The sequence below is a fragment of the Lepidochelys kempii genome, chromosome 3 (genome assembly GCF_965140265.1).
Source record: "Lepidochelys kempii isolate rLepKem1 chromosome 3, rLepKem1.hap2, whole genome shotgun sequence".
In the NCBI taxonomy this organism is placed as follows: Eukaryota; Metazoa; Chordata; order Testudines; family Cheloniidae; genus Lepidochelys; species Lepidochelys kempii.
The window spans coordinates 127,748,823-127,809,770 of record NC_133258.1 but is presented as its reverse complement, the minus strand read 5'-3'; the positions used below and the strand labels follow the sequence as shown (position 1 = coordinate 127,809,770).

General features: G+C 42.0%; 1 protein-coding gene across 1 annotated transcript; it reads right to left on the bottom strand.

The window, feature by feature from the left end:
- Positions 1-24,379: 24,379 nt before the first annotated feature.
- Positions 24,380-51,621, bottom strand: LOC140908287 (sulfotransferase 6B1-like). Its single transcript, XM_073335245.1, has 7 exons — positions 51,420-51,621; positions 49,100-49,239; positions 44,732-44,821; positions 43,295-43,419; positions 42,224-42,320; positions 25,934-26,090; positions 24,380-24,510 (listed from the first exon to the last, which is right to left on the bottom strand). Exons 1-7 carry the CDS (start codon positions 51,619-51,621, stop codon positions 24,380-24,382), a joined length of 942 nt encoding a protein of 313 aa, XP_073191346.1.
- Positions 51,622-60,948: the final 9,327 nt, after the last annotated feature.

Here is a 60,948-nt window from a genome sequence, read left to right as displayed (position 1 = left end):
CTAGGTGGGGGAAGAAAGCACCGCTCTGACTTCTTTCTGCCAGTCAGTGAGCAGTACTGCCAACCCCAAGCACTCAGAACTCATGAGCCAGCCAGGCCCCCCAAAATCATGAGATCAGCTTAGTTCTTTTAAAAGCTGCTTTTTATTCCCGTTGGTTTTGTTAATGAAAACTGAGAATCTCATATATTCACCTGAGCCCAGGAGTTGGGGCATCAAGAAAAATACTAAATATCACGAGACTCACAGTAAAATTGCAAGAGTTGTCAATACTGAATAAGAGCGGGATAGGCACACCACTGGCTTTGTCTGAGCCCAGCTAGTGGAGACGTAGTTGGCTGCTGAGCCTCTTTATGGTCAGGAGAGAGAACGAGGGTTTTGGCCCATTCCAGAAAACGGGGGAAATAACTATAACTACCCCACGGGGGTTAATTAGATAAGTTTTTCAGGATAGTGTACAGACTTGAAGTGCTGGGTGTTATTACTGAATTGCATGGTAAGTCACAGAAAGGAACTGAGGGGCATTGTCAAAAGTGCCCTCTGCTACTCACACCTACACCTAACGAGAGGACCATTGCACTCCCGTGTAAAGTTGTGGCCTCTACTAAATGACCCAAGATTGCCAGTCACAAGAGTTTTAAACAGGTACTATATATATTAAAGAATGCTGTTTATACGTTCATATATTTTGACCAGCCTAGCTCATCCTGCTTTGCAGCTGAACTCGGAGATCTTAGCATTACATTAAATTAGAAGCTCTATATGCTTTGGAGCATGTTAAACTTTTCAGAGTTTTCTTTAGGGATTATTACATATTTTACTAAGTAAACAGATTACTCAGCATCTTGTGGTATGAAAACAAAACCTTGAAAGATGCCTTATATATACATTAAAAAACTAAACATGTCCATATGTGATGTATGCAATCTCCATGATGCTAGGCTTTAAAAAAATAATAGAAAGACTACAACATTTTTGCTTATTTTTCCTTGAAGAAGGGACTTAAAAGTAACTGAATTGATTGATTTTAATTCTGAAAAGAGATGTTTAACTTGAATTCTTGAGTCTTCTGAAAAAAACCAAAATTTTAAAACATTTTAAATATTTAAAGCACTATATATGAATGCTAAGTGTTGTTATTTATTATTGGAAAATAAGGGGGGAAAGTACATTTTGCATTATTCACTGCTAGAGACAGGATGTTTGACTAGTTGAACAAATGGCCAGGTCTGGTATGATAACTCCTATGTAGTCTTTACATGCAAGCAAATTAAGTAACAGAATATGTTGCAAATTATTGCAAAGGTTTTCGGAAGGAGGCATCAAAAGGAGCAAAATCAATAAGTCCAGGTGACAGTTTAATGATCTTTAATGCTTGTACTTCTCCTCTCTCACACTGAGCAACAGCCCGTCCTCCTGTTCTCACAGTTACAATCACCAGCAATGTCACAATTTTATTTGGGTAGCTTTGTGCGTAAGACTAACAGCAGGGCTCTGAAACATTTGGCAGGCTTCAAAGTCCTCAGATCGTCTTTCAGGCACTAAGTGCAGTCAAGGTATCCATTGTATGTACATGTAATTCTCTGGGCTGAACAGCAACAATGTTGGTTAGTGATGTTCCCCTTTATTCATTGCAGTGTCATCTTCCATGCTTTGCATAGCACTGAAGACTCTTTTGATACTATAAATAATAAAAAATGATTAACTGCAGATTTCAGTTGCTGGTGAATTCATACGAGCAGCAATTTCTATTCTTTTAAGAAAAGTAAAAGCAAAGCAAGCATGGTTGCATTTTTTTCAGTCTCCTGGCAAGTAGCTAGTGCTGCCCTTGGTGTCACAAAGTATTGGGGCCCCTGCCATGAGCTAATTAGGGACCTGAGCCAAAGCCAATGGAAAGACTCCCATTGACCTCGGAGAGTTTTGAATCTGGCCTTATAACTATAAAGATCAACACTAATGCAATCATGGTAACCACGAGAGTGAAATGGGAAACGAAATGATAGTATTATTACTTTATGAGTTATTTAATAGACACCAGTTCAAGGATGTCTATTTTATAGGTCTGGGCTATTTTAATTCTTCCCACTAGGTGTGCTGCTGTGAAAAGTGCACATGGTGTACTGCTGTGAGTATGCATCTTAAGCCTCTGGTACCACTCACTGACTGATAAAGAGGTCAAAGGGGGAGTCTGGGTGATGACAGTGGAAAGAAATGTTCCAGAAGAGGTCTTACAAAAGGCTGTGAACTGTGGAAATTCACTCTCCACTGTCACCAGCTATTAATGGGATCATCAATAAAACAGCATCTACTTATAGCAGACTTAGTCTGTAGGGTTACATTAACCATTGTCTTGCATCAGTAATGAATCTCCTAGAGGCAGGAATGGTAAGCACCTTGTGCTATCGGACAGGAATATCCCTGCAGAGCATTACCTTCACTCTATCTTGCAAGGGATAGAGAGAAGAGAGAGATGACAGATACCCTTCTCGTCAGGAACTTTTTCCCCCCGTTCCATTATGTGCTGTACCCAAATGTTTTGACTCTCCTGCCTCTGGAGGCAAAGTTCTAAACAAAGCAGATGGGAGATCATTCTGCATACAGAGAATTTGCAGATATTCTCTATATGGCCTATGCTGGATAAAACTCAAGTCACTTGCTGTTGTTTCCATTCCCTGATTGGACTACTTTTATACCTAGCACAGCATGGATTTTTAATTGCAAGTTCATTTGTACAATTTGCACTTCTCAATTTGTACCATGTTGGTTATAAAACTATCCAACAGATTTTGAACAGTCAATTTCAAATTTTACAACTGAATGCGCCAATTTCAAAATTCATTCTCAGTGAACATGCAAGCTAAAAAATTGTAAGTTTTGTCAAACTCACAGAAGTTCACAAAAAGCCAGAGACAAAAGGGCCATTAAATGACTGACTGAAATTTGTTTTCAGATGAATATTTGAAGATATTTGTTCCTCTATTTGCCTGGGTCTAAAATTGATAATACATCAAGCCACCAAATGATAGTCCCGTCTCTAAACTGTGTAGATATTTTAAGGTTCATCTTTCTTTGCATTATTTTTAAAAGGCTTTATGGAAGAAGTCTGGTTTCCTCAAGAAATTATTTGGAAACTGGAGGGGAAAACCCAGATCACTGAGTCCAGTCCCCTGCTATCACAGGCAACTCTGTCATATAATTTGAATGAAGAGAGGGTGTCCTTTTGCCAAACAAGGAGAAGGAAGGAAAGACAAGTACATGGTGGAAGGTCCAAAGATACAATGTAGGACAAGGATACAGAAAGGACATCATGGGAGAAGCATAGAGATTAAGAGTGAGAAACTCTCTGTGGTTGTAGTAGAGATATTTGGCCACTTTTATGCATTAGAGAAGTCCACTGAATTCAATCATGTAACAATCCCTGTATCTCACACCCACAGTTACTTTTCTAGTCCTGACCCATTGACTCCAACATTAATGAGCTGGATGAAAGTGTAAAAACTGGAAAAGGTTTGTGAGAAAATTACATTTGGAACTTGTTTGACCAGCTACAACTGGATTACCTTTTGGTGGACATAAAAAACCTGTTAATATGTTTAAAATGATAGAACATAAGAGCTGGAAGAATAATGCAAAAATCTTCTATAACTGATGTGAAATGCACTCACCTTGGCTATGCTCCTGCCATTTTTGCATTCCCCTTAAACATTGCAAGACTTTTCTTAAACGTTCAAAGAATCAAGTTTCAGTGGCATGAATGTGGAGAGAAAGTGGATTTTAAAGTTGTCTGTGTGAGTATTCTCACACCGGCTGAATTATAAAGGTGTACATACAACAATTCACACAGGAAGTGTGAATCAGGGAACTGAAATAATACCATGTGACATAAGTGCCCAGTAACAATTAGGCAACACAGCTCAAATTTTGAATGGAAACAATCAAGCCATAGAATAAAACATTCAAAAAGACATTCTGCCAAAAATGCAAATAATATTTATCACTGAGGAACCTTTTTGTGGAAATTCTGGAAATAGAAAAAAAGTTACATGCATGAAATAAATTCATTGGTGTGAAATATTAGCTCAGTTCTACAAACAATTAGAGCTAGTCAAAAATAGGGGAGAAAATTAGGTAAAACTGTTTCCAAGGTCTCCTTCCCCTTCCCACCCCCCCGCATATTTTGATTGTAGTGTCAAAACTCAAACTTTCATCAAAAATGAGGGTCCATCCCTGCAGGGGATGGTGGGGTTGTACCAGATCAGTTACATCAGGGAGCTGTGCCACAAACCAGGTATGCTGTCTGACTCCCCCTCCCCCACCTCATATAATGTACCTCGACTGGAAGAAGCACTGGGCAGCTCTTGAATAGAGGAGAGCAGACAATCCAAATTGCAGATGATGCATCTGACAGATAGGGGAGTCTCCTGTGCATTTTTCCAGAGGGAGAATTGGGATTGAATGGGAAGAACTGGAACTGGTTATAGCATGTGGCATTGCTCTTTGCATGTCTCGTTAGCTTATCAACACCATTCCCTCTAGACTCCCCATCCCTTTGGCATGCTAGGAGAAGGACAAGGCCTCAGAATAAACTTGCTCTGTGTCAATGTCACCAATCTTTGGCAAAAGAGGTTAAAATAGATCAAAATAGAAAGATGGAACTGACTGGTTTTGGTGGTTGTCCTGGATGTTATCATGGTTGTTGAGGTCTTGACATGAATATCATTGCATTGTCTTGTGCGATGGGAAGTGGTATGGGATAGAGAATGGAGATGAGGAATTGTGTCTGAAGGGAGGCAGCATCCTTCAAAAGGCCCATAGCCAGCCAAACAAAAGGATGGATGTGCTTGTGAACACAGACCATAGTGCTACATGGGGGACAACACTGGAGTTCTTACCCCCACTTCCCATTATACAGAGCCAGGACAGGAGACAGAACTAAATATTGCCATTCTGCCATTGAGATTCTAGCTCAGGTTGGCAAAATTGAGAGCAGGGTCCCCATTTTCCGCAGGAAAGAAGAGGAGTTGAAGGTGGCAGGTTTTACTTCTTTCCCCCTGCCCCAGAGGAGAAACCAGCAGGGAAATAGAAAAATGAATGTAGATAGGGGACTCCACCTTGGACAATTCTTCTCCATCTGCCACTCCACCTGCTGTTGGAAAGGCTTGGGGCCTCCTAACGTAAACTCTCCGGGGGGTGTGTTGAGCATGCTAAGGCATGGAGTGGCCCTTAACATGGAAATGAAGGAGAACATAGTTCCAGGAATGACTCCATGACAGCTACTCCACACATCCAGGCACCAGCTCCCACTTCTGATCCCAGTTCTGATTCTCCCACCTCACAAGTTGTCATTTCACCATCCATTGCAGTGGCAGAAGGTAAGGGAGCTCTCCTGAGCTCACCCAAGCTGTAGAGAAGAGGAGGGGAACTCTCTTACTCAGCATCTAGAACGGGGGGAGCTGCCAGGCTGCCCTTCCATGTGCTCCCTTTTGCACCTTTTTTTGCTGTGTGTTGTAAAAGCACAGGCCTATGTGAGGTCACTGGCTCCACTCCTCTATCTGATTGGGCTGATATCAAGAGAGAGGTCTCTGTGACACTGGGTCAACATCTCTAGCTGTAGCTGGCTAGACTGAAACCAAAGCAAGACACAGACGCGCCTTTCTGAAGTTACTAGCTCAGAACATCTGGCTTTCTGGGCTCGTGTCAAACAACAGCAAGAAAGATGGGGTTGCTAGCCCAGCATCAGTGGTTCAAATAGATCAAAATAGGACAGCCACCATTCTTGTGTTTGTGTCTCATCACAGTTGTTGGGGTTGTTGAGTAGCAGCTATGTTGTCCTGTTAACCCCTGCTTGGCAGTCAGAATGAGCTCTTGGGAATAGGACTGGCTGGAAGTGGACTGTGTTAGTTTTTTAGTGCGTGCTTAAACAAGACACAAAACATTACAGGTTTTGGAAACAGGAGGTGGCCTAGGAACAGGCGAATTTAAGCTGGGATGGAGAAGAAAAGGTGGGAGAAAAAACGAAGGTACTCAGATAAAGGGAGGGGGGGAGAGAGAAAAAAACAAGAAGATGAGAACGAAGAAAGAACAGGAGAAAGAGGAAAGACAAAAGGAGAGATGGGGGCAAGCATGCCAAGAGTGAGGGGACATGAACAGCCTTGGGAGGTCCATATGTCAGTCACCAGGGAACAATTTAACAAAAATGTTTGGTAACCATTGCCATATGGGGAGTGCAGGAAAATGGTCTGCTGTGCACTGTTTGTGATTTATTCAGCTCAGGCAGGAGTAATATAACCCTGAACAAAGGTCTTGACAGGTAGGTAAAAGACGAAAATATGTTTTACAATGTGGTTAAAATAAATCAGTGGGCACCACATGCTCTCCTCCACTCATGCTCATACACAGTTCTTAAACCCTTAAAAAAAAAAAGCTTTCCAAGTCACCTCAGCTCACCTTTAAATGAATGTTTTGTTTTCTCAGAACAACAAGGAAAAGCTGTCACCTGACAGCTGTATACCCAACATCTTGCTATTCATGGATTATGAATAATTGCTAGTCATATACCAGCTTGCCTTAATTATGGTTTGAATACATACAAAGTTGATGGATTGTTCTGTTGGGAGCTAATACAATAAATATCATAGCATTTCTTTTGACTTGCTCAAGCAGAGCTACAGCTATCCGTTACCTGCTAGCAACCACTCATCGTGGGCTAAATTCTGTAAGTGGGTTCAAGTCAATGGAGTCAACCTAATATTGAATAAAGGCTAAAATATTTTGGCCATCATGCAACCATTCTTGGGGCCTGATTCTTCTCTCACGCTGCTTTTGTACTAGCATAACTCCATTGATGGAACTGGAGTTTCTTCTGTCACTTACACAAGTGTAAATCAGGAAAATTGACACCCAATATTTCTCTCTTTTCTCTGTCAGCTTGGCTCATGGAATCCTAGGAGATAGAAATGGAAAAGACCTTCTAGATCATCATAGTCCTTTTCCTACAAGTGCACAATATATGGCCAGATCTTTCTGGCCTTCCTTATGTAAGTAATCTTTACTCCTGTAAATAATCCCTCAGTTTCAATAGAATTATTTCTATGATTTGTGGGACTGGGCCTCTAACCCCCCACCCCCCACTGATAGAAAGCATGTCAGATATTAAACTGCCTCAATTCAAGACCACCTCTCTCTTTCTTTCCACAAGCTCAGCTGGATCACTTTTGCCAGCAACCCCTAGTTTTGAAGATTTAGGCACTGGTGGCAGGGAGTTGTCGGTGGAGAACTCTCTGCTGTGAAATTTTGCTTCCTCCCTTGATCTGACAGAATGCACATCTGTTGACCTTCTGGACAGGGAGTGTGGCTCATCTATTTACTCAGGCCTTTGCCTGCAGAGGTAGCAGTGGGAAATGTGTCTAGTTTACTCTGGATGGGATTCTACATAGAGCTGACATAGATCAACAAACTACTTGGTTTTCAAATTTGTACAGCCAAAGGCTGTGTGGACACATTTAATAAATACAAAAGGAAATACAAAATATTACATTTCACCTGAGCTCAACTAGCACAGCAAGAGCTCCCTAAAGAATGCATGTAAGGCCTTATGGGGGTGACTGACAGAAAGCCAGTATTTGTTAAAAGAAAGAAAAAAAAAAAAAGATCAAATTTTGCTTTTTGTCCTTCCTGCCTGTCTCCATTACAAACTGGCGAATTAACAAAAAATCTAGACGTTAAATATTGTCCATTCATTTGCTTTGCTTTGTGTAGAAAGAAGTTATGGTTCTGTCCATTCATTTGCTTTGTGTACAAAGAAGTTATGGTTCATAGTTGTTGCCAATGTCCCCACTCACCTTACATACAAAACTATATTGGATTGTGGGAAAGAGAAGGGAAGGAAATTAAAGAGGGGGGAGAAGGTTAGCCAAGGTCCTTGTAAGAAAGATGGGATAAGAAGGGAAATGTGCGGTGATGCAGAGGCGTGCACCCGTCCCCCAAACACACATCAACTTCTATGCCCGTATTACATGCTGGAGCACCATGGTCCTGTGTACCTCTCTGACCTTAGGCTGCATGGTGCTTGCATACTGTTGTTTTTTTAAAAAAAAATACAGTTTAATGAAATAACATGCTACCTGATTAATGTAAACCAAGCAACCCTTATTGATACAGTCTCAATGAAACTGAGGGTTGCAAAATCAGCAGGAGAGAATTCTGTAAAAATGCCTGTCAAAAAAGGTGATCTTGGAATAGATATATATCTGCAATGTAAATTGTTTTGTGATCCTTTTGAATAAAAGATGTAGTCCACTGTTTCTCAACCATTTTGATGCTAGGGACGGACTTGCTGCCTTCCTAAACTGTCAGGATGATGTCAGGGACCAGTGCCTGTCCACAAACTGGTGGTTGAGAAACAATGAGTAGTCTATAAAAAACAAATGGAAATCAATATCATTAGAATGAGATGCTTATTTTTTCTTTTTTCTGTTTCTGTACATAACCAAAAACACTTTATTTTTTTATTTCTAATTTATTTTTAAATGAGAATTAACTTCTCGCATGAAAGTGAACAGAACTAGTGCAATTTTCAGAATTAGTCTTAATAATATGCAGATCTTTACCTTAGTCTGTAGTGCCATCTAGTGACCGTTCCCTTAAAAGAGCAGTAGTACGTATGTTCTCATTTATTTTATGTTTCTTCACTATTGTGCCATGCAAAAATGCAATGCTATGAAAATTACTAAAATTAGAAGACAATAGTACATGCAAAGCAGTTTGGGCACTGTGGGGTCCATATACAGGGCATCATACTGCAAACACTCATGCAAATGTAGTAAGTGGCAGTCCCTGTTTGGGTGCCATTTGTGTTACAGATACTTGGGTTAAATTATATAAAGTTCGAGGACACTCCCTTTTCCTGCACTTCAGCTTAACTCTTTGCTGAAGCACAGGCCAGAGTTCTGCCCTTTCAAGACTTTTTGGAAAGAATTACACAGAGTTAAACCTCAGGGCTACTGTTTGCAAAACCCTGAACGTAGGTGCTTGTGACAGCTTCCAAGCCGGTACCCCATAATGATTAGTAAACAAACCTTTGATACCCATGAAAAATTGTAAATAATATTTGGAATACTTATGATAAACTTTTAAACAAAAGCTATTAAGTAGTAAATCTACTGATGTTCCTTATACAGACTTTCACCCCTTTGTTCCCATTATGTATATTCCATGGAGGGTTCCAATGGAACATTTACACTTCTGTTACATTAGCACACATACATACATACACATATTCCCTCTGATCCTTTTTTAGAGAAGAAAGTCTCTACAGTGTGGCCTTAAAATATATCTGACACCTGGATCCTCTTCAGAGCTTGAGAAGACTGGCAACCGTCTCAATTCTTTATTCTCAAACACTGTAGTCTTGTCAGCAAACAAAAGTCTGGGGATTCTCACAACTGGCAGTGCTTCAGTCCTTGGGTTAATAGTTGACTTGCCTTCTCAGTAGCTGGTAAAATAGGCAATCTACAGCCTGTATCCCAAGTGGTACAAGTATTGGGATCAGCATATAGAATTACAGTTTCCTGTGGATGTCTAAAAGGCTGTCACTCTAGTCCATCGGGCTCTATTTTATCCCCACCAGAGCAACTAAGTCAGAGACGGATCTACAGACCCTCACCTCTCTGAGCTCTAATTCTTTTCTCTTTAACCGAGACACAACCTTAGCAGGAAGTAGTTAGCTAAAAGCCAAGTTTTATTTCAATAGACTCTGTAGCCTCAAGGTGTGACAAATGCTCCCCTCCAGCTCTCCCTCTGGGTCCATAAAATACACTGTGGTGGACCTTTCATTACTTCAGCTGAGAGTGTCAGTAAAGTGGGAATAACTCTGAATTGTATAGGAATTGGGTAATATCCCTTTAAGTAGGCTGTGATCCCTCTAGTGGGCCTCCCTGTCTCCTATTGCACTAGCCACCAGAACTTAATAGAGCAGCAGTGTATATAAGTAGCTAGACCATGTATCTTTATATATAGTTAATAAATGTGGTTATTTGGAGCCCAGCTATGTCCAGCTGGTTTCCTCATTTCTGAACGTTGTGTGCACAGCAGACACAACAAACACCTGTATCCAACATGGCATTGGCACCCAAGTCTTACAACAGACACATCTCTTGGTCCTGCATCGATCAGCCACTGAGTGCACGGGGCTGTCTTTACCTCCTGTGTCTACAACCTTCCCCTCTCTAATGTCTGATTGGCTCTGCTCTCAGATGGTGAATATGTGTGGTCCCTGCAAGATGGTTTGTCCTTATTGGAAACTGTACAGCTTCCAGAACAGTTATTGAGCATGTCTAATAACTGCAACACCCTATTTCTAGATGTTTCTGGGTTCTTCTAGCTGAGATGCCCGGCCCTGGATTCAAACAAAAATCCATGTCTCGTCCCCACTGCTTCTCTCCCTGCCTTTGGACTTAAAAAGCAAATGTTGCTGCATAAAGATGAGGATTATACAACCTTAAGTTCGTGAGTAGTGCCAGTCACTTCGGTGGGACTACTCACATGCTTAAAGTTACAGAGAATGAATGTTTGCAGGTTTGTGACCTTATTGTGTCTCAGTAGCTCCAAATCAGATTTGCAATGTTTTTAAGTAAAAAGATGGGGTGAAGAGTGTTCAACGGATGACAAGCTCAGCCTGTGTTCTGAACGCCAAACAATGTTCTTTATGGTTTGTGACATCACCTGCCTAACGATTCTGCAGGCCAAATGCTGCTTTCATTTCAACATGTGCAACTTAATTGGCCAAGAATTTATGTCCTGTGTTCCACCGGCGTAATTCTGCTATTCCACAGGGTTGCACGGGTGTGATTTAGCACATAATTTGAGAATGGTGGGGTTGCACAGATAGCCCTTCTAATGAAACTTAGTTATCAATTCTGTTAATGATCCATGAGCCAGAAAAGGATCCAGTTCACGCTCTCTTCGGTGTTATTTCCAGGTAGGGTGACCAGACAGCAAATGTGAAAAATCAGGACAGGGGCTGGGGAGTAATAGGAGCCTATATAAGAAAAAGACCCAAAAATCAGGACTGTCCCTATAAAATTGGGACATCTGGTCACCCTATTTCCAGGGGACTTACAGTAGTAAAATGTGACACTTTGTACAAAAAGGAGGGGTGACACTGCACTGTGTTGCCAACTCTTGCGATTTTATTGTGAGTCTCACAATATTTTCTCAAAAGCCCCAGCTCCCTCAGTTAAGTGATTATGTGAAAATTTCATCTTGCGTTTTTAAAAAATAAACATGTTTCTAACCCTCATGGTTGCAGACAAAAGCTGGAAAATGTGCCCCGAGTGAGTCTTAAACACTCAGAAACCAGAAGGCAAACAAAAAAGCCACAAACTTACTGTTTTTTTTTTAAAAAAAAATCTCATGATTTTGGAAGGCCTGGGATTGACAATACTTTTGCATACCCAAAAGGAGAAGATCTGTTGAGCATGAAGATTCCATTTTCACATTGGCACTTTTCATGGCAGATGTACTCTATAAGGAGAATCCTTTATTTTCAGACTGAATACTGACTATTGTCACTGCTTCATCCAAAATGGAGACAGTAGTTCCACAAAGTGGTATCTGGGAAACAAAAGAAGATGGACTGGTGGTTAAAGTACAGATCTACTGGTCAGGGGGAGGGACGGTCAATCTGGCTGTGCCACAAACTTTCTTTGTTGTGTTGGGCAAGTTATTTAACTTTTTTGTGCTCTATCTGTAAACTGGGGATAGTAATACTTAACTTCACAACAGCCACGAGCGTAACTGCACTGATATTTGGAAAGTTCTGAGATCTTCAGAGAGTGCCTTTGGAGTGTAAAGTAGTATAAAGCTAAATAAACATAAAAAGAAAAGGAGTACTTGTGGCACCTTAGAGACTAACCAATTTATTTGAGCATAAGCACACACACATAGTCACACACAAAGAATCAAATAATTCAGCAGAGTTCCTTTTGTCAGACTTTGTCTCAGAGATAATTAGGATCGCGTCCTAAGGACTATGTACCTGTGGCAAGGATTGTTCATCTGAGCCATGGAGAGGCAAATCTCATGTGGAATATGTGGGGAGTGAAAAACTTCTCTGATGCCCCTTTCTGTACCTGGCCATAGGACAAGCAGGAGGTTCCAGTTAGTGGGAGCCATCAGGAGTAACACTCTGATTTTGAAAGGAATATATTCAGTCTTATTAAAGTCCCAGTTTCGTGTACTTTGATTTTTAAAATAATGAAGGTCTGAGGGTGAGCAAAGAGGCAGAAAAATAAAGCATTACATTTTGTATCATCTAATGTTACACAGCAAAAGCTAATTGGCTGTGGTCAAGAATGTTTTCTTTCTTCCAGCCTGTAATACACAAATGCAAAATTAGGTGCATTTTAGCTAGGATTTTCCACTCATTCATCCAGGACTGGCTGTTGTTGGCAACATGATAACTGACAAGATGGTTCTTGGATCTGTTCTTGTATGGAAAATCCTGTTTTCCTGAGTTTCTTTTGTTTTCCAGAAGACAATGAGACAATGCCTTCAAGAGCCACTCGAGCAATCAGTTTGCAAATTACCAAACACGGTGACTATGTTCTACTTTCCGCTGACAGCTGATTCTTGAAGCAAAAAATTAAAGTTTTAATAAAGAAACATTAGACACTAAACACACGCAAAGTAGTGTAGATCTCTAATTACTATGTTTGACAAAAAATGTAATGAAAAATATACCCCTTAATTCTTTCCAGTAAAGACATCAAGTCTGATGGCTTATTACCACGATCTCTTTGAGGAAGCCTTTCCCATGGTCATGCGATTGATTCCATTGCTGTGGAATCACACTTATCGTCTGACTTTTGTATTTTGGATTTCTAACATTTCATCTAGATTATTCTTTCGCTAAATAAAGAAAGAAGCATTTATTCACTTTGAGAGGTACCATCTGGTTTGAGTTTAACTGGCGGTGGGGGTTGGGAGTGGGGGAGGGAAGTAGTTTTCAATCTGACAGTACAAAAGGAGCCCAGAGCAATAGGTTTGCGAAAGCATGTTTATCCAAACTATCCCCAGCATTCTGTTTCAGTATAATCCAAAACACTTGTTCCAGGGCTCACACCTGCGTAAGGAACATGGCCGGGGCCAGGGCCAGACTCCCCTTTTTTCCAACTCTGCAAATTAATAGATGATGTTTGCCCTCTGGTGGCTGTTTGGGGCTACAGCAGTGAACAATTTATTGTGAACCCAAGGATACCTATAAGGATTATGATGAAGTACTGTATGAGCCTTAACAAACATTGAACTTTGTTGTACCACTGAGTCAAGAGGAAGGTCAAATCTACTGATTAGTCAGAGGTTAAAGAGATATTGTATGAAGTATTTTAAAAACTATGCTGAAAATAAGTTACCTTGCTCTTTCTGGCACACGGGATGGGGGACAGAGAGAAGCAGCTCTGCACTACTGCTTCCTCCTACTCACGCATGTGTGGGTTGTACACAGACTGCTAGTGAGGAGAGGGGACGTCATGATCCATCTCGTATTTGTGTCCGAGTGTGAGTTGGAGGGGAAATCATACTCTAACTCATTTGTGTGATGGTTGCGGGGACAAGGATCGTACACCATGTCCTTGTGGGGGCAAGGGCCGAGGCCTCTGTACTCCCATTCTCTTTTGCCAAGGGTGAGTTGTGGTGAATCTCTTTGCTATGATCTGAGTGATAAAACACTCAGCCACACCTAGAGACTAAGCCCAACCTCATCAAAGTCCATGGGGCCTTTGTCATGTACTTCAGGAGGAATAAGATAGGACAGCTAAGCCCGAGCTCTGGGACCGTCCCACCTCACAGGGTCCTAGAGTCCAGGCTCCAGCCTGAGCCCAAAAGTCTACAATGAAACAGCCCCGCAGGCTGAGCCCCACAAGGCCAAATTGCTTTCCCAGGAGTTTCCCTGGGGAGAGGGGAGAGACACGTTATATTGTGTCAGCATGGGCCAGCCACAGGTGTCTAGCTGCTGTGTAAACATACCCTCAGGCCTCTGTATCTGGGGAAGGGAGCAGGTTTTGCTCCTTAGAATGTATGGTACACAAGCTGCACTTAGTTCCTTCTGTGGTACAGAGATTTGGGGGTGTTCTGCTAAACCCATTTTAGAGATCATAAAGATTCATTTCCTCCGAAGGAGGATACAACAGACTAACTGTGGTGCCTTAAATTGCACATGCATTTGTAAGTATTTTAAAGGATTTCAAAGAGAGTTTTCCAGAAGATGGTGATGGGCAGTGTAACATCTTGTACAAGCAGCCACAGCAAAGGAGTTATTATTGAAGTAATATTCTCCAACCCATTTCTTGCCTGGATTTACTCTGACAGCATATTCACTCTGTGTGTGTGTGTGTGTGTGTGTGTGTACATACAGGCACACTGGTTGGAATTAAATATATGGACATACATACATACTGTGGCCCAAGTTTTGAAAAGTAACTAGTGGCTTTAGGTTGCCTCAATTTTTTGGGTGCCCAGTTTGAAACTCCTTACAGGGTCCTGGTTTTTAGAAAGCACTGAGCATCTGTCCTCTGAAAAGTAGGCTCCTTTATGGTGTCTTGGGTTGGGCACTGAAAATCACTAGCCAATTCTGACAATCTTGGCCTGTGTAATAGGGTCCATGACCCACCCCTCTTCTTGGGGCCTGCTTGCTGCCCCCAATAAGGCTCAGAAAGGCTTCAGGGTTGTGCAACACCTGTGTCTTTATTTACCTGCAGTTATCCCACCACCAGTATTTATCTATTTAAAAGCTTTACAGGATTATTCAACCACTTTTACCTCCACCTCAGAGTCAGCCTTCAGCTAGGAGACCTCTAGTTCCCTGACTTACTTCTGGCTCCTCCCAGCCTTTATAGCCCTTGGCTTGTCAGGCCAGCAGGTGTTGCCAATCCTCAGGCCAGCATCAGGCCTTTTCCATCAGCCCCAATCTGTTTCCCCTGATTGGAGCTGACTGGGCAGGGGCTAATTAGGTGCTTTTGCACCAGCACCCTGCTACAGCCTGTATCTACATCTATACATAGGAATTAGAGCTGGTCAGGAATTTTATGACGACGTGTTTTGGCAGAAAATGCAGTTTCTGGAAAATTTTAGTCTTGCTGAAATTTTTTGATTTTTCTAATGGAAAATCAAAATGAAATATATTTAGTTTGGGGTCTGGTTGCCTAAGTAAAAACATCTCATTTCCAGGCAAGTTTGACATTAAGCAATATTTGCCTGAGATAGTGCAGTGTCTCATGGAAGCTGCAGTTCAGGTGCCTCGTGTCCCCATTCTCCTCTATGGGCTAGGCTCCCCCTCTGGACTTCGTCTCCCGTGATACACCGCAGTCTCCCCTGTAACTTCGACAGTGAATCATGGGACTTGAGTGAACATTGTGCATCATGCAGATGTAGTCTGGCTTGGGAGCCTGGTTGATAGAGGAAAATGGGGGTCTAAGCCACCTAAACCTCAACTCCTACGAGACACCACAGCAACTCAGAAGGACACGGACAATAATGCTGAACCAGGCCAAAATGAAAAGTTTCAATTTGGGAATGTCAAAACATTTTGTTTCAGTTGTAAATGTAGAAATGAAACGCTTCACCATTTCTGAATTTAAATATTTCAGAACTTACCGTTCTGTGAAAAATTTCACTGTCTTGACTTTTTGGCTCAATATTTTGAGTGAAAATAAATGTAGAAATATCAGAATTTCTCAGGAGGAAAATTCTGCTTTTTCAACTAGAAACATCTATATATTATAGATAGATAGACACAGACAAGAAGGCTGCATGCTGATTACCTGCCCCGAACACTATTTTTGAGAACAAGTAACCAAAAAAATAGGAATGGGAGAACTTATTTTTCTAAATTTGGAATACACACTGACATCATGGTTTCAAAATTGGGTGAAGCAAGAGAAGAAATTTGAGTCTGATGCGGTGGGAAGGAAACACCCAACCTTTTGGGCTAATACAAAGGAGTAGATTTAAAAGGGTCATTCACAAAAGCTCAGGAAGCACAATGATACCAGCAGCTATATCAGATACATGTGTCTTGGTTTTGCCCAGAATGGGTCAGATGTGCCGTGAGAAAACACCCCACTGGTCTCCACCCTTGGTGCTTTATTTTGATTTTGTATCCTCAAGATCTTCTCAGGGAAGGGGTGTCCTATATTTTGGCAATAGTATGGTTATGCTAAGAGTACAATAGATAGACCGAGAGTTTCAAAGCCAACTAGGAGAATTAACCACTAATTAATTAATTTCCCATTAATTTCAGTGCAGTTGCCCTGGCTTTGAAAATCTCAGCCACAGCTTCCAGAGTAGACCAGTTAGTTTGCAGCAATGATACAAACATTTGCTACTCTGCATAGAGATTATGACCATGAATAATTCAAGCCTCAGGGCTCCTCTGTCTTGTACCAGGCCTAGGGTTGCAAACCCTCCAGGATTGTTCTGGAGACTCCAGGAATTAAAGAATCTTTCATTAAAGATTATGTCATGTCATAAAACCTTCAGGAATATGTCCAAACAAAACTGACTTCCAACATACCCCCTGTGATTGAGGAAAGAAGAACCAATTAGTAACATTTTTAATACACTTATCAAATCAAGGATTTAAAAGGACACATACAAATAATGAATGCAAGCAGAAAAACAGAAACAGAAAAGCTGCTTGGCTAACAGTTATCCTGGAGGGAATCAACATGTTCCACCAGAAGATAGCCAGACTCAAGTCACTGTTAGATTAGTTTTTGCCATTAATATTATTTGGTGGACTTTCTGTCGCTTTTGTACATCTGGATCGTCTGGATACTCTAAGTCTAATTCTGCACTAGCTTACAACAAATTCAACCCCCATGAATTTCAAGGGATTTCTCAGAGAAGAATTGGCTCTCCGATTAAATTGATTTTGACAGAGTGGTTAAATAACTGATGGTGTTTCTGGCTGATACCTCCTCAGAATAGTGTAGATGATAATGAACTCTAGAGCTCCTTTCTAAGGCAATGCCATACAATTGGCATCTGCATACATAAAAGATCTATTAAGCATGATGAGGTATCAGATTTAAGGCACACATCTGACATAAATTGCTGGTATTAAGGACTAGAACATAATTATTTACAATTGGATACTGTCACGGTTCCTCCCCCACTCTGAACTCTAGGGTACAGATGTGGGGACCTGCATGAAAAACCTCCTAAGCTTATCTTTACCAGCTTAGGTCAAAACTTCCCCAAGGTACAAAATATTACACCTTGGACTGGCCGCTACCACCACCAAACTAATACTGGTTACTGGGGAAGAGCTGTTTGGACGCGTCCTTCCCCCCAAAATACTTCCCAAAACCTTGCACCCCACTTCCTGGACAAGGTTTGGTAAAAAGCCTCACCAATTTGCCTAGGTGACTACAGACCCAGACCCTTGGATCTTAAGAACAATGAACAATCCTCCCAACACTTGCACCCCCGCTTTCCTGGGAAATGTTGGATAAAAAGCCTCACCAATTTGCATAGGTGACCACAGACCCAAACCCTTGGATCTGAGAACAATGAAAAAGCATTCAGTGTTTTACAAGAAGACTTTTAATAAAAAATAGAAGTAAATAGAAATAAAGAAATCCCCCCTGTAAAATCAGGATGGTAGATATCTTACAGGGTAATTAGATTCAAAAACATAGAGAACCCCTCTAGGCAAAACCTTAAGTTACAAAAAAGATACACAGACAGAAATAGTCATTCTATTCAGCACAGTTCTTTTCTCAGCCATTTAAAGAAATCATAATCTAACACATACCTAGCTAGATTACTTACTAAAAGTTCTAAGACTCCATTCCTGTTCTGTCTCCGGCCAAGACGACTACAGACAGACACAGACCCTTTGTTTCTCTCCCTCCTCCCAGCTTTTGAAAGTATCTTGTCTCCTCATTGGTCATTTTGGTCAGGTGCCAGCGAGGTTACCTTTAGCTTCTTAACCCTTTACAGGTGAGAGGAGCTTTCCCCTGGCCAGGAGGGATTTCAAAGGGGTTTACCCTTCCCTTTATATTTATGACACGCCCCCCAAATCTCAGCTAGGGTGAAACACTGGCTGGGATTTCTTCCTGGAGCTCTAGGAAAACAGAGTTAATAAGACACATGCATCTCTAAATATACTACCAAGTACATAAAGACTAACAATATTTTCCACATCTCAAGGACGATTTTAACCAGTTGATTCTGGGAAACTTTCACGGGAGAGTGCATCAGCCACTTTGTTAGAAGCTCCTGAGATGTGTTGGATGTCGAAATCAAAATCTTGGAGAGCTAAACTCCACCGAAGAAGTTTTTTGTTAGTTTCTTTGACGGTGTGAAGCCACTTTAGTGCAGCATGGTCGGTTTGCAGGTGGAAACGCCGTCCCCAAACATATGGGCGTAGCTTTTCCAGAGCGTAGACAATGGCATAACATTCTTTTTCAGTGACTGACCAGTTGCTTTCCCTCTCAGACAGTTTTTTGCTGAGAAACACTACAGGGTGGAATTCTTGATCAGGTCCTTTCTGCATTAAAACTGCTCCCACACCATGCTCGGATGCATCTGTGGTTACTAGGAACGGTTTGTCAAAGTCTGGGGCCCTTAGTACAGGGTCAGACATGAGTGTCGCTTTAAGCTTGTTAAAGGCCTTCTGACACTTTCCGGTCCACTGAACAGCATTTGGCTGTTTCTTTTTGGTTAGGTCTGTCAGTGGGGCAGCGATTTGGCTGTAGTGCGGTACAAATCGTCTGTAATAACCGGCCAAGCCTAAGAAGGATTGAACCTGTTTCTTTGACTTTGGGACAGGCCACTTTTGGATAGCATCCACTTTGGCCTGTAGGGGGCTGATAGTTCCTTGACCCACCTGGTGTCCAAGGTAAGTCACTCTGTTTAGGCCTATTTGACACTTCTTAGCCTTAACAGTTAGTCCTGCCTCCCTTATGCGCTCAAGGACTTTTTGTAGATGTTCCAGGTGGTCTGCCCAGGAATCCGAAAATATGGCCACATCGTCAAGGTAGGCGACTGCATATTCTCCTAATCCCGCTAGGAGACCATCTACAAGTCTTTGGAAAGTGGCGGGTGCATTTCGCAGCCCAAAAGGGAGTACATTAAATTCATACAGCCCGAGATGTGTGATGAAGGCTGACCTTTCCTTGGCAGATTCATCTAGCGGTACCTGCCAGTACCCCTTGGTTAAGTCCAAGGTAGAGATGAACTGGGCCCGTCCCAGTTTCTCTAATAGTTCATCAGTGCGTGGCATTGGATAGTTGTCTGGGCGAGTTACAGCATTTAGCTTACGGTAGTCCACGCAAAAACGTATTTCCCCATCTGGTTTGGGAACTAGAACCACTGGAGATGCCCATGCACTTTCAGAGGGGCGGATTACACCCATCTGTAACATATCCTGGATCTCCCATTCTATAGCAGTTTTAGCTTGAGGAGACACCCGGTAAGGGTGGACCCTAATTGGGTGAGCATTACCTGTGTCAATGGAGTGGTATGCCCGTTCAGTCAGTCCTGGGGTGGCTGAGAACGTTGGCGCATAGCTAGTGCACAGCTCCTGGATCTGCTGTCGCTGCATACGCCCAAGGGTCATGGAGAGGTTCACCTCTTCCACACCACCAGCACATTTCCCTTCGTAATAGACACCTTCAGGCCACTCAACGTCGTCTCCTCCCTGGGCTGTAAACTGACAAACCTTTAATTCTCTGGAATAAAAGGGCTTTAGAGAATTAATATGATACACCTTAGGCTTTCGGTTGGAGGTGGGGAATGCTATGAGATAATTAACAGCTCCCAGGCGCTCCTGGACCACGAATGGCCCTTCCCACGATGCTTCCATTTTATGGGCCTGGAGCGCCTTTAAGACCATGACCTGGTCTCCTACTTTGAAGGAACGCTCTCTGGCATGTTTATCATACCAGGCTTTTTGCTCTTTTTGAGCATCCTGTAAGTTTTCTCTAGCAAGGGCTAAAGAGGTTCGGAGGGTGTTTTGTAGATTGGTTACAAAGTCCAGAATGTTAGTTCCTGGAGAAGGTGTAAATCCCTCCCATTGCTGCTTCACCAACTGCAATGGCCCCTTAACCTCATGGCCATATACAAGTTCAAATGGGGAAAACCCTAAACTGGGATGTGGTACAGCTCTGTAGGCAACGAGCAACTGCTGCAATACTAGGTCCCAATCATTGGAGTGCTCATTTACGAATTTACGTATCATGGCCCCCAAAGTTCCATTAAACTTCTCCACCATGCCATTTGTTTGATGATGGTAAGGAGTGGCAACCAAGTGATTTACCCCATGAGCTTCCCAAAGGTTTTTCATAGTTCCTGCCAGGAAATTAGTCCCTGCATCTGTGAGGATGTCGGAGGGCCAACCTACCCTGGCAAAAATGTCTGCTAGTGCCTGGCACACACTTTTAGCCCTGGTGTTGCTTAGAGCTACTGCTTCCGGCCATCGGGTGGCAAAATCCATGAAAGTCAGTATGTACTGCTTTCCTCTGGGTGTCTTTTTCGGAAAAGGACCCAGAATATCCACAGCTACTCGCTGAAATGGAACTTCAATGATGGGGAGTGGCTGGAGAGGGGCTTTGACCTGGTCTTGGGGTTTTCCCACTCTTTGGCACACCTCACAAGACTGGACATAGGTAGAAACATCCTTGCCCATTCCCTCCCAGTGGAATGACCCCCCCAAACGGTCTTTGGTCCTGTTCACCCCAGCATGGCCACTAGGGTGATCGTGGGCTAAGCTCAAGAGCTTGGCCCGGTATATAGTTGGAACTACCAACTGTCTCTGAGGATGCCAGTCTTCCTGGTGTTCACCAGAAAGAGTTTCCTTGTATAAAAGTACTCTTTCTACAACAAACCTGGATTGATTAGAAGAGCTGAGAGGCGGTGGGTTGCTTCGTGCCGCCGTCCAAGCTCTCTGGAAGCTTTCATCTGCTTCCTGTTCAGTCTGGAACTGTTCCCTTGATGCTGGAGACATCAGTTCCTCATTGGATTGTGGACCTAGGCTTGGTCCCTCTGGAAGCGATATAGAGGATGGAGCTGCTTCTGTTGACTGTGAACCGCTCTCCGCTGGTGCACTATGTTGGGATTCAGGCTCCGGCTGAGCCTCTTGGGTAGGGTTATCGGCTGCTGCCAGTTCAGGTTCAGTGGGGCCCTCTGGTGTTGAGGTTGCAAGTACTGGATTCAGTGCTGACACGGGGTCTGGTGTTGGTTGTTCGGCTGGTTCCGGTTCTGGGACTGGTTCCGTCTGGGTCTCTGGGACTGGATCCACTACTGCTGTTGCAGACATTGGCCTGGGGTCTGGGTCCATCACCTCTGACCGGGTTCTGATAGAAGTTTCCGGAACAGAGCTAGGCCTCACGGCTTGTTTAGCCTGGCTGCGGGTGACTGTTCCCACCCTCTTGGCCTGCTTCACATGATTGGCCAAGTCTTCCCCCAACAGCATGGGGATGGGATAATCATCATAGACTGCAAAAGTCCACATTCCTGACCAGCCCTTGTACTGGACAGGCAACTTGGCTGTAGGCAAATTGAAAGAGTTGGACTTGAAGGGTTGAATCGTCACTTGGATCTCTGGGTTGATTAAATTGGGGTCCACTAAGGAAGCATGGATAGCTGACACTTGTGCTCCGGTGTCCCTCCACGCGGTGACCTTCTTCCCGCCCACACTCACAGTTTCCCTCCGCTCCAAGGGTATCTGGGAGGTATCTGGGCCTGTGGACCTCTGGTGTGATTCCAGTGCAATGAACTGTAATCTGTTGGGGTTCTTGGGGCAGTTGGCCTTTACATGCCCCAGCTCGTTACATTTAAAACATCGTCCAGCTGACGGGTCACCGGGGCGAGGTGGGTTTCTGGAGAACGGGGTGGTGGGACGATAAGGGGTCTGGAGGGTTCTTTGGGAGGTAGGTGGGGCTTTGGGCGGCCCCCGGTAATAGGGTGTGGTCTGGGGTGGTCCCTTCTGGTCTCCGCTCCAACTGCGACCAGTTTTCTTCTTCTCTGCCACCTCCACCCATCTGGCTCTAATCTCTCCTGCCTCGATTACAGTTTTGGGTTTCCCATCTAGGATGTATCTTTCTATCTCCTCAGGAACACCCTCTAAGAATTGTTCCATTTGCATTAGGAAGGGCAAATTTACTGGAGATTCAACACTTGCTCCTGATATCCAGGCATCCCAATGTTTCACAATGTGGTAGGCATGTCGGGTAAATGACATGTCTGGTTTCCACCTTAGGGCTCGGAACCTCCGACGAGACTGCTCGGGTGTTATCCCCATTCTGACTCTCGCCTTGGATTTTAACAGTTCATACTTGTTCATATGTTCTTTAGGCATTTCAGCTGCCACCTCAGCTAAGGGTCCACTGAGCTGCGGCCTCAGCTCTACCATGTATTGGTCAGTAGAGATGTTGTACCCAAGGCAGGCCCTTTCGAAGTTTTCTAAGAAGGCCTCAGTATCATCACCTGCCTTGTAGGTGGGGAACTTTCTGGGATGGGAAGTGGTACCTGGAGAAGGATTGCTAGGGTTTGTTGGTATATTCTGCTGGGCCTTTATCCTCTCCATCTCCTCCACATGCTTCCTTGCCTCCATTTCCCTCTTGTGGGCAGCCTCCTGTACCTCCTTCTCCAGCCGCATGAGTTCTATCTGTCTTTCATGTTCCCTTTGTTTTTCCTCAGCCTGAAATTTGGCTAATTCCAGCTGTAGTCGAGCCAAGGATTTGGCCATTCTAACCTCTCTGTTTTTAACTAACTTTACACCCGAGGTTTAGAAATAAACAAACAAAACTTGGCTGTAAAATTTTGCTGTGCTGGAATAGAATACCTATTCTCTGATAGTGATTGTCAGCCTACAGAAAAAGACAATTCCCTTGTCTCTGCTCTGGGCCCAAATTAAAGCAAAAAACCTCCAACTACTTGGAAACCTGCTTACCCAGCCCAAAGAAAAAAAAAATTTTCTTTTCAAACCTGTGCTCCTTGTAAAACAAAAAAAAATCAAAATCCTAAAAAAAAACCCTGCCACTTTTGTCTCCAGGCAAATGGGTAGAGCACACACCCCCTATTTACTTTTAGGAAGAAAAGAAAAAAAAAACCTCTGGGTTGGAAGACTGTGAATTTCCCTGCAGGAGTTAAGTACCCTGCCTCCAGGCAAAGAAAACCTGCAATTCACAAGATAATCCCCTTTTGTCTCTGCTTGGCCACAAAGCAGAGAAAAAACAATCTGCTTTCAGTTTCAACTGCTTCCTTTCCAAAGGAAAAAAAAATTCTTTTTTAAAATCTGTATTTCTAGTTCAAAAAATCTCAACTGGATCTCAAAATGATTTCAGGTTAATCCCACCACTGTGCCACCATGTCACGGTTCCTCCCCCACTCTGAACTCTAGGGTACAGATGTGGGGACCTGCATGAAAAACCTCCTAAGCTTATCTTTACCAGCTTAGGTCAAAACTTCCCCAAGGTACAAAATATTACACCTTGGACTGGCCGCTACCACCACCAAACTAATACTGGTTACTGGGGAAGAGCTGTTTGGACGCGTCCTTCCCCCCAAAATACTTCCCAAAACCTTGCACCCCACTTCCTGGACAAGGTTTGGTAAAAAGCCTCACCAATTTGCCTAGGTGACTACAGACCCAGACCCTTGGATCTTAAGAACAATGAACAATCCTCCCAACACTTGCACCCCCCCTTTCCTGGGAAATGTTGGATAAAAAGCCTCACCAATTTGCATAGGTGACCACAGACCCAAACCCTTGGATCTGAGAACAATGAAAAAGCATTCAGTGTTTTACAAGAAGACTTTTAATAAAAAATAGAAGTAAATAGAAATAAAGAAATCCCCCCTGTAAAATCAGGATGGTAGATATCTTACAGGGTAATTAGATTCAAAAACATAGAGAACCCCTCTAGGCAAAACCTTAAGTTACAAAAAAGATACACAGACAGAAATAGTTATTCTATTCAGCACAATTCTTTTCTCAGCCATTTAAAGAAATCATAATCTAACACATACCTAGCTAGATTACTTACTAAAAGTTCTAAGACTCCATTCCTGTTCTGTCCCCGGCCAAGACGACTACAGACAGACACAGACCCTTTGTTTCTCTCCCTCCTCCCAGCTTTTGAAAGTATCTTGCCTCCTCATTGGTCATTTTGGTCAGGTGCCAGCGAGGTTACCTTTAGCTTCTTAACCCTTTACAGGTGAGAGGAGCTTTCCCCTGGCCAGGAGGGATTTCAAAGGGGTTTACCCTTCCCTTTATATTTATGACAGATACGCAGAAGTTTAGATGATTTTTCAAGTGTACAAAAACAAGTGAACAGATCCTACTAAGGAAAACAGTTGCATTAGGTTTTGCTCTTTAGGCCTTGCAATACAACTCATATTTCATCTTTTCTCCCAGTTTAGTTCCTGCTAAACACTCTTCAAATTTTCTGTCCATTTCTTTACTCTGAGCTTCAGAAAAATGGTCCTGCCAGTCACCAACCGTTCCTGCAAACATTAAAAAAATATATAATCATTTGTTAGAGAGAAACTCCTTGGTTGAAGTGGTAACTAGCTTTCCATTGCAAGGCTGATTTTTGCACATCACAACCTTCATTCCCCCAGCTATATCCCTTAGAATTGATCCTTTCTTCTTGAGACTCTACATTTGAGGTTTGTGACCGCCGGAGAATTTTTTCAGCAATGTATGAGGTGAATTGGTGAAGCCATTTCTAAGATGTAGGATTTTTTAAAAAATACAGGTAGAGTTCTTGGTATATCTTCTTTTTTTAGTCATAACATATCTCAGAAATAACTGGCCCCAGAAACATCTGTTTTGTTATATTCAAGAGTCATTACACTCATTTATACCAGGTCTGATTTGGCCCCAAGTCTGTAGCTTTTTTTCTTGACCAGATGGTCTTCAACCTGCAAACTAAGCACGTGTATTGTTAGGCATGGTACTTATTCTTAAATAAATGGAGGGGAAGACAGATTCTCCACCCACACTCCCCCATTAGTAGCTCTGTTCTTGTGTGCCACCCTCAGCCTGTGGCAAGCAGAGATCCTAACTCAGGGCCTGATAAGGCCCCATGATTCATGACCCACAGAGGGGAACCTCCATGCACAAATCTGATGTATTCTCTATGGAAGGTGGGGGTGAACTGTCTTCACTTCATCTTCCCCTTTCTCTGGAGCCCATGTGATCCACATATCAGGAGAGGTGGGCCAGTGGTGAGGCTGAGGGAGAAACAGGCGTGGTCTCCCCTCAGGGGACGGGATGCAGTCAAATGCCAATGAAAGATAATAGAGCCCCAGGCTAATGTGAGCTACAGGTAACCCCGCTGTATCGCGGAGTACATTCCTGAACAAACCAGTAGTAGTGCCAGGGTTACAGCAGCAATTGCATTAGACGATTTCAACTTTTGCACTGATTGTGGTGCTTCTACGTTAGCCCAAGATTCCACAGCCACCAATGACAGGCATAGCACTAGCCCGGGGACAGTCTGGTTCAACACCTAGAGTTGGATGCACTCTGGATTTTGTCTTTGGCCTGGGATTGGAGGTGGATGTTACATGCTCATCACAGTAGGGGATATAAGTGCTACTCTAGTGGCATGAGAGAGGTCTTTCCCTGGCCAGCCGCCCAGCAATAAAAGGTTCCTGGATACTATCCCAGCAAGACAGAAGTCCTGTGCCACTAACCCTTGCAGGGGACTGTGCCTTCACATCACACCAGCAAGCTAGAGTTGCCAAGTCTGTGATGTCACAGAGGACCAGACTTGTACAATAGCCCTGAAAGACTGGGATGCTGGAGCCAAGACCTCATCAGAACCTGCACCTTCAGTTCACCCAGCCAGCTAGAGGTGCTGGCCAATGACTTCACTGCAAGGGACTGGTGATCACTTATAGGGAGTTTTCAGAAATTTACCTTTACAGAAGATAATTTTCCCAAATGTTCCATGAGTTTTGGAGGATTTCTCTTTTATAGTTTTGAAGCCGCTCTTCTCTACAACAGTCTGAATCTCTTCCTCACTCAGGGAGAACCCAAAGAAGTCAGCTATTTTTTTCAGTCCTAAAGTCTGATTCTGAAAAAAAGGAAGATAAGAGTGAATATTATTGAAACAACACTCCATTTGGATCGCACCTGTGGAGTAATTGTAACAGTATCTCTGAAGGGCTCGTACTTTCACAGAGCAGAATTACCATGAAAAATCTGAAACTACTTCATTTTGCATTACCAAGGAATTCTAACAGGTTTTAATTTTCAGACAGCTTCTGTACAGTGAGCCTTGTCCCCAACTCCTAACTCATGCAAGTAGGATTGTTTGTCTAAATGAAGACTGGGCTCTATACTTTTTATATGTGGTTGTGCCCTTCACACACCAAGTGACAGTGCATTTTGACAGATACAACAGTGAGCAGAAAGAGTTGTTCTAAGGGGATTTGACAGTAGTGGACCTAAAAATAATAAGAGGAAAACTAGGAGAATAAAATAAATTAATCAAATAAGGCAGCCCCTTAGAACAGGCCAGGAAACAGAATTTCCATCCCACCAAAAAAATTGAATTTGCAGAACTTTTCATCCAGATTTGGGATGAAAGGCCAAACATTTCAAATTCTGTAATATCTTGTTTCGAACATGCTGAAATGTTCCTATAGTGGAAATGTTGTGGTGTTTCCAAAGTGAAATATGATCACTGGGATACCCAGATCACCTACCTGGCAGGCAGCCTGGAGACCTGGCCAGCCAAGGAGACCAGTAGCCCAGGGAGCTAGGGAGTCAGCTGCTCAGGGAGCCTAGGATCCCACCTGTCCATTCATGAAGCAGGCATCCCTGGAAGCCAGCCACCCAGACTCCTGGCCAGAGTCGAATTATGGTTTTGTGGGGCCCTGGGCCACAGCTAGTGGGGGCTCCTCCCCACCCCTTCTGCCTGCGTCCGCCTCGCCCCCCTCCAGGCAGTCCTGCTGGGGAAATGGGGTTGGGGTATGGGGGCTTGCCCTGCCCTGCCCTGCCCTGCCTGGCACTCCTGCACTGGTGCCCCAACCTGCTCCACCCACCTGGTGCTCCTGCCGGGGAGTGGGGCAAGGCCCTGCACCCTCATCATGCTCCCCAGCAGGAGCACCGGGCTGGCGGAGCAGGTTGGGGCACCCTTTTTTCTAGAGCCCCCCAAGTGGTCGTGGTCCCTGGGCAGAGGCCCCATTGGCCCAGTGGCTAATCCGCCACTATTGGTAGCTTAGGGAGCTTGGAAGCCCAGCTCTGCAACTGCTCAGCAGATGGGCAGCAAGGAGCCTGGCTGCTGAGGAACAAGGAGCCTGAAAGCTCGGGACAACCCCAGTTCCACCACTGAGGCTGCCAAGAAGCATGAGAACAGAGAGGTAGGCAGGCAGGTGAGCTAGCAGGAAAGCAGGGAGGCAGGATGGCCAGTTGGCCGGCCTGCCTGGTTTCCATCAAAAGTATTGAAGCAATCTACATGTTCCCCTGGGAACATGTAGAGTCCATTGAATCAGCATTTTCTGTTGGAAAGCTGACAGTATCTTAAAGAGCGAGAAAGAGAGATTGCATTAGGATTTTTCTAAATAGATTTAGTGTGGGGCCAAGGTACCACACACTGCAGGCATTGAAGAAATTAGATCACCCTGTTTTTATTTTATTTTTTAAAATAATCTCCCAAACACCTTGTCCAATTTGCAGCAAGCTTTCCAGGAAAAAATCTACCCTGCCCATTATCACATCTGTGAAATTTCAGGTGAATTCATTTCACTTTAGCAAGGTTAGGTGTCGAGACTGTAAACGGAACACGGTTTTTCCACTTAACCTATTATAAAGTGGTTAGTGTTTCCCCATGGTAACTCTCCATATGCTTTGTGGTAGCTGGGCATAATAGGAAGGCAAGCTAAAGACAGCCTTGATTTACAAATGTAAATCATTGTTAGGTGGTTTTGTGGATTTTGTCAGTGCTTCACACACTTCATGTTACTGTAATTTAGGTTTTAATGCAATATGTAGAATACATTCCCATCCAGCTCATTCGTGTGAGATTTTTAGACGTCCACATTTTAGTCCACATTGGTTACATATGACCATACCTTATTGTCCTCCATTTTGGCAAAATGTCCCACTGAAGACAATTTAAAGTTCTGACTGAGTGAGGACTGAAAAACTCGGCTGGTTTTATGGTGAAGATGTTTGGTCTGAGTTTCAGAGATGCAGCGCACCCACACGCCCCAGCCAAACCAGTGGGAACTATAGATGTTCAGTATTTTTTAATATTAGGCCACTGGCTCATGTTGACATACTTACTTACCTTCATGCCCAAGGGAGTGTCATTTACCATTAAATTACACTGTATATCACTACCACAATTGTTTCGTTAAAAGACAGCCTTTGTTTCAGTCTCTCTGAATAGAGAGTTTCGCAAACATGGAAAAGAGCAGGAAGAAAGTAGTTGAATAGCTGGATAAGGCATTGGCTGATAGTGAAAAGGCAACGCCTGAAGACCTGCTATTTTCCTATACAGGAATTTTGTACCCTGCTACTTTTTGCAACCTTGAAACTTTCCAAGTTCTTGATTCTTTTGAAGCCAGGAGTGAGGATGTGATCCTAGCGGGATACCCTAAAAATGGTGAATATTGCTAGCTTGTTACAAAACTAAATGTGAAATGTTATAAAGTAGTATGAATGATTAGGCAGCATTTAATATGATGATTATACATGACTGCAGTTTATAGTAAATGCAGTCCATCATGAAGATACTGTATTAGGGATTGTTCAGATGAATGAGGTGAGAAGAATAATTTCGGCCATTAATGACTGTCAATTAATTTCTTCTCCCTCTGAATATTTACATTTTACATTTTAGGTAACTATATGTCCAGTGTTTATTGGTTTAGAGAAAATGTTTGTGTGTGTCTCATTGTAGATCTGATTCAATGCACATGACAAAGCTTTGCTAATATTTTGCATTGTGGTGATGAAAGAGCTGAGAAGACAGCTTGACTGTCAATTTGACTGAGTTTGAAAGGCTGGTGGTTGAAAAACAATTCCTTCACATATTAATTGAGCATGTCTCATATAGAAAAATTACCTCAAATTCTGCTATCAGTTGCACTGCTGTAAATCTGCAAACACTCAATTGAAGCCAATGGAATAATTCCAAATTTACACAGCTGAAATGTGAGAAAAAACACAATATGACTCACAGATATGAGGGTATCCAGATTTCGCATAACTATGATAACGAGTGTTTCTGTCTATTTCCCCCAAATTGATTTCTTCTTTTTAGAAGCCATTATTGTATATTTTGCTTTTGTTCGAGCTAGTACTAATGGTTTACTCTGGATTGGCAAGTAGGAGAGTAGTCAATGACAATGGTGGTGCTTGCATTTATCTGTGACATGAATTCACCCAGAGAACATAGTTTTTAATTTAGTGATTTATAACCTCATTGTGAGTCGCAAAGAAGTATGTGTTTCACAGACAGGACTGTTCCTGTTTGTCAACAGATTATTTAGCCCAATCATATGACACTTCTGTTCACTCATAGCTTGTGTCATAAACAACAGCAAAATATTTCTGTATCAAAGTATGATTTCAGTTTTGTTAGCTATGATCCTTGAATGTTAATGTTTTTTCTTGCACAGAAATCAATACCATACATAGTTATTTCCAACTAAATACATTCAACACTTGTTCTGACAATTTTCACTTCCATAGTCTTTAAACCAGTTTCTATCTTGTTTCAGGTACTAACTGGCTTGATCAAATCCTAAATGACTTGGAAATTACAGCTGCAAAACATACAGAGAAGGAAATGAATGAGAGAATTAATATTACAAGTGAATTTCTACGTCTAGAATTTGGGGATCCAGAGAAATTTAAGGTCAGCACGGGATGATATTAGAAATATTAATATGAACTGTATGACATATTGATAAGAATTGATAAAATGTAATGGCTGAATTTTACAGGTTATAGAGGACTCTTACCTCCCCCAGGGTGTGATCAGGTCAGCAAAATCAGAGTGCAGTGCATTTGCATTTTCATGACTGGAAACCATGGAAGTTCAGACAAGGGGTGGAGAATTCATGCAAATGACCTCCCCACCACTGGTTTCTTTAGATTCCGATCTGTCCCCCTCTCTCTCCTTTGCACTACTATCGTCCCCATAGAACTGACTATGTGGAGAGGAGGGATTTGAGAGCCTCCACCCCAAAACAGGCAGTTAGCAATGGGACTGGGGGTTGAGGAAAGATTCTGTTACGCCATCTCCATTTCATTTTCCATGGAGTCTCCCATTCTGGTTGCTAACAGCTCCTTCATAACTCTCAGTCAGCGCCAGGGTTGATTTTCTGCCCCACCGTTTCCCAGGATTTCACTCAGCTGCAGAGACCCCTCCCCTTATTTCAGAGTTATTGGGGGAGGCGATGGGAGGGCACTCAGACTCTGCCTTCGGAGAAAAGGGTAGTAGGGAATAGTTCTATGGCTGCTGCCCATTAGAGTCTTCTACTGGCTTTTCTATGTTACCATTCCTGATGTCTGATTTGTGTCCATTTATTCTTTTACATAGAGACTGTCTGGTTTGGCCAATGTACATGGCAGAGGGGCATTGCTGGCACATGATGGCATATATCACATTAGTAGATGTGCAGGTGAATGAGCCCCTGATGGTATGGCTGATGTGGTTGGCTCCTCTGATGGTATCGCTAGAGTAGATATGGGGACAGAGTAGGCAATGGGGTTATTACAGGGATAGGTTCCTGGGTTAGTGGTTCTGTTGTGTGGTATGTAGTTGCTGGTGAGTATTTGCTTCAGGTTGGGGGGCTGTCTGTAAGCGAGGATTGGCCTGCCTCCCAAGGTCTGTGAGACTGAGGGATTATTTCTAGGATAGGCTATAGATCACTGGTGATGTGCTGGAGAGGTTTTAGCTGGGGGCTGTATGTGATGGCCAGTAGTGTTCTGTTATTTTCCTTGTTGGGCCTGTCCTGTAGTAGGTGACTTCTGAGTGCCCGATTCGCTCTGTCAATCTATTTCCTCACTTCCCCAGGTGGATATTGTAGTTTTAAGAATGCTTGATAAAGATCTTGTAGATGTTTGTCTCTGTCTGAGGGACTGGAGCAAATGCGGTTGTATCTTACAGCTTGGCTGTAGTCAATGGATTGTGTGATGTATTCTGGATGGAAGCTGGAGGCATGTAGGTAAGTATAGCAGTCAGTAGGTTACTGGTATAGGGTGGTGTTTATGTGACCATCACTTATTTGCACTGTAGCTTCCAGGAAGTGGATCTCTTGTGTGGACTGGTCCAGGATGAGGTTGATGATGGGGTGGAAATTGTTGAAATCCAGGTGGAATTCTTCAAGGGCCTCCTTCCTGTGGGTCCATATGATGAAGATGTCATCAATGTAGCATAAGTAGAGGGAGGGCGCTAAGGGACGAGAGCTGAGGAAGCGTTGTTCTAAGTCAGCCATAAAAATGTTGGCATACTGTGGGTCCATGTGGGTACCAATAGCAGTACTGCTGACTTGAAGGTATAAGTTATCCCCAAATCTGAAATGGTTGCAGGTGAGGACAAAGTCACAAAGCTCAGCCACCAGGTGTGCCGTGGCTTCATCAGGGATACAGTTCCTGACAGCTTGTAGTCCATCCTCATGTGGAATATTGGTGTAAAGAGCTTCTACATCCATGGTGGCCAGGATGGTGTTTTCAGGAAGATCACCAATGCACTGTAGTTTCCTCAGAAAGTCGGTGGTGTCTCAAAGATAGCTGGTAATGTAGGGTCTGAGGAGAGAGTCCAAATAGCCAGATAATCCTGCTGTAAGAATGCCAATGCCTGAGATGATGGGGCATCCAGGATTTCCAGGTTTATGGATCTTGGATAGCAGATAAAATACCCGTGGTCTGGGCTCTAGGGGTGTGTCTGTGTAGATTTGTTCCTGAGCTATAGCAGGGAGTTTCTGGAGCAGATGGTGTAGTTTCTTTTGGTACTCCTCAGTGAGATCAGAGGATAGTGGCTACAGAATGTTGTGTTGGAGAGTTGCCTGGCAGCCTCCTGTTCATAATCCGAACCTGTTCATGACGACTACATGTCCTTTGTCAGCCCCTTTGATTATAATGTCAGAGTTGTTTCTGAGGCTGTGGATGGCGTTGTGTTCTGTACGGCTGAGGTTATGGGGCAAGTGATGCTGTTTGTTCACAATTTCAGCCTGTGCACGTCTGCAGAAGCACTTTATGTAGAAGTCCAGTCTGTCATTTTGACTGTCAGGAGGGGTCCACGCAGAATTCTTTTTCTTGTAGTGTTGGTAGGAGGGTTCCTGTAGGTCAGTGCTCTGTTCAGTGGTGTGTTGAAAATATTCCTTGAGTTGGAGACAGCAAAAGTAGGCTTCCAGATCACTGCAGAATTGTAAAATGTGTCTGGGGGTGGTGGGGCAGAAAGAGAGTCCCAAAGATAGGACAGGTTTCAGAGTAACAGCCGTGTTAGTCTGTATTCACAAAAAGAAAAGGAGTACTTGTGGCACCTTAGAGACTAACCAATTTATTTGAGCATAAGCTTTTGTGAGCTACAGCTCACTTCATCGGATGCATACTGTGGAAAGTGTAGAAGATCTTATTATATACACATAAAGCATCACTTTAGATAAGCTATTACCAGCAGGAGAGTGGGGTGGGAGGAGGTATTTTTTCATGCTTTATGTGTATATAATAAGATCTTCTACACTTTCCACAGTATGCATCCGATGAAGTGAGCTGTAGCTCACGAAAGCTTATGCTCAAATAAATTGGTTAGTCTCTAAGGTGCCACAAGTACTCCTTTTCTTTTTGCGAAGATAGGACAGACTCTTCTGCCGGGCTAAGTATGTGGTTGAATAGATTAACAATAGTTGTGGGTGAGTTTGGGGTACCACTGTTGTAGCCCCCTGTGGCATGTAGGAGTTTAGATAGTTTACTGTCCTTTTTCCTCTGTAGAGGAGCAAAGTGTGCATTGTAAATGGCTTGTCTGGTTTTTGTAAAGTCCAGCCATGTGGACGTTTGTGTGGAAGGTTGGTTTTGTATGAGAGTCTCCAGTTTTGAGAGCTTCAAAACCAAAACTTCAAAAAGAGACTTCAAAGAGAAACTGCAGAGCTACAATTCATTTGCAAATTTAACACCATCAGTTTGGGCTTGAATAGGGACTGGGAGTGGCTGGCTCACTACAAAAGCAATTTTCCCTCTCTTGGTATTGACACCTCCTCATCAATTATTGGGAGTGGACCACATCCACCCTGATCGAATTGGCCCTGTCAACACTGGCTCTCCACTTGTAAGGTAACTCTCTTCTCTTCATGTGTCAGTATATTTATACCTGTATCTGTAATTTTCTGTAAAAATGCACTCCTTGCATCTAAAGAAGTGGGATTTTTACCCACGAAAGCTTATGCCCAAATAAATCTGTTAGTCTTTAAGCTGTTACCAGACCCCTCGTTGTTTTAACTGAATGGTATTAGGGCCAGTGTTCCCTCTAATTTTTTCCATCCATGTGCAGAATAAATTTTGTTATGTGCATCATATCAAGGCAATATGTGGACATGTGCCACCAGTAGAAACTAAAAACCTAGATATAATATATATCTTTAAAGAGTTATCATAGGGATAATTACTCCAGCCAGTACAGGTTAGGTATTTTAGAATTTACTACTCAAAAAGAATTAAATTTAAGCATAAGAGAGAAATAAAAATTATGAAATGCATAGATCACTCAAATACCAGCACTTTGAAAGAAGTATCAAGAAGTAACAACAACAGCAATAATACAGATATGTGTTGGGAAGTGAGTGTGAAAGACAGTGTGTGTGTGAGACAGAGACAAACTGTGTGTGGCGGGGGGAAGAGAGAGACAGACAGACAGAGACACACACACAGTGTGGGTGAGAGAGAGAGAGACGCTTTGCCACTTTAAGTACGCTGCCCTTTTAAGTAGATTGGTACTCACCAGTCTGAAGCCTGCTTGTTCAGACACAACAGTAGCCACCTTCAAGCTCCCCCCGTCCCACTCCTGAGCCCTTTTGTGCCCCCCCCCCGTTCTGTGGAGATGGGGTACAGGGGTGGGAGGGGGACACCCTGACATCAGCGCCCCCCCTTCCCCCTACTCTGCACAGCAAGCAGGAGGCTCCTGGGAGCAGCTGGCCAGAAGCTCCAAGGCAGAGGGCAGGAGCAGTGTGGCAGTGGGGGGAGGGGCACCTGATGTGTGTGGCACTTGGTAGACTGCTGAGTGGCCACGCAGCTTAGAGGGAACGTAGATTAGGGCCATAGTATTGCACCAAATTACTCCAAAAACAAGAGCACACTGAGGCGGCAAACACAGCAGGGTGCTAACCCTAGGCCCATGCACAGCTCTTCCACAGAAGACAGCAGTAGTAATCCGCTGAAGAATGAGGGCAGGGAGGGGTGTGAAGGGAACACTGATACTTTTGGGGACACATATGGTGAAACTGAGGGACCATATCAACTATCTGGTTGGACCTGCCCCTGTAACCCCTTCTTGGCTCCGCGTACCTACTGCCGGCAGCATGACTAGTCCATAAATCTGGTGGGAAGCCAGAACTGCAGCAGAGATATTTGGATCTATACTTCCTCTTGGTCTGTGGCTTTTCTGAAGTGTCAGTGGGCAAAATGCCCAAACATTAGGGACAAACGTGCAGATCAATGAGTAAATAATAAAGGATAGTGGGAGTATGAATGAATAACAATTACTGAACAAATATTACTTCCGAAGTCATAAGGAGGAGTTTCATTCACTGTCGAATACAGAGACCAACAGGAGCAAAAATTCAAGAGATAAGTGATTAATCCTAGATGAACAACCTCTAACACCAGTACAGAGCTCACAGAATCTGCAGCTGCTGAACAGCTGATTGATATGCCATGGACGCTCCCTGTAGACAGAATTTGTGTGTGTTATTATTTTATCATTTCTGTAAGTAACTGATTTTATTGCCTGAGAAAGGTGTCATATCGATTACTTAATCTTATAGGGCCCTCTGTTTAGCCAAAAAACTCTCATAACACAAGCAATGCAAATAGCTTCATGGTATCCTGTCAAAGGATCTCAAATCCTGACCTAGAAGGCTCTGCTGTAGTAGGGGGGACATCATCCAGTCTCCAGGTCCATTAGATGCTCATTCAGATTAATATGAATTGTTTTTAAAAATCCACTTCTTTCCCCCTTCAGCTTTCCACATTTACCATATTCCATCCTTCTCCACCTTTCCTTCTCTCATCCATCCAAAACACTCCCAACATCAGTTCACTTGTCTTCAAGTAACACTCCTCCTCCCACTGCCACGTTTTCTCTCCTTGATCCCAAAGGGGTAGCATGCAAAGCCTGTGACGGAGCCAGAAAGGGAAGAACCCAGGACTCCTGACTCCCAGTTTTATGTGTTACCCACCCCTTGGATTTCATTTTATCAAATTGGAAAAAAACAGGGTTTGGTTCAAGATTTAGGTTGGCTTTTATTATGTTTAAACTGGATTTCCCATCTCTAAGGACAATTAGACAGAGCTATGATGATGATTTTTTGTGACATGTGACCTGTCCTTTTGGAACTGTAGAAAGATATTCATTAGTCACACATAATAATACCAGGCTCCTATATAGCCTTTTTCATCAGCAGATCTCAAAGCACTTTACAAAGGAGGTAAGTGTTATTATCCGCATTTTAGAGAAGGTGAAACTGAGGCACAGAATGGAGAAATGACTTGTGCACAAACACGCAGGTCTCCTGAGTACCAGTCTAGTGCTCTATCCATCTGCTTGGCCACAAAGCCACCCCTGAGATGACAGTAAACGCACCCTTAGTACGTAACGTACGTAAATGCACTAGAGGGTGCTATTGCAGAGGGGTTTGCTAGTTCTGTTTATCTGAACATGTAAGAGTTAGGTTTTGGAAAACAGGAGAAGTGCTTACTGTCAGCTGTTAGATAATGAGTGCATCACTGGTTCTACCTAAACTCAGCTGGACATCTCAAAAGAACAGGCCCCCTATTTCTAGTCAGGCTGGAAATACTGTTAGAACAGGGTCTTGCACAGTATTTCCTCTGGAGGAGCAACATACATGGGACCACATTCACTAGAGGGCATTAGAGGAACATTAATAATTGGGAGCATGGTAGTTAAAGTTTGAAAAAAATCAGAGACTCAAGAAGGACTTGGAAAAATTAATACTAATTTGTCTTAGATTCTGCAATATGTTAATGATAGTGAAATAGTCACCCTCTAAATTGGCAGGAAATAAATATTATTTCCTATTAAGTCTAGTTTTTTAAAACAAAATTCTTAAAAAGATAGTCTCTTTAATAGACTGTTATTTAAATTTATGTTTCTTTCCAATTTTATTGAAAGAGGATGAAGGAATTACCTTTCAGAAGAATCATAATAACACACCTCCCTCCTCAAGTCCTGCCGAAATCTATTTTCAAAAGCAAGGCCAAAGTGAGTCCTCATTTACAGTATCATAGAAAATACGCACTGTAATGGCATTTTCAGACCAGTCTGGATTTCCTCTATGCTATATGCAGGGCCTTGTGTTTTCTATGATTTCATCTAGGTTTTATGGTTGTGAAGATAAGATTTCTGCATGTGAACTGATACAGTGTTATGTATTGAGACAGCAAACAGCTGAAAGAATAGCTTTAGGTTGGGAGTAAACTGGCCCCATTCATCTACAGGATGCATTGACACTGAAACCTAATGCTGACAATTTAAATGTTTACTGTTTCTCTGCTATCATTTCAGCAGAAATATCCTGCTAATGAGCTTAGCCATTCCTTATTTTTCAAATAAGGTAAAATTAATTAAACTGTTTCTACTTATGCTGTGATTGTTAAACAAATATAAACTTTTTCTTACTTAATTATTATTAATTATTTGTATTACCAAAGCGCCCAGAGCCCTAGTCATAGACTAGGATCTCATTGTGCTAGGAAAAGTACAAACTGTTTTGTATTGACTTTCAAGCTTTAAATAAATAATTCATTTACTTATATTTTTCAGATACTGCTGCTGGTTCAAAATCTAAAAGACACTGGTGTATCTTACTTCCTTTTCACAACAATATGCCTCCACTTCCCTCCTTCAGCTCATGGGATGAGTATTTTACAGCTTTTATGCATAGAAAATGTACACTCTGTTTTTCTGTTTTTTAGCTATTCTGATTAATTAATGGATTGGCAAAACTGGGCACTGGGATTCAGGAAGACCTAGGGCAGATTCTGATCTCAGTTGTAATGTTATAATTCGAGAAGAACTTCATGGTCTTAGAGTTATTCTAGATTTATAAATGATGTAATTGAAATCAGACTGTGACCACTGAAATCAAGAGATAATTCATTCGATAACACTGACTCCCTCTGCGATCTTGAGTAAGTCATGTAAGCTTTTACAGCCTGACCACCATTACCGTGAACCTTATATAGTCTGAAACACAGATTTAGGAAATTAAATATGAGTTATATTACTGACTATGCTGATACAGTACTTATTAAAATAGACATAACTATATTGGTCTAGAAATCCAAACCCAATATTCTAACTCAAAACAACTTCCCCCTAAACTTTTCTTTCTGCTAATCTATGCATAAGCTGAATTCATTTACTGGGTAGAAGGCTAAAATTCTTCCCTCTGGTGCACAAAGTAGGGAATAGAGGTGACCAAAATGTTTTCAAATAATTGTTTTTTGGGGGTCAAAAATATTTGCTGACTTCAGGCTGAATTTGGTAAATAGTTTTGTTTGGAAACAAAATTTCTAAACAGACGAAACATTTTGTTTCAATCATTCTGAATCATTTCATTTTGACTGTTTCAGTTGTAAATGTTTTGTTAAACTTTCTATTCAAAATGGCATTTCACTTTCAAATTTGGTCAGTTAAAGAAAAAACTACAAAAAGGGGTGAAAAAGGGTGAAAAAAATCCAAAACGGCTTAATCAAAATGAATAACTCAAAATAAAACTTGTTTGGCGTCAAGTGAAATATTTTAGTTGATTCTAAACTAATTTTTTTTCTCCTTATTTGATTCAGCAAAAACAAAAAATAATTATTTAAAACATTATTTTTGGTTCAAATCAAACCAGATTTTTTTTTTGACTTTTTGGTTCACTGTCTGAACCAAAAAATCCATCACCCACTCAGCTGTAATAGGGAACAGTGCAAAGGAGAGCTTCCTTTTCGACGCAGCCAACGGTCAGACAGGATGTCTCCCTGGCAAACAGAAGTGCACTGGAATGTTCAGCTGGCTAGCTTTCCAGCTTGTACACTATGTCCCTAAGGTGTTTAAGAGGGTGTTTAGTCCTTTCGACCTAGCAGATGTGTGCTCTTCCATTAGTGGCCAGTACTAGCCATCAGATGGAAGGAACACTTATTGCTTCTGTTCAGAGGAGCAGTGGCAAAACGTGTTACTGTAGTTCTCACCTCAAAACCCTGTCTGACCCCATGAAGTCAGACTAAGCCTATAAAAGGAGTCCACGTTCCCTGTCTCAGTTCATCTTTACCTCATTATTATTGAATCATTCTGATTTTCTGGGATTTTTTTCTCCAGTGTGCAGGGGCTCCTATTTCGATTATTTAGTTGAATGGAACAAACATGTGGATGATGAAAATATCATGGCGATAGCCTATGAAGAGCTGAAAGAGGTGAAGTTAATGCTGTTTAAAGGAATCTTTACTTCATACTGAAACAGTGCATAGCAAATTATAACAACACATCTACTAAGCCCATGCCAGGCCTATACAATTCATTTTGTTTTTGACAGAAACGGACAAAACAGAAATTTTGATGAAAATGTAATCAAAAAGCCACATTCTATAAAAAAAACCCTCATGTTTCAGTGGAAAATTTTTAACCAGCTCTATTTAAACCCTATGATGAAATAAGTCAGATGCAAATGTCATATACTCCTGGTGAAGACCTCTGAATAGGGTGGAATTTCACCTTCTGTGACCACCAATGTGCCAAGAAACTTGACTCTAGGAACAAAGAGACTTTGGAATAAATAAGGCCTACATCTAATAGTATCCACTTCATGCGGAAATCATTACCAAGAGCCAACATCAGCCTTGCTGTAAGCAGGTGTAACGCCGTTATCTTCAAATGGATTTGCACTCACTTACACCATTTAGCCCTAAGATTTTTTTAATATATCCACACCTTCACTTGCAGTGTACCCCAAAATCTCATGCCAGGATCTATATCTTGGTTTGAAATGGCAGGCCACAGCAATTGTTAGTACAAGTATAGTCCGACACCATTGTTTTTACACAACTAGTGGATAAAATTAACGATATAACTAAATGATAATTGCTGGAGATCCAGTTCTTCCTAACCTTGACTCATGCCCTAAAGTCAGTTGTACTACTCATCTGAATAAGGCAAGCAGGATTTGTCCCCCAAGGGGTGCTGGGTTCCTGGAGTTGTGTGAAAAAAGCAGTGAGAGCCTGTGGAATAGTGTAAAGCCTGTTTCTTAACTAAAGTTTGATTGTATTATAGCTATAGCAGTCACAATATCAGTGGTTAAAGATGACACATAAACGCGTATAATGCTTGAGTCTGATCTCCCACCAGTTTTATGCCAGTGTAAGGGCAGGGGTTTGAAATGCAGCATAACAGGCAAGTTTGAGTTAATGTCGCTAAAGTGCCAATATTTCAACACCGGCCCAAAACAGACTTCACAATTTGATGTAGCCATATCCTAAATTGTCACACTCAGCACCAAGCATTTCTCATTAGAGTCAAGGGGAGAATATCTATGTACTCAGCAATTTTGAATATCAGGCCTAATTTTCAGTGCCTAAATATGGATTTAAGAACCTAACTTTAGGCTTCTATTTTCAAAAATCTTGAAAATTTTAAACTGCAGTGTTGTACTGCAGTTTGGCTGAGTTCTGTTCCCTTTTGCAACCCTAACTTCAAGTTAATAAAGTTTGTTTGTTTTTGTCTGTGAATAATAAAAGAAATCTTGTCTTTGAATAAAATGTAGTGTATTGTTTAAAAATAAAGGAAGAACTACATTTCCTATATAGTATTAATATTTATTATTTGTATTATACTAGTGCCTGTAGGCCCCAACCAAAATCAAGTCTCTGTATTAGTAGGTGCCGTATAACCAAAGGAAGAGACAGTTCAATTCCTGCCCTAAAGAGTTTACAATGTAAATAGACCAGACAAATAAAGGATGGATGATAAAACAGAGGCGTGGAGAGAAGGAGTAACTTGCCAAAATTCACAAAGTAGGCCAGTGGCTGAGCTGACAGTAGACACAGATCAACTGACTCCCAAGTTAGCACCCTAGCCAATAAACCTGAAGCAATAGCTAGCTTTTTGTTAACCATTAGTTTCTGGCTGCGGGAATAACTGAGTTCATAGTCCAGTATTTTTAAAAAATTACTGCCCAGAGCTAAAGGGCACGTCATCTTATTAGCTTTGCTGAATTGAACAAAGTACATGAGGCTTGATAATTTACTGCCTTACCCATTGTCTAGTATATCTATAAACTAGTTATTTTATTTTAACATTTTGGTGCCAGGGTGAAGTACTGTATATTTTATTGCTTTATGATGTTGACTTGTACCTTTGGCTTCTGTCCTGGCTTAAACTGGTGTAACCAAGAGCATAATCTGGCTCACTCTCTGAATCTTCTTTATACATCAATCCCTCCACCCCGCTGATAATCTTTGTTGATCTTATCTGAACTGCACCTAGTTTGTCAATATCTTTTTAGCAGTGAAGTTCTCAGAACTGAACACAATATTTCAGACACAGTCAAGTAGAGCCACATAGAGGGGAAATATCACCTCTTTGTTTCATTATTATTTTCTCTTTGCACCCTAAACTTGTACTGACCATTTCACAGCAGCCATATAGTATTACAAACTGAAATGTAGTTTGCTGTCCACTTTCATCCCTAAATCCCTTTCAGCATTGCTGTTTCCTATATATTCCCACTGAATATATGTGTTTGAGACTATTTTTCCTTTGGGAAACAATAGGCATTTATTCAGGTTGATCGCTATTTCGCTGTACTCTGGCCATTTTTATCATTTCTCTCTGATCCTCTGTATCATCTCTTTGCACTTGTAGGTGTTCTTGGCTCCAGTATTTGAACAACTGCCTTACTTTGACATCAGGTGAGCAGGCCTGGAATATTATTCTCGTTAACAAATTTTCTGTTGAATTTTAGTGCTTAGGAAAGATGCTGAATTTACAGCCATGGAGATTAAAGTCCTCTCTTTATCCATATAATAAGTACCACATGGGACAAGGGAGCACCAGTGTCCTTACCCTCCCCTGCCAATAAGCTTTTCCCTGCCTACTGCATGGAAAGCTGAGGGTGCAGGGTATTTCAGTTTCCCTGTTCACTCAATTATTACCATAGCCGGTTAGTGCATTATATATTAGCACACTTCAAACACCTTTTTCTGAAATCCACTATCCCACTTGTGACCCTAAGCATCAGGATGGGCTACCCCAAAACCTCAAGCCAAGTTCTGTGTCTTGGAGACCAACAGAATCTGTGAAATAGCGTATAAGTCATTGCTAGACTATAGTTTTAATTGTATTATAGATACAGCAATAACAAAAGCAAGAGTTAAGAATGACACACAAGAAAATGTGTACAGGGCCTGACTCTGCTCTCCCTCGCGCCAATTTTGTTCTGGTGTAACTTCACTGATTTCAATGGAGCTGCTGCTGATTGACACCCATATAACCAAGAGGAGAATCAAGGTAATGTATTTTGGGATACTAACAGTCAAATTCTCTGTGGGTATAAATGGGCACAATGCCTCTGACTCCAATGCAGTTTTCCCCATTTACACCAGCAGGGAATTTGGCCATAAATCTGCAGGCAAATTTCCCAAAGCCATTCAGTCCCAGACTAAGACTCTATTTTCAGAACGATGAAAAGCCTTAAGAAAATATTGTGCTCCCTTTATTTTAATAACTACTCTCTCTGTCCTTCCATTTCATCAATGCTTATTATGGGTCTTCTTATGGAAAGATTTCTATTGACTTGAACTGGAGATAAATCAGTCCCTGTGTTTGGTAGAAATCCCTTTATGAAGAAGATGCTTCATTTAAAACATTTTTTGAAAATGTCTCCACATACCAAATGCTGTTAAATAGTTTAGCAAGACTGATGGAGTCAAAAGACAATCTGTATAATTGTTACCTGAACACTTCTTCAGTAATTTCACCTCTTTCAGTTCTTCATAGGTTATTGTCATAACATTTTCATCATCAACATGCTTGCTCCATTCACCAATGTAGTCAGAATAGGAGCCCCAAGGCATTGAAGGACACCAAAGAATCATATAGATTAATAATTATTAACATGAATAATGGCGGAAGACTGAGTATATTTCTTAAAACCTAGACTAATAGTTAGAACTTCAGACTGACCCCTCTGCCAGGCAGCATAGTCTCATGGCACTCTTGAAGAAGATTGTTAGAGCTTGATGTTCACTTAGCCCACTAAAGACATAATAGGATTTAGTCCAGTTCCGGGTACCAGAATTTTAGGAATTTTACTTAGAAACCTCTATGTTCCTTTTATTCCTCAAACACTTTGTACTGGAAATTAATTGTCATCCCTTAACTATTAAAATAAGGTGAGAGATGCAGGAGGTTGTTTTGCCTGGGTTTGAAAGTTTTTGGTTATTTACTGTGATATTTTTAAAAATGCATTTGCTATTTGTTCATTCGCCAACAATAGAAAGCCACCTTTTACTAAACTGATTTGTGGCAGGCCAGACTAAAACAAAAGTCACATCTGTGGACTTTGCAAACAGGAAAAAGGGTTCCCCAGGTGAAAGCAAAGACGGGGGCTTTATTTCAATTCCCCTTCCACTCCCTTACAAGGCAATAAAAATGTGTCCCCTGACATTCTTTGGAGATATCTGCATCAAAATCCTTACCTACCAGTGAAGGAAATGGGGAGTTCCAGTTTACTCTGTTCACAGAACTTTAGCCTTGGGCCCAAAAGCTTGGGTCAGCAATTTGGACTTCCTTATAAACTCTAGATTGCTCCTGTGAGACTGTTTCTTCCTTGTCCTCAGTGATTTTTATAAAAATGATACATGTTCCCACAATGAGCCCCTTTTAAAAGAAGATTGTCTGAATTTTTAAAGATCCTTCTATTAATCTCTGTCATTTTTGTGATAAAATAAAATGAAAAAAGAATAATGAAACTGGGTTACAAATTCCATATTTTCAGATTTAGTCTACACATTGAATAATTGGGATAGGTAGAAAAAGGAACAGTACTTTTTCCAGTCATGAAAGCTGTGAAGAACTCATCCCAGGTCTCATAAGAGGGAAGTGGAGACATGCCATTGGTAAAATGGTAAAAAGATGTAGCTATGTCTTTAGGATTTCGAACAAGCACCAGAATCTAGACAATTTATATATATGTATTATTTCTGGAGCTAGAAATAGCAAAACTGCAGTATCAGAAAAATAATAATATTTAATTGTAATATTGGTAATTTCTTATACCTCATATATTAAGCACAGAAATAACAATGTAATCCTATATGCAAATGATGCAATTCTTTCATTATTCCTCATTAGATTTCAAAGATTATTGGCTACATTCACTTAAGTGTGCTTGTCCTGATCTCCCCAAATTAATTATACACTATCTGCATGTGCTTTGTCTGAAACAAGACTCCTTCACCCATTTGTGTTAATGAATATTCTTAAAATAAACTGGATTAAAAGTTACGAGGACAAAATCAAAGGCCATATTGGAAAAAATAAATAGTGGTACTCAAGCTCCATCCACTCTGAAGCCCCACCCACTAGTGACACCAAAATGAGAGACCACCCACAATAGACTGTGTAGCAATTCCTCTATCAGTGGACTATCCCTCTTCTACTGAAAAGGAGTACTTGTGGCACCTTAGAGACTAACCAATTTATTTGAGCATAAGCTTTCGTGAGCTACAGCTCACTTCATCGGATGCATACTGTGGAAACTGCAGAAGACATTATATACACAGAGACCATGAAACAATACTTCCTCCCACCCCACTGTCCTGCTGGTAATAGCTTATCTAAAGTGATCATCCGGTGGGCCATTTCCAGCACAAATCCAGGTTTTCTCACCCTCCACCCCCCCACACAAATTCACTCTCCTGCTGGTGATAGCCCATCCAAAGTGACAACTCTTTACACAATGTGCATGACAATCAAGTTGGGCTCTTTCCTGCACAAATCCAGGTTTTCTCACATCCCCTCCACCCCCATACACACACAAACTCACTCTCCTGCTGGTAATAGCTCATCCAAACTGACCACTCTCCAAGTTTAAATCCAAGTTAAACCAGAACATCGCGGGGGGGGGGGGTAGGAAAAAACAAGAGGACACAGGCTACCTTGCATAATGACTTAGCCACTCCCAGTCTCTATTTAAGCCTAAATTAATAGTATCCAATTTGCAAATGAATTCCAATTCAGCAGTTTCTCGCTGGAGTCTGGATTTGAAGTTTGATCCTTATGGGGCTGGATACACTCTCAGACTTCATCGTGCTGTGATGTGAAATATCTATGCTGTACTAGACAGAGGACTAGGCCCTAAAAGTGGCCATAATGAGCACTCTGTACCTATTATGTAGACTTTGAAAATGACAATGGAAGTCTAAAGAAGCCTGAAAATTCTACTGAAGGGCATATGTCTACAAGACATTTAAATGAGCACTCACCTTGGCTTTATTTTTGAAGATGGACTCAGGTAGATTGTGCGGAAGGAGATGAGTAAATATAACTCTTCTAGAAGATAATTTCTCCATTCGCTTTAGTACAAATTGAAAGAAGAGGAAAAGCAGACAAATCAGTTAATGCAACATTACATTTTCTGTAACCCTATGCCAAAATACCCCATTGCTGGTGTATCAGTGGCTCTGGAAAGCTCTGCTGAGCTGACAGCAGTTTTCATGTCTTAGGAGTTCTGTGATTTTTCTGGGATGAGTGTCTCAAATATATAGATACCTCTGAGTGTAGTAGAATTGGGAAGAGACCTGGCTAATACCCAACAGATAAAGTGAAATATGATTTCACACTTCCCCCTACATGATGGAACACATCTAAAAGTAAGAAACAGAATCTAACTGGGGAATGAGGGAAAAGGGAGATGAGCACTAAAGGACATTGTTTGGGGTCAAAAGGAGGAGTTATAAAGATGGGGGGATCTGTTGGGACTAAGAGAGAGGGGGTTGGGAACCAGAAGAAGGAAAGAGGTTCTGGTTGGGTTCTGAAGGGGTGTGAAAGATGGGACAAGGAGAAGAGAGGAACGTAGAAAAAAGTGATAACTCAGAAAGTTCAGGACAACCATCTGAGCTCTGACTCCTCTTGGCTGTATCTTTCAAAGAGTTCCCATCAGTAACTGGCATCCTTGTTTGCAGTCTCAGCAAAAAGGCCAAGGACTGAATAGGCATTGGGGATAGAGCTACTCTGTCACCTCTAGAGCTAGCTCATCTAGATCATGACTAAGGCACATTGGCAAGACAGCACAGGGAACCTCTCACTAACTCTGCAGAAGCTGTATCTCTTTTCTGGATAAATAAACTTCGCCTTTGACAAGCACTAAGCTCACGTCAGAAACAAAACTAAGTACATGAATGAAAATGTTAATAAATACACAGACTGGAGGTGGTGAGCAGCAGAGCAGTGATGGATTGAATCAGCCTGGCACTGGTGCAAGAGGGATTTCATCTAGGATTAAGTACCCAGGCCCGGATCCACAAAGGGACTTAGTCATTGCAATGATCAGTATTGCATTACCTGATTTTTAGGTCCCTAGAAAACCACAGGAACCACACTGTGATCCACAAAGCCTGAATTAGGCAACTGAGGCTCCCTATACAATGGATGGGGAGAGACAGGTGCCATACAATGCGATCTGCAAAGCCAGCACGCTGGGGAGGAGCCACCTAAACTAGCCAATGGGAAACACAGGTGAGTAGGTGTATTCTAAGCCCTCAGAGATAGTGCTTAGGTCCGGGCTACAGGGAGGTGCCTATCTCTGCTAGTGATCCACAAACTGGGAAAAGATAGGCACTCCTCTGCCTCAGTCACATGTGATGCTGGCAGACCAGGTGCCAGCTCATGCCAAGGCCCCTATGCCTCGACTGAACACTGGCAAATGCACAGCTGGAAACCAGTCTGGCTCACCTGTGTGTTCGTATTGTTAAAATTGGTATTAGGTTTATAAAAGAGTTTAGTGTTTAGACATTATGAAATGCTTGTAAATTGCTGCCTGCATTAATCTTACTTATAAAATCTGTATCCCGTGGTATACGGTAATATTTAAGTGTTTGTTCGATAACTGTAAAAGTGTTTGCTCTGAAACTGTAAACCCCCACAGTCAGAATAGAAATATTACCAAGTGTGAAATACTAGTTGCCACAAGAGGCTTTATGTCTTGCCCAGCAAAAGAAGGCCCATAGACACCAGACAAACCATTGTGGGACATCAGAGGACAAAAGACTTTGTTGATTGCTCGCCCCTACATCCATGAACAGGAGATGTACATGTGAACTTGTCCCATCAGCTTGAACTCTGGTGGAAGGGAGTAAAAATCCCTGACAAGAAGAAACTGTATCTTTATGCTGCTTGGACTCTGAGGGGCAAGGATTACTAAACATAAGCAAAAGATCCCTAGTGTTTGGCCTGGGTTAGCCCTAAAGGATATATAGAGATTGCTTATTATAGAAGCTTCTACACCTTTTGGAACCTAAGTCTGTAATTCATTTACCTGCTTTAACCTTGTAAATAACTCTCTCATCTCTTTTTCTTAGTTAATAAATCTTTAGATAGTTTCTTATAGAATTAGCTACAAGTGTTCTCCTTGGTGTGAAATCTAAGGTGCAACTGACCAGGGGTAAATGACTGGTCCTTTGGGACTGGTAGTAATCTGAATATTGTTGTGATTTTGGGGGTAAGGGGTAAGGAGCTGTGTTTCACAAAAGCAAGCTTGCCTAGGTGGCCAGATAGACTGAAGTGCCCATGGGGATGGTCTGTGGCACCACGTTAAGGCTGTTATAGTGCTTGAGAAGTTCACACTTGATATCTGGTTGGTGAAATCTAAGTATAGAGTTCACAACTAGCTTCGGGTTTGTGCCCTGAATCTTAACAATGTGCCCTGAGATTGGGACTCATGCTCTTGAGACACTCCAGACAGCTTGACAGTATGCTGGGCCTGATCTGGTAGGTGTGCTCAGAGTCAGCATTTCCCAAATGTGGCCACCATGGCAGCATGCGGCCACCAGGGTTTTTTCTTGCGGCCACGGCCTCCTGGGCTGTGGGAGATGGGGGGATGTAGTGGCCACTCCCCCTCCCTTTGCTCCTGGACGCCCTGCCTTGGTGTTGGTTGCTGGGGCCACAGTAGGGGTTGGGACCTGCCCTCCTCTGGAGACACCTGGGCCATAACAGTGGAGAAGCAGGCACCCAATGAGTTCCCCTCCTTCCCAGGGGCAGTGGAGCTCAGGCTTTGGGCTTCAGCCTGGGGTGGTGGGGTGGCAGGCTCTGGCCACAGGGCTTCGGGCTCCAGCTGTGCAGCAACAGGCCCCAGGCTCCGGCGGTGGGGCTTCAGGCTCCATCCCCCTGCTGCATCCCCTGGAACCCCATCCAGGGCTTAATTTGTTCCCAGGCTTGGCAGGACTGAGTAAGTCTGCAGTTAAAAGTGATACTTGTATGTTTGTTAATATCACTTTTCACAATGGACTTACTAGCTAGCAATAAATAAATGGCAATGATTAGGATGTGTACATGTGCAATTTATTTGTTTTTCCTAAAGTTAATTATGTATTTTAGGGAAAAGTGCAAGAGCGGCCACCAGCAAGAGTTGGTGGCCGTACTCTGAGGCCACCAAAAAATTTGTCCTGAGAACCCAGATGTACATAAAACAACTGGGGTGGGGTGCAGGATGGAAACAAGGAGGAGAAGGAACACTTCCCTTTTAATCTTTAGTCCAATGGTGAGAGACCACTCCTCCCCCCGGTTCAACTCCCCCCTTGTGCCTGATGAGGTGAATGGATTTGAACAAGAAATTCCCACCATTCATGTGAGTGCTCTAATCAGTGGACTATGGAGTGACTCTCTTTTTCTCACCTAATTAATATGTAATTAGTCAATTAAAGTGGAACAACTTCTGTTGGAGAGATTGAAGGAGGCCCACATCAGGAGATCCCATAGTCCAGTGGTCAGAGCACTCACCTGAGAGGTGGCAGATTTCTGTTCAGATCCTTTCTCCTCATCAGGTAGAGGGTGGACTTGAACCAGTGGTCTCTCACATTCTGCTGGGCTAAAGAGTATAAGGGAGGTGGTTCTCTCTTCCACCGCCCATTTTGGGTAGATCTAGGCAGCATCTTGAGCATGCCTACTGGATTGGACTCAGCACACCAGTTAGGCAGAGGAACACCTATTTTCTCCAGTTTGTGGATTGCACAGGAATTAGTGGGGAAGACAGACGTCTGGATGACTAGGGCGGTATCTGTGCACAGGCCCAGAGGCAGAAACATAGGTGCCTAGAGAACTTTTACTGAAAAAACTTAGGTGACATGTGAGTTTGGGCACCTGCAGGGTTAGGTGGCAGCCAATCAGGAGTTTTGTGGATCACAGTGGAGCCTAAAATTGGGACTTACCCACCTAAGAACCTTTGTGGGTCTGGCATTTCCATTCTATTCCATGGTCTTTGTATGGAACTCCTCCGTACACCCTATTTGGAATAATATATTATTGAGTTTTTGTAAGTGTCTCATGTAATTGTTATTCATTTGCATTCTCCTCAACTCTTTCTGACTGCCCATTTACCAGCATTTCCCCCTGAATTGAGTGGCGCATGCAGCATCTATTCTAGTCACAGCAATTGCTGTAGTTGGACAGAGACCTTGCTTTGCAATGGTATTTCACACACCATGTTGTTATCAATTATATGTGAAACAGTATGTCTTCGCAATTTCAGTAAGTGTTCAGGGCCAGATCCTCAACAGTATTTTGGCACCTTACTCCTATTGAGTTCCATGGGAGTTAGGCACCTAAATACCTTTGAGGATCTGGTCCTCAGTTCCCACCTGATATTTCTCAGCATCTCCAACTTCAAGGTAAGGAAATTCTTCCAGTTCCTCATCATTCAGGCTATTTGTTTCATCTTCATTATTTTCTGCAGATGTTGTTACCAAGTCAGTTAAGATCTGGACAACCCAATTGGAACCTTAAAAATTCACAGAACTGGTTTAAAAACCTTTGGGAAAAAAATAATTTCTCAGATTTGAATGTATATACAGCAATTGGAAAGATTTGTACAGAGTATATTAACTCTGAAAAATCTTGAAAAATCAAGAAAAATCAAGAAAAACAAGAAAAATCAATGAGCTTCAAGGAGCTAAATAAATTAAGTCTGGGCCTGGCAGACAAACTGGGACCATACTTGATAGCAAGAGCTCCAAGGCTTCCTAAAAGAGTATAATTCAGGTCTGTTCTTTTCCTATTACGGAAGAGAAGCCTATCTAACTTAGCTTGTAGTGACATGAAAAATACTGTGAGGCTAAATAGGCATATAAGCTGTTTGTTGTTTTGAAATATTTTTTTCTAATGCTTATTCCACTGCAAATAAACATACTGATTTTAAGGAGGCAGTTGGTCACTATATCATTGGTCACAGTCTCCCAAAAGGAAGAAATTGAGGTTTCCAGTTGAACCTGCATGGTAATAAGTGATTGGCATGGATGTGGTGTTGAACCCTGATCCCCATCTAAGGGTGGGGAAGTTGTGAAATTCAACACCTGAGACAGGTAAGGGCACGAAGCCTAACACCTGAACAACAGGTACACTGAGAGAGACTAGACAGGGGACAGAAATGAACACAGCCTCAGCAGTGTGACACTTACCATACATTAAGTTCAGATGTACAGAATTATTCAGTTAGATAACACAGGAATATTAATCAAAATCAACAAGAAATATTCTGGTTCTGCAGTGCATTGTACTCTCTAGCTGATTCTGTTGTCAAATCTTTGTCAAAACTCCTGTTAAGCCAAATCCATCCCTGATGTGACTCCAAGTCAGTGAAGTTACATCAGGATTGAATTTGCTCCATTAACTTTTGTTCTTGATTACATGTTATACAGTAGAAGCAGTATATGGGAATTATTAAAGCCATTTACATCTATTTTAATTAGGGTTGGAAACCAACAGAATGGAGAAGAAAGCCCCATTTTATACCTATTTCAGTAGTTCTAGATTAGTTATAAGAGAAGTTTTCCTCTTCTTTTTTCTGGTGAAAGTTTCATACATACTTTTCTAAAGACCTGACTGAGACTTTAAAAATCTAGCCAAGTCTGAAGACTGTGCTGTATAGTAACTTATACTAGTAGGTAAAGTTGTACACAGAACTTCAGTTTGTAAAACTGCCTAGTAGAAAGTGATATTTTGATGCATCAATTGTAAGAGAGCATAGAGTGAGTTCTCACCCTTAGCCTTGCATTTCCTGACATTTGGGTGCTGGATTTCTCAATCTTTATTGTTGCATTAATGACAGTTACCCCCATGCCCATAGAATTTTTGGAAGAATAGGGAGAAATGCCAATAGAGCAGATGTGGGATAATCTGCCTCCCACGTGAAGTCTGATTCTCATCTCTAATAGTTAGAGATTGGCTTAAGCCCTTAATCATCACATTTAACATCTCTTTCAAAAGTTTTATCAGAATTATGATAATTAGATAGTTATGTCTTCCATGTAAATGTCCTATCCCTTTTTTAATCTTCATAAACTCTTTGCTTCAGTGACTTCCTGTGGCAATAAATTCCAGCATTTAAAGTTTCATAGAGAATAATTTCCAGTTTCATCACCCAAGTAGGATTGAGTGAAATCAATGGAAAGAAAAAATTACAAGAATTCATGGAGAATTATTCACTAATTCACTTTCCATGATTTCACAATCCTAACTTGTCAATTTTTCAAGAAGTTTCAGAAAACTGCAATTTTTTTAATAGGAAGAAACTAAAAGAAACTAAAACGCATGAGAAACCAAATGCTAAATGTTATGCAAAAATACATATTTGTAAATGATGCAAATATAACAAAATGCACAGTACTACAAAACAATATATATGCACCATAGAAGCAAGTAATGTTTTCTGTAAAAACCATTACTTTGATTTTCCTAACCTGTACATTTAAATTTTTAAATAGCAATGGCATTTCTTTGGCAAGGAATATGAGATAAATCATTTTTCTTCTCTCATTTATATGAATAATTCCCATTGCCATATCTTCCTAACCAAGGTTGTTTAACATAAACTGGAATAATTCATTCACTCTTTTAACTACAGCCTGGTTATTTATAATTATATTACACCTTATATTTCCATAGCAAATACATTATATTCACTGGTTTTAGGATACCCTGCTAGGATCACATCCTCCTGCCTGGCTTCAAAGGACTCAAGAGCCTTGACTATTTCAGGACTGCACACAGTTGTGGGGTAGAGAAGCCCGTTGTAAGAAAAAAGCAGATCCTCATGGTCCATTGTGTCACCAACAGCAATTGCCTTATCCACCAGATCAATGAATTTCTTCCTATGGTTTGCCATTCTCCTCTCTCTTGATGTAAAGCTGTATTCAGACAGAGACAGGTGCAGACTACCTTTTAGTAGCCCTTTTATGGATTAAGTGAACAACATTTGACTCCTCCCTATTCATCTGTAGACAGCGATAGAGCCCCAGACAGAAAGCCTGATCCAGCTCATGTTGGGGTCATTTACAGTCCTGTCATTCACATCAGTGGGAGTTGGAGAAGACCGAAAGAGGAAAACAAGGGAATTAAATTGCTTCTTAAGCCAAAACTCTTATATAATTTCAAAATATCACATGTAAAAGATTGCTGTAGAATGAGTTCATAGTGCCCGTATACATAATACATTAGTGACATGCAAAAAATTACACTGATGCTAGGTTCCTGTTGGGATAGTACATGCCCCAGAATAGGTTTCCCATGATAACCCTGCCCTTTTACATATGCATTACAATGGGTTTTGTCTTTACACAATCACATCATTCTTTGAGTCCTGAGACCTGAAGAAGAGTGGCTTCCATATAGGGCTTATGGCTTCAGAACTCGCCTGCTAGGGTGGGTCACCAGAGCCTCCATTTGGTGGCCTTCAGGGTACAATGGCTAGCTCCTCCTTTCAACCAAACATTTTCTCAAGTTTGGAGTGAGATGATGGAGTTTTTGCTATCTAGTGGTTGGGGGGATGGCTGATTTTTTTCTTTAATGAGTACATAATGTTTTATTAATGATTATTATGTTTGTATTAATATAGATCAATTAGTGTCTGTATCAAGGTATGAAATCCTGGCTCCATTGAACTCAAAGGCAAAACTCCCATTGACTCCAGCGAGGCCAAAATCTCTGCCTTGAGGAGCATCCATGGTCTCAGCCTTTCTGATACTGTATTCCCATGAGCAATAAGTCCCATTCACTGAACCCCATTCCCAATCACTTATTTGAAGACTTTGAGTTCCTCCTTAAATTCTACTCCTCTCTGCACAGGACCTTGGTAAATTCTTCAAGGAGAGAACTGAGACCATATTAGGGTTAGGGTGCAGTTTTGGTGGTAGAACCATGGCCCATTTTATTTCAAACCCTACCCCAATGAAATAATTTGGGATCTTTGAGGGAAATCTTAAGGGATTTCCCTCCTGCAGGTATTTCTTCAGGCAGGGGTGGTTGGGCCCTTTGTTTGTTATGGGTGGATTCTTATTATCATAGAACACTAGGGTTGGAAGGGACCTCAGGAGGTCATCTAGTCCAACCCCCTGCTTAAAGCAGAACCAATCTCCAATTTTTGCCCCAGATCCCTAAATCACCCTCTCAAGGATTGAACTCAAAAACCTAGGTTTAGCAAGCTAATGCTCAAACCACTGAGCTATCTCTCCCACCCAAATAGCAATGATCAGGCACAACAGTAAGATTAGGTCATGCCAGAATGGAGATTCGTGGTGGAAAGCCAGCTAGAAAAAGTGAGTTTTGAGGAGGGATTTGGAGCAGAATTAAGTGTCTTGGCAAAAGGCCTGATAAAGTCTTAGTAATATGAGCTCTCAGTACAGCATTCTGCTATTAAACATTTGCTAAGAGATTGGGAGAAAGCACGATACTTTATACAGATTATATAAAATGTGCAGAGTCACGACGCCATCTGAATGCACCAAATGTCAAAAGGGGAGGATGGCAGAGGAATACAATTTTGTTTAAAAGCTTCTAAGAAGGTGTTTACAAAAAATGGAAAATTAAAAAGATGAGAGCACTTGGTAGTATCCAGTTTAATGAAATCCAGCATTCTGCCCAGCTTACCACCTCCCAAAGGTCTAGGACAACAATGCAGTGTCTGAACTGCTCTTTACTGAACATAGAGTTTTGCACGGTAAGTTAGTGGGCTTCAGACATGATGCCTACAGAACATTGGCAGCTAATAGCTAGGCTAGTGGTGAGCTGACTACTGCTTCTGACCTTCTGTTTCGCTCCCTTAACAGCAAACGACAACTGACCGCTCAACCATACCCTCAACACCTACAAATTGTGCACACAGCTAGTCTAACCAAAAAAACCAAGTTCATATTACTGTCATGGTGTTCTGTCTTCTCCCCACACAATCCTGCTCTGGTTTTTTCAACCATCTGTTACATCTGGTCTTAAACTAAGGGTATGGCTACACAGAGCAAGCTGTTCGTGGGCTAGCCCACCTGAGCTAGCTTGAATCCAATTACAAGAGCAATGAAGACAGTGAATAGCAGGCTTTAGTGTAGGCAGTACAAGCCCAGCATGGACCATGGATATGTGTTCAGCTCACTAGCCTGCTCTGAAGCCCGTAGTGTGCTGTCTTCACTTCTGTCATTACCCATATTAGCTGATTCAAGCTATCTTGGGTAGACTAGCCCATCCACAGCTTTTGCTGTGTAGACACGCCCTAAAAGTGTAAGCTCTTTGGGACAGGGATTGTCTTTTACTGTGTGTCTGTACAGCTCCTAGCACAGTGAAGACCCATCTAGGCACTATTGTAAGAAGAAGAAGAAGAAGTAAATAATACATCATTAATAATGAGCCCAGTTTGGGAAGGATTAACTTCCATAATCTAAAATCATGAAGATTGTGGGTGAAATCCTGGAGTAACTGAAGTCAATGGGAGCTTTGCCATTCATTGAGGCCAGCATTTCATCCTGTATATTGCAAGTCAAGATTGTGAGGGCCTGCGAGATAACAGGATATCAACAGCAATAGCAGCAGAAAGATTGGGTCCTGAAAAGGGGTGTGCTGGGGAGGGTGGGGTACTAACTGATGTGTTAAGACTCTCAAAATGGTTTCAGAATTTGTGGCAGTCCTAAAATAGCTGAACAATATCAGTCAAATTCTTTCCTAGTTCAAACTGGTGCAGATCCATTGATGTCAATGGAGCTGCCTCTGAAAGAGATGTTGAACACCAGCAGAGCGCTGAGTCTATTGTATCAACTTTGTAAATGTGATCTGCATTTTTGTGAGCTAGACATTGGAAGTATGAAAGCTTCAAAGACTATTGTATTGAGATAAGCCGGATGACATGGGCACACAGACTATTCAGAGATCTTTGCATCAATACATGTTATATATATGTGTGTATTCTTGGCTTGCTAGGTGGATTTTCCATGGAACCTGGAATCACTATGGGGTGATTAATGCAAACTTCCAATCCTTCTTATGCAGATACCCAGCCTTTGAAGCTTTGCAACCTAAGGAAAGGAGCATTGACTAGTTTTATCTGTTTCAGAAGGCCTGGGAAAGAAAGGCCCCAAAACTGTATAAAATGTCATCCTGAGATGACTGAGGGACTCATTTTGATCCAACAAATTGACACAAACTTTTAACCAAGGGGGCAAACCCTGCTGAAAGATTTGAAGAATTGGAATTTGCCAGCATTTCCATAAGAAAGATGGGGGCTATCAGGTAAGCTTAGTATGCAGTTAGGCCTTTTCTTGCTTTATGGTATGTTTTTTCTGTAATGTTTTTGTCCTAAAATAAATATACTTTGCTTTATGAAGTGTAGGTGCGTAGGGGCATGTGGCCGTCCCTCTCTGCCAATCTCCAAGGGAGGCCACACCTCTTTTCTGTCATGTCCCTGGAGTAGCAGTATATCAAAGTGGGAAAGTTAGCAGTCTCAGCTCTCAGTCAGTGGAGAGCAGCCAGCAATTCCAGGGCCCAAACAGTCTAGAGTTCCAGCCCTCAAGTGGGGTACAATAGTTAGGGACAGTTGAGGAGCCCAGTCCCTTGGACAGGGTGGGGCGCCTTGCAATCTAGTGCTCTGGTCCTTTAACGGGGGCGAGCACCACCCACAGTCTATGGGGTGCTGGCAGGGGTTAAGCACCCAGCGAACAGTCTAGGGCACCGGCAGGGGCGAATGCCCCCCAGTCTATCATCCTGGCTCTGGGCAACAGACAAATGCAGGCCTCTTGGCCTAAGGAGGGGGAGTATTGCCACCTCAAGGGTGACATGACAGCAGGGATGCGGGCCCACCCAGCTCCACCGCGTCCCCGCCCAGGGTCCTTACAGTGGTGTGCTCCTGTTGAAGTCAGTAGGACTACTCACATGTTAAACCAGGCTTAAGTATTTGCAGGATTGAGCCCTTAGATGGTTTGTCCCACTTGTGCTCTCAAGGGTACACTTCCAGAAGAAAGGCCCCTATGCCCTAAAATGGTATACAGGTTGTCACATGCTTTTTCATGAGGAGAGAGAAATGTTCATTTCAAGAATGTCAGCTTGTAAAATCCCCAAAAGAGATAAGGCAATACAAGTTCAACTTATGTTAAACTAAAAAAAAAAAAAAGTGTTTATAGGCAGTTTACATAAGAGAAAGTAAATAAAAAGATGTTAGATATTAACCACCCTTGTGTGTTTGATCTTGTTGCTTATGTGGTAAAAAGCTCTTGGCCTTCTAACAGTAAAAACTTTCTTTCTCCATCCAGGGTGTCAAAGCTACCTCTGTGAGTGACATCTGCTGAAAGATTGTGAAATCCGCCAAAAACCCATAGACCAACCTAGCCTCCAGCCTTTGAAGTAAACTTGTCACAGTTTACAATACAAGTTAGCATTTTCTTAACACAATGTCTTTTCAAGACAATAACTAACAAAATATCATTTCCTCCTTCATAGCATGTGGATATGATCAGCAATCAATCATTTCCCAAGTTCCTGATTATTTATGTCCATTTCAAATGGAATTTGAACATGCAGAGGTTTTCCCAGAACTCAGTGCGCAAAGCTGATTGATAATTCGTAGAAAGTTTATGGTTTCACTAAAACTGAATTCTTTTCCAGGAATTTATAAAATCCAACTTTTTTTTGTTCTTACTTGAAGTGTTACATCATTTCAGCTTTTATCTTTAAAATAACCCCAAACAAAATAATATTAAGATTTTTTTTGTTCAAAATTTCTTGCGGGAAAAATCTTGGGTTGTTTTTCAGGCAACTCTAGGACTTTACAAACTCTTTGAAAACTTGGTGAATGAGAGAGACACCCTGGGCCTCTCTGAGGGAAAAGGAAGGTTTAGTGTGGACTAAATGAGCATTGATTTGGTCTTTCTGAACCCAATCTGCGTCAAGTTGTGGCTGTTCACATTATTGCTTGATTAGAGAGGGCTTTCTGCCTTAACCAAGTTCTGCAGTGGGTCTGCCTTTTGGCTTTTGCTGTGAGCAGTTGGCCTTCTTCTGCACACATTATAGAGGACATGTGTATGTGTGTTCTGTCCTATGTACACACAGCGGGCCAAGTTCTGCACTATTACCTTGGAACAACTCCACTAAGTTCATTTGGTTGTGTGATGTGAATGGTAAGTGCTGGACTCGGCCATTCAGAAACTGCTGTTCCAGATTTACCAATGAACCTGCACACAGCCCCTCTCAGACATACCTCAAAGCTCCTTTCATTATTTATTTATTTTATTTAAACTGAGACTGCAAATCTATCTGATACAGCCAACTTTAAGCCTTGTATACAGCCTTCTAATTGAGACCTGTATTACTATGGTAAATGTTGAGGACTTGATTGTGGAACCCATACTTTTGGTGAGCACTTACTCTTACACATAGCATCAATGGGTTAGCAGGGCAGTTCACATGAGTAAGTACTCACCAATGTGAATAGGACCTAGTCTGCATTGGGGAACCGTCCAAAAAATTTCAAACTCTTTTTGGAGCCTCAAAGTAGACCCCGCTCCAGTGAACAAAACAGTTCTTATAACTGATATAGTTAAATCTCCAACAACTGAACCAGATTTGGTAAACTTCCACTGTGTTGTCAAGGCCTTTGCATTTGACTTTTGGATTCTGACCAGTTAATAATGTGTCATTTATGCTGGGCCTACACTAGAGAAATGAACCAGTTTGAAACGTTTCGCTTAAACCAGTCCAGTTAATGTGTCCACACTAACCAGGCTGAATTGATGTAAGTTTTGACCATGATCACACTGGCACTGGCTTAAGCAATTTCAGATACGCTGACTTCAGAGTTCTTAGCTCACTGTCCCCGGCTCAGCTCCCAGAAGCAGTGTATTCTGAGAGATTTTCAAAGGCTACTGCCGCACTGTGTTACAGTAGTAGCAAGGGAACTAGTTCAGATAGTTTACATCTACACTGGCACCCACCCAGTTTAGACTGAACCAGTTCTTACACCTGCGGAAAGCCTAGTTGTCTACAGCTCATTCTTGGAATGCTTGTAAACCAGCTGGAGTCCTTGTGTGCCTGTGTAACCCACACACCTCCTGGGCGTGGTGTTCTGTCCCATCTAGTGGCACCGAGACTGCTTAGAGAGAGAGAAGAATGGTTCTGCTCTACAGCCTTAACCAACAGGAAGTTGGCTTTTAGCTCATGTGGTAGAGGCTCATGCATTGAGGTCCCAGGTTCAATCCTGCCCACCCACGACCGGGGTCTGTCAGTGTTACACCTGGACAAAAGTGTTTTACAAGTGTTCAAGGCAGTCAAATCAGCTTTTACACTGGCCAATTTCTCTAGAGTAGGCAAAGCTGAAAAAGCACATTGCATCCTAAGAGGCATTACAACAGGTTTCAGTCCCATGGTCAATAAAATAAACATCTGAAATCTTATCAGAGTTTTCTGGCTGAAGCACCTAGTTTTCCTATTGTGTTTTCTTACTTTCCCGTAGTTTTCCAATCTGCCTTCATGTTAGCTGGTGGTTGCACTTGATATAGTTCAGTTTATGAATGCAAACATAATAACCCAGCGTGAGAATGCACCTTTAGCTTTACATGGAACTTTTTCTGAAAAACAATGGATAGTAGTACCTGTTTGCCAAAGTGGTTTTATAGATTACTGGCTGCTACTAAAAGTTATGGAGTTCAACGGACTTTGAGAACTAAGTATGTAAATGTGACCATCCTGGATCAGACCAATGGTCCATCTAGCCCGGTATCCTGTCTTCCAACAGTGGCCAGTGCCAGATGCTTCAGAGGGAATGAACAGAACAGGGCAATTATTGAGTGATCCATCTCCTGTCCTCAAGTCCCAGCTTCTGGCAGTCAGAGGTTTCGGGACACCCAGAGCATGACGTTGTATCCCTGACCAAATTGGCTAATAGCCATTGATGGACCTATCCTCCATGAACTTATCTAGTTCTTTTTTTAACCCAGTTATACTTTTGGCCTTCATGAAATCCCCTAGCAATGAGTTCTCCAGATTGACTGCATTGTGTGAGGAAATGCTTCCTTACAGGGCTCCCAGGCCCTACAGTATTACAGATAAATAATAATTACAGGTGCATTTTTGCACCAATGAATTTTTTTATTTTTAAAAATACCAACATACATTTTAGTTTTATCATCTAGTGATAAATATACTGTGAAAGGCTAACTCCAATTATTTTTGCACATTTCTTGCTTTAAAAGAGATTCCAAAATATCATTCTCTGTTCCTCAGAATCACAGAGATAAGAGAATGGACAGGAAAGCATAAGGCATGGCAGTTTTTAAAGGAATATTAGAAAATCAGCTCCTCTGAAGAATTAGAACCTATAAAGGGGTTCCCCTCTACACCAGGAGCAGGTGCACTCATCGCCAATGGGAAGCTGGACTTGTGCAGTACCACTGCCCTCTACTGGCTGGAATTAAAATTACTCACCCATGTCATAAGACCTATGCTTTTGAACAGAAGGACTGAATTGTATCCCCTTTGACTACAGCATAGTGATTATATGGATGTCCTAGGCAGGGCTGGGAAGCACCTAAGAAGCACTGAGGAGGGTCCTGTGGTTACTCCCCCTGTCTCCTTCTTTCTTTCCCCCACCCTCCTCACTCCCTTCCTCCCCTCAGGCTCTGTCCGTGCAGCACCTCAGGGAGCCAGAGTCACTGCAGCATGCAGGAGCAAAGCACAGCTTGGCCCCACACCCTCCTCCTACTGCCTCTGGCTTCCAGCACTTAATTCTCTAGCACTTCCATTTATCTGAACACCTGGTTATCCAAAAGTTTTGGATGGCCCCAGGCCATTTGAACAAACAGGAGCATCCTGTAATACTGTTCAACGTATTGCTCTGTATGGCACTGAGTGGTGACATATGGAGCTTCACATAGATAATAATGGTATCAAAATATACACTGAAGACAACAGATATGTAAATGCTTTATTTAAATAGCACATATATAAAACATTTTCTTTCAGTCAAAAAATAAGGAAATTCACAAACTTTTGTTTAACAGTAAAGGTTAAGGTTAGTTAAGGTTGCTCTCATCAGTAAACCAAACCATTAAAAATCCAAAATCAAGGATTAAAAAGGATTACACAGTAAAGCACTCTCAAATTAGGAACTTCCAGAATTAAACATTGCCCTTGGAACCTTAATTTGCTCCCCTTGTTCGTGTGTATTATGATACAGCCTTTAATTGCATGCAGAAGGAACTACCTATGAAAAAAGTTTGGTGTGAGTTACCCAGCATCACTCAGGAACTTGGTGGCAGAGGCAGTGATAGAATCTGAGTCTTCAAGGCAGCATTCACCTGCCCTAACCACAAAACTGTCCTTTCTCTTCCTGCAATCCCCTGTCTCATTCACCGCAAACTTTACAACTTCTGCAGCAATTTAGGCAGGAGACTTACAGACAACACACTCTTTCACTACACAGCTCTTATCCATCCCCAGAGGAGTTTGTCCTGGGCACTGAATGAAGCAGGGGTTTGTGTAAATAATAATATGGGATTGTATAATTAAAGGCTGTATCATAATGTATACATACAGGAGGGAGGGAGGGTGAATTAAGGTTGCCAAGCTAACTTTCATTTCCTAACCTGAATATGCTTGACTTTGAAACCTTTTAATCCTTAACTTTGTATTTTCTAATTTTTTATGCTTTAGTTTAATTATGAGAACAACCTTAACTAACATTAAATGAGGTTTTTTTTTGTTTGTGAATTCTATTTAGGTTCCTATACTGCACCCATCACCCTGCTATCTGAGCAACTGCCAATGTTACAAATAAACTAGGTGACTAACATAGGTAAAAGGTTTCTCTCCTTTCCTCTGCTAAAGGGGCAGAGTTAAGGTGTGGGGTTTTAGTATCATTACTATAGTAATGAAAATATGTAAGACCAGATTCTCAGATGGTGTAAAAGGGAACCACTACATTGGCTTCAAAAGAGTAACACACATTGACACCACCTAAGGCCAGTGCTCTATTGATATGTTATTTTATACATTGTGCTGTTTGGCATACCACTTATATTAAAAATATATAATAAAAAATACACCTTAATTTTTTCTCCTCAGGTGAGGAAAGAAAACCTAACCAGACTAGTATTAGCCACCTCGTTTATTAATAACTACTGATGAGCTGCAGCTTTGCCACTCAAATCTTTGGTAAGTATGACGATTTCAGGCATCACCCCTTCCA

What these genes read in the sequence shown, in the direction of transcription:
- LOC140908287 (XM_073335245.1), bottom strand. Translation starts at nt 51,621, where the DNA reads ATGGCAAACCATAGGAAGAAATTCATTGATCTGGTGGATAAGGCAATT. An exon ending in GAGATGCTGAGAAATATCAG is followed by an intron (nt 44,822 to 49,099) that starts GTGGGAACTGAG and finishes TTTGTACTAAAG; the next exon opens with CGAATGGAGAAATTATCTTC. An exon ending in ACAGCTTTCATGACTGGAAA is followed by an intron (nt 42,321 to 43,294) that starts AAGTACTGTTCC and finishes TTGGTGTCCTTC; the next exon opens with AATGCCTTGGGGCTCCTATT.